The sequence below is a fragment of the Trachinotus anak genome, unplaced genomic scaffold (genome assembly GCF_046630095.1).
Source record: "Trachinotus anak isolate AG129_WGS33_773 ecotype Australia unplaced genomic scaffold, CSIRO_AGI_Tana_v1 ptg000003l, whole genome shotgun sequence".
NCBI lineage: Eukaryota > Metazoa > Chordata > Actinopteri > Carangiformes > Carangidae > Trachinotus > Trachinotus anak.
Genome location: NW_027273854.1, coordinates 14,798,419 through 14,870,507, shown reverse-complemented (window position 1 = coordinate 14,870,507; position 72,089 = coordinate 14,798,419). Strand labels below are relative to the sequence as shown.

The 72,089-nt window shown below is 38.7% G+C and overlaps 3 protein-coding genes and 1 long non-coding RNA gene across 5 annotated transcripts; all 4 read left to right on the top strand.

Moving 5' to 3' along the window:
• The first annotated feature begins 18,726 nt into the window (after positions 1-18,726).
• On the top strand, positions 18,727-46,780 carry LOC139618228 (uncharacterized). Its single transcript, XR_011689704.1, has 3 exons — positions 18,727-18,859; positions 19,014-19,071; positions 46,646-46,780. It is a non-coding gene; the product is annotated as an uncharacterized lncRNA (long non-coding RNA).
• LOC139608846 (ubiquitin carboxyl-terminal hydrolase 37-like) lies at positions 33,351-37,697 on the top strand. Of its 2 annotated transcripts, XM_071462961.1 has the most exons (15): positions 33,352-33,552; positions 33,758-33,795; positions 33,963-34,047; positions 34,189-34,223; positions 34,452-34,521; positions 34,629-34,849; positions 34,953-35,084; positions 35,221-35,344; positions 35,446-35,597; positions 35,722-35,824; positions 36,004-36,080; positions 36,280-36,388; positions 36,502-36,562; positions 36,705-36,862; positions 37,016-37,697. In XM_071462961.1, exons 1-15 carry the CDS (start codon positions 33,523-33,525, stop codon positions 37,019-37,021), a joined length of 1,401 nt encoding a protein of 466 aa, XP_071319062.1. In that variant the 5' UTR covers positions 33,352-33,522; the 3' UTR covers positions 37,022-37,697. The 2 variants fall into 2 exon arrangements, with proteins under 2 accessions (XP_071319055.1, XP_071319062.1); XM_071462954.1 differs by having other exon boundaries at positions 33,351-33,795.
• A 2,094-nt stretch (positions 46,781-48,874) lies between the features above and the next one.
• LOC139609133 (uncharacterized) lies at positions 48,875-57,095 on the top strand. The gene is made up of 4 exons (XM_071463392.1): positions 48,875-49,215; positions 49,690-49,796; positions 52,799-53,042; positions 56,206-57,095. The coding sequence occupies exons 1-4, from the start codon at positions 48,875-48,877 to the stop codon at positions 56,561-56,563; spliced, it is 1,050 nt and encodes a 349-aa protein (XP_071319493.1). The 3' UTR covers positions 56,564-57,095.
• Positions 57,096-63,940: 6,845 nt separating this feature from the next.
• On the top strand, positions 63,941-66,853 carry LOC139618226 (immunoglobulin mu heavy chain-like). The gene is given in 3 exon segments (XM_071473989.1): positions 63,941-64,362; positions 65,745-66,035; positions 66,306-66,853. Coding segments are annotated over 3 exon segments (789 nt in total). The 5' UTR covers positions 63,941-64,295; the 3' UTR covers positions 66,737-66,853.
• Positions 66,854-72,089: the final 5,236 nt, after the last annotated feature.

Sequence of the window (72,089 nt, the reverse complement as noted above, 5' to 3'; positions counted from 1 at the left end):
TTTGAACATTGTGACAAACTTGGTCTCAACCAAATGTGTTGAATTTCCACCACAGAATCAAAACATCTTACGAGCAGTGACTGCAGCTCCATCTGTCTGTGTCATCACCGTTCATGAGAGAAGACAGCAGTGATCTATAGGGCAGAGAACAAGTGATGGCAGCTTATTCAAGCTTAAAGTTTCTAAACAAAGTGAATTTACATGAACAGTTTTATGCAATAAAACCGCTAATAAAGTTTTCTGTATTGGAATATGAACAAAAGGTAAGTTCATCTGTTCATGGGCAGGAGGAAGTCATATCCCTCACTTTTATTTCATTTGATCTATAAAATATACATTATATTGATATCGTTGGGGAGGAGGTGACTTTTACCAGAATAATGCAAAGTTCCTCTACCACACATACACTTCTACTAGTTCTGTGATATTAACAGGACAGAATCTGCAGCCTGAGGACACAGCTGTGTATTACTGTGTACGTCAACCCACAATTACACAAAGCACCAACAGACCTGCACAAACACCCAGCAACATATCTGTGACTCAACCACAAACACGTCCTAAAAGTGAACATTAATACAGACAGTACTCTCTGATTAATTTATTATGTAGTTGGAACTTTATGGAATTCACTGAATGTTAGAGGGATTTTTTTTTGCTTCTGCTACATGAGACTGAATCTGACTTCAGTCTACTCTGAAGCAACATCAGTGTAGGAGACACTTAGAGAAACATGATTTTCAAAGCTGATTTTAATTTCTTTATTATTTTTGTGCACAGTGATGCCAAGAGAAGAGGGGGAAACATTATTCCTGTTTCCATGAGAGAAGATAAACCAAAACAACTGAAAAATCTAAAAGCTCCGTCTCATCAAGTTTTGAATAATAACATTAATCTTTCTGTAATTTGGAAAGAAAAAAATAAAGATTAAAGATGGTTCATAAATACAAATCATACATTGTATGAAAGTAGTTTGAAAAGAAGAAAAGAAGATAAAGAGACAAGTGAAATGCTGATTGATTAAAATGTAATGAAAACACAAACCTGCTGGTTACTGATCAGAATAATACTGTAGATTTTTCCTTTTAATGTAAATTCTCAAAGGAACTAACATGAACTGAATGAAGCTGCTGTTTATTGTTGTCCTCAGCTCACAACAAAAATTATCTTCTCTGTAAATGCAGAGACATTTTCCAAGAGTCACAGTTGAGTGAGTAATAACACAAAGTAAAGCAGGTGATTTCTAATGTTTTCACTCTGCAGATATAATCACACTGAACAGACTCTTCTATTGGCTCCAGTTGGACCAACACTGATGCTTCATATGTTTGATTCTATGCAAACTCAGTGAGCTTCCTTGTTCCTCAGCTATAAAAACGTCACATCAGACTGTCAGTGGAGTTCACAGCTGCTCACTTTCTCCATCAACCATGTTTTGTGTAGCTCTGCTGCTGCTGTTGGCAGCTGGATCCTGTGAGTCTCTCTGGATTTGTCACAGTCAACATTTCTTCTTTTGCTGTTTAACTTGATCATTGATAACAAAACATTTTCTTCTTTGAACAGGTGTGAAGTGTGAACAGTTGACACAGCCAACCTCTGTGACTGTGCAGCCAGGTCAACGTCTGACCATCACCTGTCAGGTCTCTTATTCTGTTGGTGGCTACTACACAGCTTGGATCAGACAGCCTGCAGGGAAAGGACTGGAGTGGATTGGCAGCAAATATACTGGAGCTTCATACTACAAAGATTCACTCAAGAACAAGTTCAGTATCGACTTAGACTCTTCCAGCAACACAGTGACTCTAAATGGACAGAATTTGCAGCCTGAAGACTCTGCTGTGTATTACTGTGCCAGAGACACACAATAACACAAAGCATCAGTAGACCTGAACAAAAACCCCTCAGTGCCTGAACACTTGTAACATGAAGCCACCAGAGGAGGAGCCCTCAGACCACTGATGATTTCACACCAGTTCAATGAGAAAAATGTGTTTGAACATATTTAGCAATGGAGAAGTTAAAGGAATATAAATACACAAAGCATCTTTTTACAATGTTCATATTTTAAGTCAATTTGCATGGTTTTGGCTGATAACTACACTGTTTTGTTTTTGTTGGTTTTTTTCCTGTTTTTTTTAAAGTAAAATTTCATTGACACATAAATGATAGATGCATCATACAACTTGGAGCACTGCCAATGAAAATCAAGTTTCTTGTTAACATATCCATATTTGATTTTCTTGTAATAAAAGACATATCATGAGCAAAATAAGCAGTTAGCACCATGGTGAATATTACACCTACAAGGTGCAGTGAAAAAGTTATAGTCTCAAAAAGAACAGATTCAGACAGCCAGAGTTTCATACATTACAAATCTGTTGGGAGGCAAAAGAAACCCAAAACCTTGTCAGTACAGAGAGTGAGAGAGATTGAGGGATTGGGATGAGACACATGAGAGAGGGGAACTTTGGAGTTGTTTTAAACTATGTAAGAATACTCTGGTATTATTTTAATTTAAAAATAAAAAGTAATTTTAAAAGAAAATGGTAAAACTGGGGCTGGATCACATCTACTCTTACTTCCTCACCAAGAAATTTTGGATCTGACCTTGTGTCCTGCCCACAACCACTACTTCCACTAGGTTGACAGGTGAAAGAGCAGAGCATATCAAGATGGTTCGCAGAGGGAACTTCAGAGAGACTCAGCCACATGTTTGAGCCTCAGTCAGACCCAGATGCAGATGAAGAGTCTGATGTGCACCAAAATCGGCAACTAGCAGACGTATCAGAACGGTTAGCATAGTTAGCATCTTTTATTTGTTAACATTGTTTGTCAACTTGTAACTGGCAGTGGCTGACACAGTGTTCGTGGTTTTTTCTAATGCAAATAAGGTTTCAGGTTTATTTTGCCGACTCCTCATCCCGCAAGTTGACAGGATTGGTTCCTTAGTTATATGACGTATAAAACCCTGGCTGTCTGAATCCACTTTTATGAGACTGGCATTGGTTCACTGCAGTTTCAAGGTGGAAATACGTAGTCATGCTGTTGATTTCATTCGTGACAAAAAAAAAAAAAAAAAAAAAAAAAAAAAAAAAAACACCATGGGCATGGGTTAACATGGTTCAAAACTTTTTCATTGAAGGAGGGTCTTTAAACTTATGCTGCTAGGAGTCTCTCAGTCATGTTGTGAAATGATGTGGGATCATGGGAGTTGCTGTCTTCACCACCATTGCCGAGAGCTTCTCCTGGTTTTGATTCCTGCAGTGTCAGTTGCTCAGGAGGTTTTTACTGGGAGCTTTATTATCACAGGTCTCCTCCTCTCCATAACAAACAGACCTGGTCATTATAACCATTAAAAGCACTGAATAATGCAGTTTCACATTTAAAGTTAGTGTTTCACTGAAGCTGTACGGCGGACACAAGAAGTCAGGGAAGGGTTGTGAGCTGAGACTGCTGCTAACCCTTGTTTCAGTTGTTTCGCTGATAACTTATGAACCAGACGATCAGAAGGTTTTAACGAGCAGCCAAATTATGCCCAGAGATCTCCTCCTCTCTCTGACAAACACACCAGGGGATTAACACCAGTAGAAACACCAAATAAAGCAGTTTCACTTTAAAAATCTGTGATTCACTGATGCTCTTCAGTGGACTTAGGACATCTCAGAGAGGCTAGGAGCTGAGCTGTCTAACATTTGCTTGTTTTTTTTCACAGATAATTTAAGATCCAGAGATCTGTTGACTAAAATCCTTCATCCGATTAAAATGAACTGAAAAGAACCGATGTAAAAAGTATATCTTAAAAAAAGAGCATCTGGCAGGCAGCCGTAACACTAAGACAAAACATAAGTCAGTCATGTGTCAACATTTTAGACATTTCAAGACTTTAAATCACATATAACTTTAAATAAACAATTCATAAATAGCAACATGGCCTATTTACTCAAAAGGGAGTGAAGTGTGTCTCTCTATGTTAGTTTTGCTAATTTTCGATCCTACTGGGGTCAATCTGCCCTGATGTCCTCAAAATGTTATCACTGAAAAACAACCACTGAGGTTATTTGACTGGAAGTGTTTCTGTAGAGGCAGCTCGACAACAGCAGAAGATGCAAATAACCTGTTAATCATCACTGCTGAAGATGATGAAAAAATTATTGACATGATTCTGTCTTTGTGAAATAATGAAGGGCAACCAACTTAACTGGAAGATTATTACTCATAAGGTAAACATTCATTTTACATTTTCAGGATTTACTGCTTCATTCTCTCCTCCCTGTGAGGAGGAGTCAATGCAAAACTCAGATGTCTTCCACCTCTACTTATCTGACTGCAGAGAGGATGACAGAGAACAGTGGACACACAGTTGAACATGATGGACTATAGGACAGGACTGCTGCTGTTAACTCTCTGCTGGGCAGGTCAACAGTTTCTCTGATCGTGATTTTAATTTTCCATCAAAAGCTTCAAAAGACTGAGAAGCAAATGACTTTCTTTTTCTGTCTTGACAGGTGTTGATAGTCAGACTCTGACAGAATCTGGACCAGTGGTTAAAAGACCTGGAGAATCCCACACACTGACCTGTACAGCCTCTGGACTCTCATTCAGCAGCTTCGACATGGCCTGGATCAGACAGGCTCCTGGAAAAGGACTGGAGTGGATCGCCTGGGTTCATAGTGGTGGCAGCACAAAATACTACTCTCAGTCAGTCCAAGGCCGGTTCACCATCTCCAGAGACAACAGCAGACAGCAGGTGTATCTGCAGATGAACAGTCTGAAGACTGAAGATTCTGCTGTTTATTATTGTGCTGCAGACTCACAGTGACTGAAGGTGGTTGAGCAGCTGTACAAAATCCCACAGTCCTCATCTTTCCTGATAGACCCCAAAATTCACAGTAATCATGCTTATTTGGTTGCTGTTGTGTTTTTAATGAACGCCTTTCCCCTTTGTATCATTAAAACAATAACATTAAAACAAAATCTGACCATAATGAAAGATCATAATTAAGCAACAGCCTTTAAAATAAATCAATGATACAGAATTTAATAAAACTTCTGTTTTAAAATTTGCAACTTGTAAAGCAGAAGACAATTTATTTCTCCTTTTGCTAAAATAATTGTCCATATTTAAATAAAAGAAATTGTATAACATTTTAGGAATATGACATTATATTTTAATTTACATAATGTGCATATAATATGAACACTGCATTGCATTCATGTGTGTGTATTTAAAGCTGCTTATTAACGACAGGGCTCATCTCTCAGTTACAGTAACCTTACACACTTTGTCAGTGTCTCTCTGCAGCAGCAGGAAGATTCTTTGGGTGCAGGAAGAGAAATGTGCAGCCGGTTCTAGACAGAAAGGAGATATGATTCTGCCTCCTCTTCTTACACAACAAAATAGAGATTTATTGTTCTTTTTGTTTTGTTGTACAAATATATAATCATACTTTTTAATACTGAATTTCCAGTTTCATGATAAATATGAAATAAATCAGTAACCTTAATCTGATTTGAAAGTGGGTGGTATGGTGGCGCAGTGGTTGGCGCTGTCACCTCCCAGCAAGAAGCTTCTGGGTTTGAATCCTGGGCCTGGGCGTGGCTTCCTCCCAGAGTCAAAAGATGCACGTTAGGTTGACTGGTGACTCTAAATTAGCTGTAGGCGTGTGAGTGTATCTAATTTTCAGTTCATGCCAATTTTCTCTTTCCTCTGTAAATTTAAAGACTGTTTAGTGTTTGTATCTGTTTTTCTCCGTCCAGGTTAGTTTCACTCATATTTAGTCAAAATCATCTAATTTATTTTTGGGCAAGTTTAAGTCGACTAAAACTCTGGATGTTTTATTCTTGTTTTGTTGAAAGAAATCCACAAACAATTTAGTCAAGATTCAGTCAACAAAAACACTCGACATTTAAATCATCAACAGTAAAACTAGTCTTGGATGTTCACACCCTTTTCATCGACTTCTCAAACTTGAGAAAGAAAAGTTCACAAATAAACTTTATTCCACTTGATCTCAGGCTGAAATAAGTGATATTGAAAATTAGACACAAATAACAGGTTGTATGATTGAGAACGCAGCAGTGTATTTATTCTTGTGTTTTTGCAGCTGTTGTGTAACGACAGGAGTCATCTCCCAACAGTAACGTTACTACACTCTCACTTTGTCTCTCTGCAGCAGCAGGAAGAGAAATGTGCAGCCAGCTCTGGACAAGAAGTGACAAGTTAAGAAACGAGCATCATAATTCATAATCTGTTCCAAGCTTTAAAAAAGTGAGAAATTCATTGTCAGATAAGATTTAAAAATTCTCTGATAATGATATTGTGGTCATGAGAAGTAATTCACGGGATATGTTTAAACTCTGTTAAATAATTGTAGAAACTTCATCTCTGAAAGTGTTAAAAAGCTAAAATGTTAATAAGTCAGTCATGTATTCATTGTTATCTCATTCTTGAGGGTTAAGAGTTAATATCACCATATAGTAATATTCGTGATCCAAAAAGAGGTCTTATTTTGAAAGTCTGAGATCTGTGGTTTTTTGGTTGTGGCTGTTTTCCGCACCACGGGCCAAGAGGGAAAAACAAAAGAGAAAAGACAAAAAAGAAACATGTAACTCTAGCTTGCGTGGTGGTAATAAAAACGCTTGCTGTGGAAATTCCACGTGTGTGCATGTTTTTACTATTTTTCCACCCGCTTCCCTTGCAGGTGAAACAGAAGCAGATTTGATACAAGATGAAAGAAGAGTTTGAAAGAATAAAAAAACTTTATTTCAAAAAAGAAATTTCATTCATCTTATTTCCTCAACAATATGTTATGTAGCTTGAGTAATGTAAAAATGTCACATACCTAAACATAAACCATTCATTAGAAAAGTGATGTGTGCAAAGTCTAAACTATGAACAAAACATTTATTCATTTTGTGACACGATGAGATGACAATAAAGTCATTTTCAAAAATTCTAATGGATGCTGATGATCAGAGGAATTCTGTAGATTACTGAGCTCATCTGCTGTTCAATATGCTTCATTATATTTTGACTGTAATTTAACTCATTTGGGAAATAAAATTATTCCATCAAACATTAAACTAAACGCCAAACTCACTCCACCTCTCTCCTCTCTGTGAGGAGGAGTCAATGCAAAACTCAGATGTCTTCCACCTCTACTTATCTGACTGCAGAGAGGATGACAGAGAACAGTGGACACACAGTTTAACATGATGGACTATAGGACAGGACTGCTGCTGTTAACTCTCTGCTGGGCAGGTCAACATATTCACATAACATATTTTCACATAGTTTTTTTTTTTTTTTTTTGTCTCACCAGCCTCTTTCACTTGATGTGTTTCATTCTCTTGACAGGTGTTGATGGTCAGACTCTGACAGAATCTGAACCAGTGGTTAAAAGACCTGGAGAATCCCACACACTGACCTGTACAGCCTCTGGATTCACATTCAGCAGCTACGGGATGAATTGGATCAGACAGGCTCCTGGAAAAGGACTGGAGTGGATCGCCTGGATTGAGAATGGTGGTGGCAGCAGAAAATTCTACTCTCAGTCAGTCCAAGGCCGGTTCACCATCTCCAGAGAACAGCAGACAGCAGCTGTATCTGCAGATGAACAGTCTGAAGACTGAAGATTCTGCTGTTTATTATTGTGCTGGAGACTCACAGTGACTGAAGGTGGTTGAGCAGCTACACAAAATCCTACAGTCCTCATACTTGCTGATAAACAACAACTATTTCTCCTTCAAACTTCTGGACTTCACTTAATTTCATCTTGTCCACACCTTTTTATGTACACATTAAGTTTCAGAATATATCAGTAAAAATGGTGAAGTTCAGTGTGTGGACACAACAATATGAACACACACAAACACATTTTAGAGCACAATAAAATTTTACCACTCAGAAGTCAGTGTTTTCCTTCCATGAGAAAACTTCGCTCTTCCATGAAGTAAGAAAGACAACCTGACAACAAACTCTTGGTTTTGTTTTTTGTGAAAAGTTCCTGATTTTCCTATTTTGTTGTTGACCAGACTATATCAACTGATTTGTTGTTGTAGCTGTGCCATCACATCCACACAGTGTTTATCACATACCAGTCTGCACAAGTTAAATTCTAGTCTGATAAAAATACAGCAGGCTCATTTCATTTCCTGTCTCAGTCTATTGACCCACAGACTGAGTTCATGATGAAAACTGAGTGTGAGGAGAGTTTCTACATGTGCAGAGAGAAGGTCACAGAAAACAAATAATAATGATAATAAATGATAATAATAATAAAATAAATCACTGATAACAAAACATTTTCTTCTTTTAACAGGTGTGAAGTGTGAACAGTTGACACAGCCAGCCTCTGTGACTGTGCAGCCAGGTCAACGTCTGACCATCACCTGTCAGGTCTCTTATTCTGTTGATGACGACTACACAGCTTGGATCAGACAGCCTGCAGGGAAAGGACTGGAGTGGATTGGAAGTGCACGTGTTGGATACGCTTCAATCTACAAAGATTCATTAAAGAACAAGTTCAGTATCAGCTTAGACTCTTCCAGCAACACAGTGACTCTAAATGGACAGAATGTGCAGCCTGAAGACTCTGCTGTGTATTACTGTGCCAGAGAGTAACACAATAACACAAAGCATCAGTAGACCTGAACAAAAACCCCTCAGTGCCTGAACACTTGTAACATGAAGCCACCAGAGGAGGAGCCCTCAGACCACTGATGATTTCACACCAGTTCACTGTGGGAAAAAAAAAAAAAAAATCTCTCATTAGATTGTAATTTGCACTGAAAAAGTGGAAACATAGTAAAATAGTGTCTTAATTCCAAACATATTATGAGAGTTGATGATTTCTGATTAATGCCAAACTCATAACTTATTTAATTCGAGAACATTTACAAAATTCAGAAATTTCATTTCATTCTGCAGCTCACATTCTCTACTTTACTTTAACATGACAAAATAAAATGCTATGTTCCCTTCATAAACTGCATTGTGACAACTCAAACTAGAACTTAAGTGACATGAAATGTGATTTTTTTTTTCATCATTACTTTTCATCATTACTGTCTTTTCACAGTTTTTACATTTAAAGTCCGTGTGCATGATTTCAGCTGATAAATACACTTTGTTGTTTAAAATAAAAACAAGAAATATTACTAAATGACAAAATGCACCCTGCTGCTTTACCTAATTTTTTAATTTCAACCTGAATAAAATTTACTTAAAAACCCCCTCCAATGAAAATCAAGATTCTTGTTAACATGTCGCCATGGCTTTGTTATATGATATGAGACATATCATAAGAAAAACAAGCAGTAAATGTCATAGTGAGTATTTCCACCTTGGAACTGCTGTGAACCAATGACAGTCTCAAAACGAACAGATTCTGACAGCCTGGGTTCAATACATCACAAACCGAAGGAACCCATCCTGTCAACATGTGGGAAGCTTCGTTGTTGTTGTTATTGTTTTATTTGTTTACTTTTTATGTGGGAAATTGTAAAACAAAATATTAAATATAGCAGAGTATTTTCACATACTTTAATACCTGTCTTTAGCAGAACTTTAATAAAAATACTAATAACTAATAACAATACAATGAACCTTACTGTGTATTGATTCAAGGAAGTAATGTGTGTGTCAATGTTCCTCCTTTTATTCCTACTGTGGTTCATCTCCCCTGATGTCCTTAAAGTGGGTCTGTTGAAGCGCCCCTCCGATAGCAGGAGATACAGAACAACCTCTTAAATATCAGTGTTGACAGAGGAAAAAAAGTCTTAACATGATTCAGACTAAAAAATGATAAGCAGCCAACTGAAATATTGAGACATGCAAGAGGGACTCTTGGAGGCTTATGACAAACATTCATTCTTTAGTTTTATGATTTACTGTTACATTCTCATGTGAGTGATGAGAAACTGTGATTCCAAGATGAATTATATTATAAACCTTGTTTCTGAGTTCTGAACTAAAATCAAAAATAATAAGTTTTATTAAAATAAAGTGGGAAAGGTGGTTGTGGTGTTTTACACAAATGAAATTAAACCATGTCAGACAAAGTTTTGACAAACAATAAACTGAAAGCACAGTCCAGTCCACCTCTCTCCTCCCTGTGAGGAGGAGTCAATGCAAAACTCAGATGTCTTCCACCTCTACTTATCTGACTGTAGAGAGGATGACAGAGAACAGTGGACACACAGTTGAACATGATGGACTATAGGACAGGACTGCTGCTGTTAACTCTCTGCTGGGCAGGTCAACAGTTTCTCTGATCTTGATATGACTTATTTTCATTTATGGTAGTGCAACACATGACATGCATTTCTGCTTTTGTTTGACAGGTGTTGATGGTCAGACTCTGACAGAATCTGAACCAGTGGTTAAAAGACCTGGAGAATCCCACACACTGACCTGTACAGCCTCTGGATTCACATTCAGCAGCTTCTGGATGGGCTGGGTCAGACAGGCTCCTGGAAAAGGACTGGAGTGGGTTGCCACTATCAGCAGTGGTGGTGGCAGCGGCAAATACTACTCTCAGTCAGTCCAAGGCCGGTTCACCATCTCCAGAGACGACAGCAGACAGCAGCTGTATCTGCAGATGAACAGTCTGAAGACTGAAGATTCTGCTGTTTATTTTTGTGCTCGAGACTCACTGTGACTGAAGGTGGTTGAGCAGCTGTACAAAATCCTACAGTCCTGATCTTTCAGGCTGGTGGAGCCTAAGCCCTAAATATTTTTCATGATATTTATTTAACATATTATATCTTTTATATTTTGTTTTTATATCAATTGCCTTATATTTCAAAAATATTTAAATACATGAACTACAACATATTTTTTTAATCATAAATGAATATTCCTTCCTGCATTATACACATTATTGAGAAATATAACTGAACCTGGATGGATAGATTGATCCACCCCCCTGAACTTTTTACTGACATGATCAGACATGACCACTGTTATTACTTCTGTTTTACTTACATATTATGTAAGTAAGCAAATAATGAATGAATAAATAAATGCAGACTAAACTATATGAAAATATATTTTTCTTTATGTTTGAATGTGTTCCAGGGTAAATTACGTAAAGTGAATGTGAGGACACATCATTTGGGAAAACAACAATTAACACTGAAGCAAAAATCTGGCAGAGCCTGGATTTAAAACACTGTTTCATGATCTAAAACACAGAGAATGCAGAGACTGTGCAGCCAGGTCAACGTCTGACCATCCAGTGCTATCAGTGCTGATCAGAGCCAATCAGAGCAAGGGCTCATAAATACCTGGCTCTACTGTAGAGTCATTTGACCCCAGGTGTGAATGTTGATAGTACCCTTTGCCACTGCTGACAACAGCCTGAGGTTAGTGGGTCTTAGTGGGTTTTTTAAACAGTGGAAAGGGGCTAAAGATGAAATCTTTTTAGAGCACAAAACAAGACACTTCAAGATGCTTTTCATAACAAAGTAAAAGTAAAAACAAAAAAAAAAGAAGAAAATACAGATGCACTTCAGTGCATTAGTGAAACATTACAACATAACAAGATGGGAGCAGCTTGGTCCTGGATGATGGGGACATGAAGTTAGTGTCAAAGAATTGGAGGCTGTGGAAAACATTTTGGAATAGTTTGGTTTGATGATTTATGATGTCATATATTATATTATATATAAATACGCTGACTTTATAGTCACTGAAAAATTACTTCTGTCCTCCCACAGTGAAAAGTGAGCGACACCGTCAAACCTTTTAAGTCATGAAATTCATCCAGCTGAGTTCCTGTTTATCATTATTCTCAGAATCACAACTTCATGAATATTTTCAGAGGTTGTTTAAGAGAAAACAAATACATGAAATTTTACAAGATTTCCATTCTGTGATGTTTTGTGTGTGTTTTTTTTCCCTGTGAATTAACAATCAATAAATAATAATAAAAAATCTGTTTTTAAACAAGGAAAAGTCAAATGATAAAATTCAACTTCTGAAGACTTTTCTCTCACTGTAGGTTAATATTTTCTAAATTTAACAACTATGGTTGAGTCCAATCCACCTCTCTCCTCCCTGTGAGGAGGAGTCAATGCAAAACTCAGATGTCTTCCACCTCTACTTATCTGACTGCAGAGAGGATGACAGAGAACAGTGGACACACAGTTGAACATGATGGACTATAGGACAGGACTGCTGCTGTTAACTCTCTGCTGGGCAGGTGAAGAGTTTCTCTGATCTTGACTTAAAGTTACCTTTAGAAAGTTGCCCTTTTAAAAAACCTGACTCTATTCCTTTTCATCTTGACAGGTGTTGATGGTCAGACTCTGACAGAATCTGAACCAGTGGTTAAAAGACCTGGAGAATCCCACACACTGACCTGTACAGCCTCTGGATTCACATTCAGCAGCTACCATATGGCCTGGGTCAGACAGGCTCCTGGAAAAGGACTGGAGTGGATCGCCTGGGTTAATAGTGGTGGTAGCAGCAAACGCTACTCTCAGTCAGTCCAAGGCCGGTTCACCATCTCCAGAGACAACAGCAGACAGCAGCTGTATCTGCAGATGAACAGTCTGAAGACTGAAGATTCTGCTGTTTATTATTGTGCTCGAGAGCCACACAGTGACTGAAGTTGGTTGAGCAGCTGTACAAAATCCTGTGGTACTGATCTTTCATGCTGGAGTCTTCATTTTTTTAACAATATTTATTTTCCTTTTTTTCATATTTTGTTTTTATATTAGTTGTCTTATATTTTCATACATATTTACATACATAAGTAATAACATATTTTTATAATAATAAATGAATATTCCTACCTGCATGATACAACTACTGCTGAAATTAAATTACGGCAACTGCCTTTCTATACATGGACAAAATACGTTTTCTGAAATTATCTGAAATCGTAAGTGAGTGATAACAACAGTGTAAAAATGATGTTGCAGTTTTTGATATAAAACCACTAGAGGTCAGTCAGGGTCATATTTCTGTCTCCTTTGTTACTAAAAGGAGACTCTCAGATCTGGTGTCCTCACTGATCTGAAATGACTGACACTAAACCTTAATGCTTCTGCTGGTCTTCTACACTGGATGTTGTCACAGTTCAAACATTTCTACCCAAACAAAAGTCACTTTAGAACATTGTGACAAACTTGGTCTCAACCAACTTTGTTGAATTTCCACCACAGAATCAAAACATCTTACGAGCAGTGACTGCAGCTCCATCTGTCTGTGTCATCACCGTTCATGAGAGAAGACAGCAGTGATCTATAGGGCAGAGAACAAGTGATGGCAGCTTATTCAAGCTGAAAGTTTCCAAACAAAGTGAATTTACATGAACAGTTTTATGCAATAAAACAGCTAATAAAGTTTTCTGTATTGGAATATGAACAAAAGGTAAGTTCATCTGTTCATGGGCAGGAGGAAGTCATATCCCACACTTTTATTTCATTTGATCTATAAAATATACATTATATTGATATCGTTGGGGAGGAGGTGACTTTTACCAGAATAATGCAAAGTTCCTCTACCACACATACACTTCTACTAGTTCTGTGACATTAACAGGACAGAATCTGCAGCCTGAGGACACAGCTGTGTATTACTGTGTACGTCAGCCCACAATTACACAAAGCACCAACAGACCTGCACAAACACCCAGCAACACATCTGTGACTCAACCACAAACACGTTCTAAAAGTGAACATTAATACAGACAGTACTCTCTGATTAATTTATTATGTAGTTGGAACTTTATGGAATTCACTGAATGTTAGAGGGAATTTTTTGCTTCTGCTACATGAGACTGAATCTGACTTCAGTCTACTCTGAAGCAACATCAGTGTAGGAGACACTTAGAGAAACATGATTTTGCCAAATTTCAAGAAAATCAAAGCTGATTTTAATTTCTTTATTATTTTTGTGCACAGTGATGCCAAGAGAAGAGGGGGAAACATTTTTCCTGTTTCCATGAGAGAAGATAAACCAAAACAACTGAAACATCTAAAAGCTCCGTCTCATCAAGTTTTGAATAATAACATTATTCTTTCTGTAATTTGGAAAGAAAAAATAAAGATTAAAGATGGTTCATGAATACAAATCATACATTGAAAGTAGTTAAGTAGTTAGTAGAAGAAAAGAAGATAAAGAGACAAGTGAAATGCTGATTGATTGCAATGTATTGAAAACACAAACCTGCTGGTTACTGATCAGAATAATACTGTAGATTTGTCTTCTGTGTAAATGCAGAGACATTTTCCAAGAGTCACAGTTGAGTGAGTAATAACACAAAGTAAAGCAGGTGATTTCTAATGTTTTCCCTCTGCAGATATAATAACACTGAACAGACTCTTCTATTGGCTCCAGTTGGACCAACACTGATGCTTCATATGTTTGATTGTATGCAAACTCAGTGAGCTTCCTTGTTCCTCAGCTATAAAAACTTCACATCAGACTGTCAGTGGAGTTCACAGCTGCTCACTTTCACCATCAACCATGTTTTGTGTAGCTCTGCTGCTGCTGTTGGCAGCTGGATCCTGTGAGTCTCTCTGGATTTGTCACAGTCAACATTTCTTCTTTTGATGTTTAACTTGATCATTGATAACAAAACATTTTCTTCTTTTAACAGGTGTGAAGGGTGAACAGTTGACACAGCCAGCCTCTGTGACTGTGCAGCCAGGTCAACGTCTGACCATCACCTGTCAGGTCTCTTATTCTCTAAGTAGCCACTACACAGCTTGGATCAGACAGCCTGCAGGGAAAGGACTGGAGTGGATCAGTAGGGACACGGACGTCAAAGATTCACTAAAGAACAAGCTTAGTGTTGTCTTAGACTCTTCCAGCAACAGAGTGACTCTAAATGGACAGAATGTGCAGCCTGAAGACTCTGCTGTGTATTACTGTGCCAGAGAGTAACACAATAACACAAAGCATCAGTAGACCTGAACAAAAACCCCTCAGTGCCTGAACACTTGTAACATGAAGCCACCAGAGGAGGAGCCCTCAGACCACTAATGATTTCACTCCAGTTCTTTGAGAATGTTTTTTTTTAATAAAATGTTATTTTCCCTGAATCTCTGGAAACCATATAAACCAGATCTTTAAATATAGAAATAATAAGAAATTCACAGTAATTATAATTTCTGATTGTTTCAAAATTCATCAAATTTATTCACTTCTCAAGAGATTTATTTATTTTTTTTTTTTTTCAAAATTCTGGATATTCATTCACTCTGTTGCTCACAAAAATGACTCAGGGATTCTTGCATTCTGCCATGTTCATGTTAAAATGACATTATCTGAATCACAAAGGTCTTAACAAATGTCAGACAATTACACTACAATGATGTTAATGACTTAAACTATTAGGTATTGTTGAACATTTTTTTCACATGATATTTTGTCCTGCATAAACAGCATGAACAGTCATTAAATTGAAAACAACAGACAATAAGATTCAATGAGACTAATCTGCCCTCATGAGCCCCTCCCTCCCCATATGACAAATGCAGACTATGACAGGGGGAGCTGCCAGTACAGTTTTTGACTTCCTGCTTCCCAGGGTGAACAATAACATTTTTTTTGTTTTTTTTAAATCATTTTTTCCCCCCATAAAAATAATAGTTAATAATGTTTCCAATAATGGTTTTGTACAGCAGAGGTGAAATAAACCACCTTCATGTGACAGTGACATAATCATTTTTTTAAACTTAAGCAATTTAATGTGTATTCAGTATTTACTTTTTTCTTTGTATTTGTTTTCTTTTTTTTTTTTAATAAGTCTGATTCTGATGTTTTTGGTTCATTACTGGAGCTGTACTTGAACTTGTCTAATTAATTGTAAGTGGACATTTATCTCTGATATATCCACCATAGGAGCTCCAGTTTCAGGTGATGTATCATTGTGAACCACTTGTCACACTGTTTTCACAGTGTCAAATGATTTAATGTTAATTCAAAAAAAGATATATTATTGATTATCTTAAGTTTGAATAATCTGAAAATCATCTTCATCATCAAAACATCAAAACACAGAATAATGATATGAGAAATGTGGTGTTTCTCTTTGAGGAGGAGGAGTCAATGTAAAACTGATTTCTTCAGTCTCTACATATGGGCTGGAGAGCAGCAGACAGGGACTCAGTTTGACAGATTCACTGTTGAGAGGACAGAGACAATTTGTCTTCACAATGATCAGACCTGATTGTTTGGTTGTTTGCCTGATTCTGTTCTGTACCGTGGCTGGTAAGGATTATTAAATTCTTCCTGATGAACCTCCTGATACTTGAAGACAATGTGACTGAACTAATGAGCTGTTTAACTTCCTGCAGGTACCGAGGGTCAAACTCTGACTGAGTCTGAACCAGTGGTTAAAAGGCCTGGAGAATCCCACACACTGACCTGCACATATTCAGGGTTTGATGGTGATTATACAAACGCTTGGATCAGACAGGCTCCTGGAAAAGGACCGGAGTGGATCGCTCGTATCAGTGCCAGCAGTGGCAGCATCTACTACTCTCAGTCAGTCCAAGGCCGGTTCACCATCTCCAGAGACAACAGCAGACAGCAGGTGTATCTGCAGATGAACAGTCTGAAGACTGAAGATTCTGCTGTTTATTATTGTGCTCGACTGTCACAGTTACTGAAGTTGGTTGAGCAGCTGTACAAAATCCTACAGTCCTGATCTTTTGAGTTTGCAGAGCCAAATCATGATATTCATACAATTTTATATTATACTGTATATCCCATGTACTATTGTTTCTTTTATTTTCACATCATTTTTTTAAATTTTATAGTCAATGTTTCATATTTGTTTCTCAGAAATATGAGTATTCAATATTAAACATTGCAAACAACAAACAATAACAATGTATTTTTTATAAAAGGGTCAAAGACAGCAAAACAGTCTGGTTGCTGAAATGAAATTACTACAGCTATGATACATTTCAACAATTTGAGACACAACAATATCTCTGAATGATGTGGAGTCGAAGGTGAGTTACAATATGAGACCAAAAAATAATGTTGCACTTTGGTGTAAAGAGTCACTCGAGGGCAGTCAGTGTCAGATCTGGTGTTCTCTTAGACCTGAACTCACTGACACTTGATCTCTGGACTGAACTAAAGCTTCATACTCCTGCTGCTCTTGTGCACTTGACACACTGGATATTGTTGCGATTGTGAGACTGTGATTTCTGGGTAAAAAGTGAGTGTTTTCTCATCCTGACTGGGCTGATAGACTCTGCACTGTCGCACATGATGAATGTCCTCAGGTCAAATAAATAACAATGATACAACACAGGGACAATGAAGAACAACTGATGTCTGACTGGACTTCAAAGTTACATTTCACAAGAAAGAAATCCATAAAAAAGATTCATTTTGCTCCATAATTCAAATCAGTTGCAGAATAAGATGATGTCAGTCTGTCCATCACATGAGTTTGACTAAAACCACTTCTGAGAGAAGACAGTGGTGATCGGTGGAGATTAATGATGACAGTCAACTTCACTATTTACAAACAAAGTTACTTGGATATGGATCAGATATTTTCCGTATGGAGATTAAAGCTTTATACAGAAAGGATTTTTATCTTTGATGAAACTATAACAACATATTGATCAGTGTCATCTTTTAATTTCAGTGAAATGTCTAAAAACCAGGTGAAAATAATCTTCATGTTTTGAGACAAGTGAATCTCTACATGGCCAGAAAGAGAACGTTCACTCAGTGTTGTCACATTTCTAACATTAGTCTATTCTATATAGTAAACATGAAACTAAAGTAAGAAACCAAAACAAACAAATAAGTTTCAGTTCCTGCACAGTTGTTTTCCTCTTGAGACTCCATGTTTCTCTGGCTCTCCAAACATCTGCAGCCATTATAGGCTTTTATGCAAACCTGCAAACCAGCCACAGACACTTCAGTTTTATACTATTTACATGATCCTGTCTGCTGTCACTACTTCAGTAAGTACAAAAATAAATGGATAAAACATGATGCAATATAATGATGTTGTGCTGATACATTTGAATTGTAAGTCTAATGTAGGAGGTTTTGACAGTAAATAAATTCTCTCAGTGAAAAAGGTCCCATCACATCTACAGGGCGGTCACTGATTTGGAAACACACAAAACAGACTGTAAACACGGTTCACAGAAACTTAACATTCCTGGTGGTTTCTTCTTTTGTTTGGGTTAGGGTTAGGGTTAATAACAATAATCATTGTTATTGAAATGTTGATTTTAGTTTTCCAGACGATGTATTAAAAATTCAAAGACACAATTCATGTTAGTCATATCATTAGGAAAGTAATGATTCACAGCCGTGTTCTCAATTTACAATTTACATCACTTTTTAATGCTGATACTGTTAAAGCAGGAAGAGTGTAATGCAGTGAAGCTGATTTCCAGACTTGTTTTCACTCTGCAGATATGATAACAATGAAGAGATTCTTCTACTGGCTCCAGTTGGACCAACACTGATATTTCATATACAGTTGACACATCCAGCCTCTGTGACTGTGCCGTCAGGTCAACGTCTGACCATCACCTGTCAGGTCTCTTATTCTGTTGACAGCTACTACACAGCTTGGATCAGACAGCCTGCAGGGAAAGGACTGGAGTGGATTGGAAGAAAATATACTGGACGCTGTGACAACAAAGATTCACGAAAGGACAAGTTCAGCATAGACTTAGACTCTTCCAGCAAAACAGTGACTCTAAAAAAAAAACAAAAAAACAGAGAAACCCAGCAAAAGAAACCCAGAATCTTGTCAGTACAGAGAGTGGGAGTTTGCAGCACAACCACTAACACTGCTCATTCACCTCCAGTAACAAGCTAACAAACAACATAAACAAATAAAAGATGCTAAAGGTGCTAACTGTTCTGATGCATGTGCTACTCACTGATTTTGGTGCACAACAGATTCCTCGTCTGAGTCTGACTGAGGCTCAAACATGTGGCTGAGTCCCCGATGTTTCCTAACTAACCATCCTGACACGCTCTGCTCTTTCACCTGTCACTCTAGTGCAAGCAGCAGTGGTGGGTGGGGTACAAGGCCTGATCCAGAATTTCTCAATGAAGAGGTAAGTGGAGATGCACTTCCAGCCCCATTTCAGAGTTGGTTTATGATTTATTTTTTTATGTGAGAAAGCCATGTTCAACAAAATATTTATCCTTGCATATATTTTTACATTCTTTAAAAACTGTCTGGGGGGATCTTCAAATAATCTATGAATAAATGATCATATTAATCCTATAATGGACTTCACTGTGATTCATAGGTCAGTGGGATATGTGTCAATCTTTCTCACTTCTATTCCTCCTGGGGTTTCTCTCCCCTGATGTCCTTAAAATGATACGACATAAGACAGTGAGAAAATCAACCAACATGTCCTCCAACCTAAACAACCATAGATCTTGTTTGACTCTCTACGACGTGTTTCTGTAAAAGCGGCCCTCAACTACAGGACTGACTGTGCTTAATAATGAACTCATGAATATTGAACTCATACAGTAAACATTCATTCTACAGTTTCATGATGAACTTTTTGATTCTCTCCTCCCTGTGAGGAGGAGTCAATGCAAAACTCAGATGTCTTCCACCTCTACTTATCTGACTGCAGAGAGGATGACAGAGAACAGTGGACACACAGTTGAACATGATGGACTATAGGACAGGATTGCTGCTGTTAACTCTCTGCTGGGCAGGTGAAAATATTCACATATCATCTTTTTACATGGTTTTATTTTTCTCAAGAGCCAATTTCACTTTTTGCTTTTTATTGTCTTGACAGGTGTTGATGGTCAGACTCTGACAGAATCTGAACCAGTGGTTAAAAGACCTGGAGAATCCCACACACTGACCTGTACAGCCTCTGGACTCTCATTCAGCAGCTCTTGGATGGCCTGGATCAGACAGGCTCCTGGAAAAGGACTGGAGTGGGTTGCCACTATCAGTGATGGTGGTGGCAGCGGCAAATACTACTCTCAGTCAGTCCAAGGCCGGTTCACCATCTCCAGAGACAACAGCAGACAGCAGGTGTATCTGCAGATGAACAGTCTGAAGACTGAAGATTCTGCTGTTTATTATTGTGCTCGAGAGCCACAGTGACTGATGTTGGTAGAGCAGCTGTACAAAATTGTACAGGCCTCATCTTTATTGTGCTGATAAGTTGGATTTCTATTTTTTCTTTTGTTGTTGAACTTTGAAAACTGGCCTTTAAAAGGATCATCATCAACCAACACCAATAACCATTATACTCATAAATAAAATTTAAAAAAGTCTTACTGTAATGATCACAGAAATGAATTAAGAGAATGAATGACAAAAATACTACATGCTTACACCTAATGCAGTATTTTATGCAGTGTATCTGCAGTATACACTAATATCTGTGGACTCTAAACAGAGCACCATGACTTTAAGATTGACATTGTGGAATTTTTGATGACCTGACTCCATCAGTGCAGATAGGCTATTAGCTGTCAGATCGTTGATATTTGACCTTTTCAACTGCTGTTGTGGAGATACTCATGTCCTTATCACTGGTGAAAATGTGTGTGTATCACACGTTCCCTTAGTGAACCTGTAGAGGGAGGTGACACACCAGCAGCAGCTGTCATCATTAGTGGCAGAACACTGGCACAGTTTGATGAGTTATTGAAACACACTGATCAGACAGCACTAACACTCAACACCTGCTGTGAGCTGGTTAACAACCTCACTTTAATCCATCTTAAAATGAAAACAGCAACTCCTAAATAAAACTTTGTGTAATTTGTTCCACTAAGAAACTTGGATTCAGATGTTTAACCCATTGATTACCTCTTTTAGATTATTGAAGTGCACATGCTTATCAGGCTTATTTATTTCTCTCACTGGCTTTCTGACAATTCACAGTGGAGCACAAACAACAGATTAGTTTGTGGAGTGTGGGATCATTACCTTTTCTGTTTTCTGCTCCATAGTATCTTAATATTTTATGATGATCCAGGCCTTCAACCAGCTGCAGCAAATCAAGTCTTCATTTATATTATCTTGCTTCCACTTCAGTGGTGTTTCAAGGAACAACATAACATTTAAAACAACCAAACAGACATTACAATTATTACAATTACAATCAGGTTTTCATTTTCACAATCTCAGAATTTCTGAATTAAACAGTTTTAGATTTTAACAGTAAGTAAAAGTCAACATCAGTGACACATGATATAAATCAGCTGAGAGAGTCTAGTTTGAGAAAAACAAATCTGCTGGATCCTTCAACGAAAACCTGCAAAAAAATAATAGTAATTCAGTTTTTGCAAACTAATCAGGTAAATGAATGCATTTCTTTGTAGTCATGGAGATACACGTGATTTAAATAAGCAACAGCTAAAAGGTGTAAGGAAGGTGAAAGGTGACTCTACATCTACTGACTCGGAGGAATGACCTCTGAACACCAATTAAGCTTCATCAAAGAGTAAAGTGAAAGTCAATCCAAAGTCCAGTGGGGAGGAGTGAGGAGGAGTTAATGCAAAACTCAGATGTCTTCCACCTCTACTTATCTGACTGCAGAGAGGATGACAGAGAACAGTGGACACACAGTTTAACACGATGGACTATAGGACAGGACTGCTGCTGTTAACTCTCTGCTGGGCAGGTGAAAATATTCACATATCATCTTTTTATATGGTTTTTATTTTTCTCACCAGCCTCTTTCACTTGATGTTTTTTATTCTCTTGACAGGTGTTGATGGTCAGACTCTGACAGAATCTGAACCAGTGGTTAAAAGACCTGGAGAATCCCACACACTGACCTGTACAGCCTCTGGATTCACATTCAGCAGCTACCATATGGGCTGGATCAGACAGGCTCCTGGAAAAGGACTGGAGTGGCTCGCCTGGATTCAGAGTGATAGTAGCAGAAAATACTACTCTCAGTCAGTCCAAGGCCGGTTCACCATCTCCAGAGACAACAGCAGACAGCAGGTGTATCTGCAGATGAACAGTCTGAAGACTGAAGATTCTGCTGTTTATTATTGTGCTGGAGACTCACAGTGACTGAAGTTGGTTGAGCAGCTGTACAAAAACCTACAGTCCTCACCTTTCATGTTGGCAGAGCCTAAGTATCAAGTATTTTATGAATCTAATCTTGAATTGTTATGGTATCTTTATAGAGAATCACTCACAACAATCTGGTTTCTGAAAGTAATTCCAATGCAATACATCTCCATAAATTAAAACATATCTGTACATCTTATCCTAAATGATTCGTCATATGAGACTGAAAATTTATGTTGAAGTGTTTTTGAAGAAAACAGTCAGTGTCAAGTCCCAGTCTCATCCGTTACCAAGATGAGATTCTGAGATCTGGTGTTTGGTTGAATGTACTAATCTTCAGTCACTTCTTACTTTCTCTCAGAGATCATTTTGCAATTAATCATAGCTCCACTCACAGCACAGTTGTGTTTAAGTCATGTGTTTGGTGATTTTGTCAGACAACATCGTGGTTACAAAAACAGGATTTTAGCAGCGCAGGGCAGCAACTTGGAAAAGGCTTTGAAGTTGATGTCACAAACTGGCTCAGTGAATGTGACAAGAAGGGAGTCCAAGCAAAGTTAAACTCAAAGCAAACAATTTATCACAACTAAAAACAACACAAATAAAAAGCAATGGGGTGTGGAAATTAGTAAGTGTTGCCATGAAATCAGTGCATGAATGAGTAGCATATGTGCTGTGAAGGTTTGTATGTGCAAAAGCAAAGCATAATGTCAAAACAAAGGCTGTCAGCAGCTGGAAGGGAGAGGACAGATGAGCACATGGGCCAGCTTTTATAGTCCAGGAGGCCTCAGCTGAGCTGCACCAGCTGACGACCCTCCCATGTCAACCAATGGCCTGCTGATGAAGGCCACAAGTCAAACACATCAGTCTGTCAAACAACAAAGTTGTTCTGTTTACTGCTCATGTCAGACCACTAATGATTTCACCCTAGTTCACTGAGAATGTAATTTGCTCTGAAAAACCGGAAATAAAATAAATTCTCTTAATAGTAATGATAAGATGGGACATGTAGGGAAGTTATGATTTTTCTTCTGTCAAATCCTTCCTTTAAAAATGAAATGTGAATAACAAGGTCAGAAAATTTAAATTATTTCACTTCATGATGATGTTAATGACGATAATAAAGTGATATCTAAAATGCCATGTTTGTTGTTTTTCATCATCACAGATATAGAATTCAACACTGATGGTCAATCACTCGCATTAAAAGAAACACACAGTGACTGATATGATTGAATGAAAGCAGAAGAGACTTCCTGTACATGAGCCCCTCCCTCCCCATGATGTCCTGATGCAAATCCTCAGTGTGTGCAGTGTACTTGTGTCCTGCTGACTGCTCTTGTAGTTTGTGTGGAGCATCAGAGGTCACATCTCCAGCCTCAGGATGATGAACACACTCACTCTTCTGCTGGTCGCTCTCTCTCTGTCCTGTGAGTTCTCCTGCTTCTTGATGTGTCATCTTTTATCAGACAACACTGACTGATGGTCAGTCAGTGATAGCAGAAACCTTCAGAGATGACTGTCTCACTTCCCTCTGTGCTTCCTCTCTCCTTTCATCTCATCAGGTTGTACAGGTCAGAGTATGGAGTCCATTCCCTCCAGTTCAGTAGTGAAAAGGCCTGGGGAGACTCTCAGTCTCTCCTGCAGAGGATCTGGATTCACATTTAGCTGCTGTGTTATGCAATGGATCAGACAACCTGCAGGAAAAGCACTGGAGTGGATCGGAGCTGGCTTCTCTGCTGCCAGTAGTAACGCTTCTGCCAGCAGTGTGAGAGGACGTGCAGAAATCAGTAGAGATGACAGCAACAGCATGGTTTATCTGAGACTGTCCAACCTGAAGCCAGAGGACTCTGCTGTGTATTACTGTGCCAGATACACACACTGGTTAAAGTGAGCAGAGAGGCTTTACAAACACTCTACAGAAATGTTTCACAGAGACCTACAGGGGGCAGTAGAACATAAGGAGAAGGAGTTTGACTCCAAACACAGACACATGCTGCCCACTGTTAAAACAACAGCTGATGTTGTGCTTTGTGACTTCCTGATTCTCATTGCAGTGAACTTGTGCTGCTTCAACAACAGTGACAGTTACTAATGTTCTCAATATTGTGCTTGAACAGCTGCTGTTAAGAATTTACATTATTTGACATCTATTCATGATATATCCAGTAAATGGAAAGTCCTTCAAATACTGCTGAGCAGAATGAATTAAAGATGTTATAATGAATAACATGAACAGCACAAACACAGTTGTAATCAATATTTGAAATGATGATCTATTTCCAGAGATGTGTGAGATGTGGTGAGTTTCTCTTCCATCTCTACATTTGTGTCGCAGACTGATAGAAAAGGACTAAAAACACTGATGTAAACACTGGAGACTGGACAGAGACTATTTGCTTTCAAACCTGATTATTTGGTTGTTTTTTCATCCTGTAACTGGACTGAAGAAAACAAAAAAAATTCCTCATGAGAAACATCTTGATACACAAATATAACATGAGTATATTTATAAAAGAGCTGTTTACATTAGAGTTTCGAGCTCTGAAAGAATCAGTGCAGCAACACCAACATGTGATGAATGTCTGAGCAGAGGAACAGTGGGAAGTGTCAGGTAATAATGTCCTCTCTGTTCACCTGCATGGAGATGGTCTGCTGATGGACACACAGCTGTGAAGAAGACAGTGATTGTGGAGCAGGAATAAAACAGCTGATGTCAATCAGCTGATTCAGACACAGCTTCAGTGCTCGGCCTGAACTACTGCAACACTGCTCTGTGTTTTCACTATCATGACAGTGACTTGAGTCCTATCACCAATAAACACCAGGGAATTTTATATTGTAGTGTAGAGGCAATGAGGAGAACACAGTCTTTTAAACTAATTAGACTTAAACATGAGACAAACTTCAAAGTTATCATCTCCAAATCCTCCTCAATATTTATTATCAAGTTAAAACAAACATGAAGTGAAATCACAGTCCACTCCACCTTTTAAGTCATGAAATTCATCCAGCTGAGTTCCTGTTTATCATTATTCTCAGAATCACAAATTCATGAATATTTTCAGAGGTTGTTTAAGAGAAAACAAATACATGAAATTTTACAAGATTTCCATTCTGTGATGTTTTGTGTGTGTGTGGTTTCCCATGTGAATTAACAATAAATTAATAATAATACATATACATATATTATTGTGCTCGAGACTCACAGTGACTGAAGATGGTTGAGCAGCTGCACAAAAACCTACAGTCCTCATTTTTATTATATGGATAGATGAAGTGTGATGAAATTATTCATCTCCTGGACCAAAAAGACTAAAACGTTGGAAAAAAACACTTGATCAGTTGAACTCAGACAGTTAAAGCCTGTATTACAGTAACCACCTGCTGGGACTGCACAGTGAAAGTCGCTGCTAGATACTGTAAATATGGTACAAAGAAACTTTTCTTTTTGTTTTGTTTTACATTTTTAATGTAAAACTTTCTGCAGGAAACAGAAGTCTTTACATATCATTTTTTATTCCTTATTTTTTCTTGAAAAAGGACAAATTTAAATATTCAACAATATGCAAATGAAGGTTCCTCATAAAGAAGTGAAGTATGTGTCTGTGTGTGTGTGAGAGGACAGAAGAGCTCACATCAGTTCAGCTTCTACATCAACCATGTTCTCTGTAGTTCTGATACAGCTGCTGGCAGCTGGATCCTGTGAGGAGCTTTCAGTGGATTCACACTAATAAACACATTAGAAACACTGAATATTCAGATGAATGATGGAGATAATGTTGATTTGTGTTTCCACAGGTGTGTACAGTATTGATCTCATCCAGACAGACTCAGTGGTTGTGCAGCCTGGACAGTCTTTGACCATCACCTGTCAGGTCTCTGGTTATTCTCTGACTGATAGCAGCTATGCAACAGGTTGGATCAGACAGTGTGAAGGAAAATAAATGGAGTAGATTTTCCATCGTTGGGGAGGAGGCGACATTTGTCAAAACAATGCTCTGAAGAACAAGTTCAGCGACAACAGAGACACTTTTGCTGGAACAGTGACGATAACAGGACAGAATCTGCAGCCTGAGGACTCTGCTGTGTATTACTGTGTACGTGAACCCACAGTAACACAAACCACCAGCAGAGTTGTACAAATACCCAGAGGCCCTTGTGACTGAACCACACACACACACACATTGTGAGATTTGAATTCATGAGAACATAAATAAAGGACATCATGGGCAGTTTCTCCCTGATAGGCCTTTACTTTAAAATGCATTCACTCTCTACAGCTCTCATGTAAGTTGTGACTGAACAGCTGGTGTTAAAAACCTTGACCATGACAAAAAGATTAACTTCTCAAAAACTTCCCCTGACAACTAAATCTCAAAAACTAAATCTCCAGTCTTCACCAGTGATCCCAATCTCTCTCGTTCTTCACCAGGTTAAAATTGTCAATGACGTTCAAGACAAAAATGTGTTAGTGGGTTGAAAAGGCTCTGTTCATGTTATCTTCCTCCTCTGAGGTTTCAGAAGTCATCACTGCTTTACTGATGATATAAGTGTGATTTGTTTGTCTCCTGTGCCTGGATACAAAGAGCCAGCAGCATGGCTGTAGACTCTTAGTCTTGTTTATCTGATGATGATGATGATGATGATGATGATGATGATGATGATGATGATGATGATGATGATGATGATGAGTCTGTTTGTGACTGGCAGCAACTTGGAGCTGCACCCTGACCTGCACTAGTTGAAGTGACAAACATGTCTGTTAGACGGCCAGTTATCACCAGCAGTGGACTTCCCTTCACTAGATGATGGACTGGACATAAACTCTCCAGAGACATATTTCCCATGATGAACTGTGTCCTCTAGTTTCGCCAGACAGGACAGGACTGCTGCTGTTAACTCTCTGCTGGGCAGGTCAACATTTTCTCTGATATTGATATGACTTATTTTCATTTATGCTAGTGTAACACATGGCATGCATTTCTGCTTTTGTATTGACAGGTGTTGATGGTCAGACTCTGACAGAATCTGAACCAGTGGTTAAAAGACCTGGACAATCCCACAAACTGACCTGTACAGCCTCTGGATTCACACTCAGCAGCTATGGGATGGGCTGGGTCAGACAGGCTCCTGGAAAAGGACTGGAGTGGGTTGCATATATAGGCACTTATAGTTCTCCTATCTATTACTCCCAGTCAGTCCAGGGCAGATTCACCATCTCCAGAGATGACTCCAGCAGTAAAGTCTATCTCCAGATGAACAGTCTGAAGACTGAGGACACAGCAGTGTATTACTGTGCCAGAGACACACAGTGAGAGACGGTGATAGCAGAGTCATACAAAAACTACTTCCTCTATTTACCACCACCACAACTTATAACATTCAGCTGTCTCAGTATTACTTGTCTTGCAATGTCATTTTGAATTAAAAAATATGCATAAGAATAATGTTAACAATATTGATTGATTGATTATTTAAGAATATAAAACAAGATAAAAATGATAAATAAAAAAAAATGAAATTAACCAGCTTATTAAAATAAAATTTATGTAAGGACAAAGAAATTGTTAAAAAAAGTATCCATTAATAATTTATGAAGTACTTGATTGAAAACATACAACAACAACAACAACAATAATGTCCTGACCCATCCCTTAGTTATGCTGCTATAGAGTGAGACTGCTGGGGGATTCCCATGATGCACTGGGCTCTCTCTCTCTCTCTCTCTCTCTCTCAACCACTTTATGCCATTAACTTTGTTTGTTTTTCTCTCCGCCGTAGTTTGTACTTCTCCTCTCTCTCCCTCTCTCTGTCCTCATTCTGCAGGTATCTCTGCCTCTGGAGCAGCAGGATCCACCACGACTCATCATTACTGATAATAATGAAAATAATAATAATAATAATGAAAATAATAATAATAATAATAATAATAATAATAATAATAATAATAATGATGATGATGATGATGATGATGATGATGATGATGATGATGATAATGATGATGATTGTTGTTGTTATTATTATTTTAATTTACTTTCCCACTATTTACGAAGTTAACCTTTCTCATCATGCAGGTGAAGATGTCTTAAATCACCAACTACTAGTTATTGAATAGTATAACAGGTATTATGTATGGTCTATTTATGTTCAAAGTTTTGGATGTTAAAGTCTGAAGGGAAAAAAGCTAATATGTTTAAAGGTTTAATCATTGGAAACACATGTCAAACAGAAAGTTAAAATTCTTGCTCCCTTTATTTCCATGAGTTCACATCATTCTTTCGCTGAAAGATAATATAATAACAATTAATGGTTGTCAACAAGTCCTTCGAATTCAAACACCGTATAGGTGGCTTGTCCAGCCCTCAGAGAAAGATGCTCATTGTTGTTCATTTATATAAGAATTTACAGAATAATTTAATATGGAATTATTGTCAGTACAACAAATTCAGGTATTGACAGCTAGCAGAGGTGATCTCCAGGCATCTTTTCATTCTGGATCCAGTTGGACCAACACTGATGCTTCATATGTTTGATTCTATGCAAACTCAGTGAGCTTCCTTGTTCCTCAGCTATAAAAACTTCACATCAGACTGTCAGTGGAGTTCACAGCTCCAGAGTCTCTCTGGATTAGTCAAAGTCAACATTTCTTCTTTTGCTGTTTAACTTGATCATTGATAACAAAACATTTTCTTCTTTTAACAGGTGTGAAGTGTGAACAGTTGACACAGCCAGCCTCTGTGACTGTGCAGCCAGGTCAACGTCTGACCATCACCTGTCAGGTCTCTTATTCTGTTAGCAGCTACTACACAGCTTGTATCAGACAGCCTGCAGGGAAAGGACTGGAGTGGATTGGAGTTGCACGTGTTGGTAGCACTTCATACTACAAAGATTCACTAAAGAACAAGTTCAGTATCAGCTTAGACTCTTCCAGCAACACAGTGACTCTAAATGGACAGAATGTGCAGCCTGAAGACTCTGCTGTGTATTACTGTGCCAGAGAGTAACACAATAACACAAAGCATCAGTAGACCTGAACAAAAACCCCTCAGTGCCTGAACACTTGTAACATGAAGCCACCAGAGGAGGAGCCCTCAGACCACTGATGATTTCACACCAGTTCACTGTTGAGGAGAGAAACAGCCTTTGAACATATTTAGCAATGACAGAATATAAATTAAAAAAAAAGTAAATTTGAGGCATTAAAGTATCTTTTCACAGTGATTATTTTTAAAGTGTATCAGCATGATTTCAACTGGTTAATGCACTTTGAAAAAAACAAAAAAACAAACAAAAAAAAAAAAAACAGGAGACAGCAAAACACAGTCTCCATCCCTCTGGTGGCTCCTTGAGCTTCTGGTCTTCTTCCTGTTTAGGGGGAGGTCAGAGTGGTAGAGATGTGTCAGGAGAACAGAGCCACACCTGAATCCACTTCTCCTGATTGTTCTCTCAGAGGACTGGAGACATCAGTTCTGCCTCTCTCTCCTCCCAGTGACAAACATTCTGCTTTGGTTGTGTTTTGGCTTTTGTTTTGCTTTATTTTGTCACTTTTACTCTTAAATACCTTATAAATGTCATGCACTCATGCACTCACCACACCACTGATCTACATGTCCCACATTAAATGTGTATATTGTTTATTATTAGTCAAATAAATTTACTTTGAACATTAATTGTTTGGTCTCATTTGTTTTTTCTTATATTTGAGCTGGTTCATGACAAAACCATACATTAATCATACATTAATAATAAGTACTTTGTACTAAGCTTAACAATGAAAGTTATTAACAAAGTTGATTAGTGAAACATTCAAGAGGGACTGTTGGAGGATTATGAACCTGAGATCTGTACTGTTTGATTCTCTCTCCTCCCTGTGAGGAGGAGTCAATGCAAAACTCAGATGTCTTCCACCTCTACTTATCTGACTGCAGAGAGGATGACAGAGAACAGTGGACACACAGTTGAACATGATGGACTATAGGACAGGACTGCTGCTGTTCACTCTCTGCTGGGCAGGTGAAGAGCTTCTCTAATTTTAATCTTACATATTTTCATTTGTGCTGCCAATGTAACACATGACATAAATTTCTGTCTTTGTCTGACAGGTGTTGATGGTCAGACTCTGACAGAATCTGAACCAGTGGTTAAAAGACCTGGAGAATCCCACACACTGACCTGTACAGCCTCTGGACTCTCATTCAGTGGCTACGGGATGGGCTGGATCAGACAGGCTCCTGGAAAAGGACTGGAGTGGATCGCTTACATCAGTGGTGGTAGCAGCAAATACTACTCTCAGTCAGTCCAAGGCCGGTTCACCATCTCCAGAGACGACAGCAGACAGCAGGTGTATCTGCAGATGAACAGTCTGAAGACTGAAGATTCTGCTGTTTATTATTGTGCTCGAGACTCACAGTGACTGAAGGTGGTTGAGCAGCTGCACAAAATCCTAACACTAACAGTCCTGATCAGTCCCCCATTAGCTCACATCCTTAATGTCCTCACTTCAGATAATTAAACAAATATTTAAATGTTTTAGACTTAAACATATTTTTTGGAATCAGTGATATTTCAATTGGGCTGAATTGTATTTATTTGACAGCAGAATATTTCTAAACAAAGATTTAAGGAAACTGGAACTTTGGGCAGGTGTTGTCATCATTCCTGCTTGAAAATTCATCAGCAGTCTTCAATCAGGTGTTTACTGTGGACTGGCATGAATCTCTCTGCAACCAGACAAAGAAAGACAACAAAGAAAAAACTGTTCATGATAATAATGATAATTATTATTATATAGCACTTAAACTGTTGCAAAGTGCTTCCCGCAACAACAACAAAACATTAATTAAAGAAGTTGGAACAGAAAAAAATTAAACGGTGAATGAAGAGTAGGTTTAAAAAATCTCATAAAAAGGCCAACCTATAAATATGATTTCAGGAGGCGCTTAAAACAGTTACCAGATTTAGCAGATCTAATAGTTTGAGAGAGATTGAGGGAGAAACTGTGGAGGCTATAGCTGAAAACACACAGTGCTTTTGATTTGACATCGACTCAGTGATTTTGATTTTTTTAAGGATAGTTTCAAGGATTTACCCTTAAGGAACTCCAGATAACAGGGTAGTAGACATATATGGGAGACATAATTATTGATGGGGCCATGTAAGTATTTGACAGGTATGAAGAAACAAAAACATTTAATGGCAGCACCAGTTCAGAAGCCTATCTATTTAAATGTACTCACTGAAACTGAGTGCTGATAACGATGACGACGAATCAGAGTACTGGCCATACCGCATTCCTGCAAAGTTGACTGCCTTGCATTATCCAGCTGCACCGTGCTGTGGAGAAGGTGGAATTATTTGTTAAAAAATGGTATGGCTAAGGTGCTAAAGGGATCATTCTCACTTGTTATGTTATCTTTGAATTCGCCTAGATCCAGTGTCAATAAATGTTTCCTTCGTAATACATCCAAGCCTCCTTGTATCATCTTTTATTAAGAGTAAACCAGTTTCTCCATTATTTCCATCATCATTAGATTATGAAAGGCCTAGATTTATGCTGTGCTTAAAGGTAGAGTATGCAGAATTTTCAAAAAAAAACAAAAAACAACAACATTACGGACCTGTACAAACATAAATCCTCTCAATCATCACTCATGACCCACTAGAAGTGTGTGGTGGTCTGTTTTTCTCCTGAGACTCAGCCCTCAGCCATTGTTTTGATGTGTGGCCGGTCTCCTTCTGGGCGGCAACCAGTGCTTATAAAAAGAGATTAACATAAAGCCCTCTGTTGTTAAATTAATGCATGGTCAACTGTGCAATCACTTATCACTATTTATCCTTGACAAGACTGGTATCTGATCACAAGGGTAGATTAGTAGGCCAGCAAAGAAGTTGATGACTCCATGTCAAGTACAAACACTAGTAGACTACCTGAAAGAAAGTGTAAGGAGATATAAGACGACAGGATATACATCCCCTCAAGTGAAATATGAAATCATCAACTCTTTCACTCTTACAAATTACAATTAAATGTCTCAAAAACATGAGCAGCTGGGCCAGCCAAAGACCATGTAACACATATTTTTAATATCACAGCAGCCAAGGTTCAATTGTGGCTTGGGCCATGCTACATATCATCCCCTCTCTCTTCACTGTGTTTCTTGTCTATCTCTATTGCCACTGTCCAGTAAATTACACATCTCCAGCTGCTTCTATATGAATCTGTTCCATCAGCAGCTCGGTCAGTGAGTGTGTTTGCTGTGTGTCGCTCTCACACAGTGTTGTGCGTATCGACTCATGTATGTTGTGTTTCAGTTTCAGCTCCAACTCACCTCCAGAAAACCTCCCATGGTCCGTGCGTAAAACCAGCGGGAACGCCTGCTGAACGGTGTTAGTGCTTTGTGTTTGTTTGTCATTATTAAAGTTGTGGATCTAACTTCATCTACTTTATATCATTTTGAAGTGGGAATAGTTTTGTAAAAGTCTGACCTATAAATTCCAACATGTGTAATAACGAGTTCATGTGTTTTCATGATTACGTGCCTGTCTCAGGGTGAGGACCCAAATAAATTTGACCTTGTTAATAAAGTTTGAATCCAAATATCAACCTGTTACTGCTTCATGTTTTCTTTGTTATTCACCATTGTGCTGAAGGTTGTCAGAGGAAAATGAAAGAAAGACAAAACAATATATCAGTAAATTATTGTTATTTCATTTGTTACAAGTTGTGATGATTTGACTTTTACACCAACACATTCACAAACAAACACACACATTTAGCTTCATGTGCAGATCACACAGATCTCCTGTTGTTATGAAGAAGTTCATGGTTTCACACTGGGCCCACAGAGCTACAGTGGGTGTGTGCAATAAAATAAAGGAATCAATAAAAACAAGCCAGTTTATGTCCTGCACACTCTGCATGATCCTCTAGTAACTATAGAGGACAGTTTGAGAGACAGTTTGTCTCCATGTTGTCCTCTCAGCTGCTTCTGTGGACAGAGACACAGTAACAGGTCTGAGTGACAGTGGATGAACTGTATGGACACTTCAGCAGTGCTTACACACCACTGAATTATTTCCTCTGATGTGGACGTGAGTGTTTTTCTGCCTTTTTGTGTCGGTTCAGTCATCAGTTGTCATTACTGATGATGGAAACATGGAAGATTTCTTATGAAGACTTGAGACTTGTCTTAAAGGACCTGACTTGAGCTTCTGAGAGACCTCAGATCTGAGTTGGACTCACTCTAAAAGACAGATACCTGATTTAGTTTGGGCCTTTTCAGACCACAGTTTTACAGCATATATACACTGACGCCATGTTGACACTCGGAGCTGCTTCCTCACACACTGACATGATGACATCACAGTGACGTTCTAGAAGGGTCACTGTGAAGTCAGAGCTCCTGTAGAACAGATCACAGTTCATCAAACCAGCAGACAGAAGCTCTTTACTCTCAGTCCAAGTTCCACTTCGACAAGACTCATCAAGATGTTTCGTCTGTTTTCCTGTAGCGGAAAGGTTTGTTTTCTAGATACACCACACATTCTCTGTCATTTCTCTGCTGTGGATTCGACCCTGTGGACGGTAAAAAGTGGAACTGTGTCCACTTCACAGTTCACAGTGTTTAGGAGAAACTGCCTGTGAAGCCACTTTATATCAGCTGTGAAGATACATCATGTTTCCAGTCATTTTAATCTCATTTATTTTTCCTGTCTCTCTACAGAAATCAACAGCTGTTATCCAACTGGTGGCAGATGAGAGGTAAGAAAGCTCATAACTATTATCAGACTGTTTTCCTGACTATTTCTTCATCTCCATGTTCAGGTCCATCAGCTTCCTTATTCACTCTGGGGGATGATTTTGTATTGTTTGTATAGGAACAATAATACTCGCCTCATGATACCAACTGTGTTTCTCTTCTTCACCAGTGTCGGCGCCCCCGACGCTCCGGCTGTCACCAAGAAGAAAGGAGACACGACCCCTTGGATATATCGACTCTTCGGTCGCCCCTTGGTATGTTTGGCAGTGTCATGGCTTCATATCAAACACATTTCAGTATTTTTTTAAGAATCATATCTGAACTAAATATTATCAATGATATTTGACACAGTTTCTAATTATTGCTTCTTTTTGTTTTTTGTTTCTTCCACACAGACAAAGAAAAATCCAGATAAAAAAGAGAAGCAAAGGTAAAGACACATGAGATTTAATCCTTCAGCCTCTTTGTTAGCTGGGACTTTAAGTGTCTCAGAGAATCTGATGAGTTTGTGGAATTCAAACTTTTATCCTGTTAGTGTTAATACAAGGCTGTATTTGCTCTTTACCAGTGACTAGAAGCTGATTTATCTCTTTAAGTTTTCTCTCCAGCCAATCAGTGAGTTCCCAGTGAGATAACAAATGTTCCTCTTTGTCACCAGCGTCTCCACCTCTGATGACAAAACCCCGAGGAAGACCGCGAAGAAGCCTCGGTGGTGGCATTTTTGGAAGGTATGTATGTTTGACACAAAGTGCAGCTCTCAGTGTCAACCAGATATTTCATAATTGATGAGCGTTTCTTTGTATGATTTAACCTCAGTACTCCTTTACCCCAACAGAAGAGATGTAAGGTTGCACCCTCCCCAGAAGAACAGCCCCCGAAGGAGGAGTGCCACTCCACCCCTCAGCGCGACAAGGTGGTGGAGCTTAAAGACCAAAGTGAGAAGGAAGGACGGCCAAAAGACGACAGCGTTCCTGAAGACCAGCCCAAGAAGAAGAAGAAAAAAGTGCCTGTGACCAACAACAAGACCCTCAGACAGCAGCAGATCCACTGTCTTGGGTAAGAACATCTGCATATCCACAAACACCAGAAAAAAGGCTGTGGAGAATCAAAGAGACAAACAGCTGCAGGGAGAAAATGACTTGTTCTGTTTGTGTGTCAGGTTCCCCAACCCAGCACAGTTCTGCTACATCAACTCCTGCCTGCAGAGCCTCCTGACACTGGAGGACTTCGTCAGAGACATCAGCCAACAGGAGCAGGTTTGGAGTCTGATCCCCGAAGGTGCAATCATGAGGTACAGCACCCCTCAGACACAAGCACTCATTTCATCCTTCACTTGTATCCTGAACACCACAATGTTTCATATCACAGACAGAGTCTCTAACCACCCCTCCCTCACTCTCTCTCTCTCCCTCTCTCTCTCTCTCCAGATCATTAACAGACATCAGTGGGTCTCACTTCTCCACTGATGTTCGTCACAAAACCCGTCTTCTCTCCACATTCAAGAAGGCAGTTTCTCTGTGGAACCCAGAATTTGAAGACCTCCACCAGAAAGTGAGTGAGCAGGTTTTAAGGTTTGTGGTTTCACAGCTTCCTGATAGTTTCTCCTCTGTGCTTAAACCTCTCTGTGCAACTGTGTGCTTGTATAACTGCAGGACGCTCACGAGTTCCTCACGGCCGTGCTACAACAGGTGAGGTGTTTGGGCCTACAGCTGCAGGTGCTGGCTCCCAGCATAGACAGGACCTACAGCTGTCCGGTGGAGGATCACCTGGTGTTCAAGATGCTAAACACCAGGAAGTGCAAGAGGTAAAGCCACACAGTTACACACCTTCAGCTTCACAGCAGAGAAGTCAAGTGTTGAACACTACGCAGTAGCCTCATCGTCACCTCTGCAGCTGTATTACAACTGTGTTATCTGTTCAATGTGTAGTTGCCATGCAGAATCCAGCAGAGAGGAGGATTTCACAAACCTCTCCCTGCACCTGGTACCTGGAGCAGAAACAGTACAACGACTGCTGGAATGTTACCTGATGGTAAGAAACACCTGTCCTCATTCATTCACATCACACCCACTGATATCATGTGATGATATGACGCAGAAAACACTTCAATCACACCATCACTACCTGTGTCAGTGTGTGTGGATGTGTAGCTGTTTGTCGTCGTGCATGTAGAAGAAGTGACAGCATGTTGGTTTTGTGTTGTTCTGCAGGAGACGGAGTTGGAGTACACCTGCGAGTGCGGAGCAACCAGGTCAGGCCAGCGCTCCTCATTTATCAATCTGCCAAGGTGAGAGACATCAGATCCATCACACATGAACAACCTCCTGACCACAGTGCACAGAGATGATACTGGTTCACCCACTGGTATCAAACTGGCCTCCACTGACTCTAAGGACAAATTGTGAAGTATTGATTAGGAGAAATACCAATCGTAAGAATTTGTAATGCCACATTTCAGTTTTTCCTCTGTCCCCTGCTGTCTACAGAGTGCTGGTCTTACACCTGAAGCGCTTCAGGTTTACTCCAACTCTCCAGCTAATTAAAGACCACAACCCCGTCGTCCTCTCCAGAGAGCTGGTGGTGCCCTCCAACCAGGTAAAGAAAAACTCAGAGATTTGATAACAAACAAAATCACCAGACTGGGGCTGATAGAAGTAGATGTTTGGACTGTGTGTAGACTAACTCTGATCCACTGTGTTCCCTCTCAGGGTGGTGGCTGCTACAGTTTGGTTAGCACCATCAGCCATATCGGCGCCACAGCAACGAGAGGTAAGATGATCCATGATTCTCCTTAATGTCACACTGAGTCTAAGTAACAATGATGTTCACTGAATCGCTGCTATCAGTTAAAGTCAGATGACCTTCATAACATCCAACACAGCCCATATAACGCTTCTTCTGCTTCTGCTAGGACACTACATCTGCGACGGGGTGGATCCAGATGTGGGCCAGATAGACCCGACCGACCGCTGGTTCACCTACAACGATGCAGCGGTAACTGAAACCAGCGGCGCCTCCGTGTGTGACCGGCGACGAAGAACCGCCTACATCCTGTTCTACAGAAGACAAGTAAGAGTTGAGCTCTGCCACATGTGCACTGAAGTCAGACACATCATGGAGAGGATGTGGCAGAGAGAGACTCAGCACCAACACTGCTCTTCTGTACATTTCACACTAATTACAGCTGAGAAAACATAGAAAAACACCTGGATTTATTCTCAGTTCTAGACGGCAGGACGCTCCTGAAGAAGCCTGAGTGGAAACCATCAGCAGGCACCTGGCTCCTGAAGACAGCAAGTCCAGAGGAATGACCACGGGACGAGGCATCAAAAGGTAAGTACCCCCCCCCTCTGTTTCATTCTCTTTTTCTTTCTCTTTCAGTGAAGAGTGAGGCTGAGCAGGAGATGCAGACACAGAAGAAGATGGATAAAGACCACAGCCTGGGGCGGATGGATCAGGAGCGGAGGAGGACCAGAAGGAGCGCCAGCCCTCAGGAGGAAGGGCCCCCCCCCCCCCCACCCAGAGAGCCCGGTTCCTCCCAAGGTTCCTTCCTCTTAAAGGGAGTTTTTCCTTGCCACAGTCGCCAAAAATTGTAATTCAGTTTCAGGTAGACGGCTTGCTCTCTGGGGAATTAACACTGTAAATATTTCACTGTTAGATAAATAAAAATAAGCAATAAGCGGGCAGCATGGTGGTGCAGTGCTTAGCGCTGTGGCCTCACAGCAAGAAGGTCCTGGGTTCGACTCCCTGGGGCCTTTCTGTGTGGAGTTTGCATGTTCTCCCCGTGTCTGCGTGGGTTCCCTCCGGGTTCTCCGGCTTCCTCCCACAGTCCAAAGACATGAACGTTAGGTTAATTGATGACTCTAAATTGCCCTTAAGTGTGAATGTAAAGGAAGAGAAAGAATATTTTCTGTATATATTGATGAAATATTAATTTGATAAAAATAAAAGTAAATTAAAAATGAAAATAAAGTATTTGTTGTCTTTTTTTCAACAGCCTGATCTGAAATGTTCTTTTACATTGTAGGTTGTGTTTGTTTAATTTCAGTGTGTGGTAACAGTATTATGAATGTGTGCTATCACTAACAGGTTCACTAGCATTGCTGTGGAGCATCTCACAGTAATGTTAGCGTGGGCTAATGGTTGTGGCTGGTTTGTTTTTGTTGAATCTTTCCCAGTTTTGTTTTTGTTGTGTATTCAGTGGTTGCTTTCACTGGACTTGGACTGGAGCCGCGTTTAACACACAGGTTTAACATGAAGCTGTTCACTGCAGCGTCCAACTGAAGAACTCGCTTCTTGATAAAAGCTTGAAAAAACTTCACATCCAGTCACGTCAGTTATCAGAAATGACACAGAACAAGCTCATTGGTCAGATTAGGATTTCCCAAAAGGCCCTACTTCCTACTTTTGAGAACAAATTCACCAAATTAAATAAGTGTTAGGTAGAAATAACATTTAGTATGAATGAAACATGTAGTTTCAGAAAGATTAAAAAAACAAAACTATAAAAGACTATGACTCAAAACCACAAGTGTGATGAGTCTCTAACAGCTACTTCAAATCCCAGTCAACTCCAGTCTACCTTTACCAAACAAACCAGCAGGTCTGTGAATATCAATTGCTTTCTTTTAATGTTGTGATATAGACATGAACTGGACCCGGGAAGAAATCCGTCCTGTAATTAACTTACTTTAGATGTGGTCCGGGACCGGAGCTGATGGGACAACAGAAGTGAAGAATCTACAAGTGAAGTGAATTAGTATATTTTTGAATATGGTGTGTACTTATTTATTTAATCTTAATAACTTTGTTATTTGGCAGCTCGTAGGCCGGAACTGAATCAGGATCGGTGAAGCTAACTCTCATTAAAACTGGGCAGGGGGCTAAAATGTTATTGATGGTTATCATAGGTCTGTAGTTCCATGCAAAATGATCCATTTTTAACTGCATCTGTTTTACTGAGCTCATATCGAGCTGCGACCCCTCTTCCTCTTCTTCCACAACCTCTGTGTGTGAGACCTGAGGCCTTCTCAGTCGCGCCTGCACAAAATAGAGGGCGTTTTCACGCGGTGACATGATATGATTGACTTGCCTTGCAAATGAGCGACGGAAAACCGGAGCAGACAGGACAGACTGCAACCAGAGTGGCAGAGTCTGTTTAAGACTGTGAAGAAGATGTGCTGATGGATGAAGATTGTTTAGAGTTTTCAGTTAAAAGAAAAAGTACAGAAACTCAAGTAATCAATGTAAGAACTAACAAGATGTCAAAGAACACAAAGAACAGCTGTTGACAGCAGGTGTTGAGGCGCTGCATTATGTCTTGCATTATGAATTATTTTTTAACCAAAAGATGTTTTGATGTCCATTACCTCTGTATCTCGCTTACCTTCCACAGCCGGGCTGGCTGCTACCAGTTCATCATCATCACCTGTCCATCACCTGCTCCTCTGTTCTTGCCGGACAATAAATGTAATGTGAGTTTAGCTTTACATTTAGCTGAAGTGCTTAAGATATCAGTAATTTGAACACTTTTCATGTAATATGCTCTTCTGCTCTGTCTGTTTCATAACAAACAAATAATGAAATGTACAGTAATGCCACAACATTACATTTGAATCATTTATTAATTACTAACACTGAATGTTAGTGTACAACAAGTCATTAATTAAAAAAAAAAAAAGTCAAATGATCACAGCGCAGCAATGTGGTTGCTGAAATCATGAGCCATGAGAACGAATTAACAGAATAACAGGTACAAATGACACAAATACTACATCCATACACATCCTGATTAAGATGAATGTCTGAATCAGAAACATGTGAAACATGGCTGATGGTTTTTGTTTGATTAACTTAGAGACCAACAGAAGATCACATCTTGTTTCCAGGTTCATTGAAACAAAAACGACTAAAAAGATCAATCTGGCCCTGTATTTCTCAACCTGCTGGAGCTACTGTCTGTTTGACATTACCCTGTCGTATCTTTTCCAGTACAATTTCTATTGAAATGTTGATTTGTTGCCCTCTTGATTTGGGGTAGAGACAGTACTATTGTATTCCATGTGTGTATTCCTGGATCCAGCAAATTGTCCAATTTCATTGCATCAGTGATATGTAAACATTTAAATCCCAGACATGTCTTTGTTGTCATCAAGGCTTCAGGTGAGGTGAGGACCCCACCCCTGACAAAATGTGTTGTCCAGAGAGTGGGCTGACCAGGGGGAGATTCCTGGGCCACTTTTTTGCCTCAGTCTGCCCTTGGATGAACACAAACACTTCACAAAATCAAAATAAACAAAATAAAGTAAGTTCAGATTATCGACAGTATGGAACAAATACAATAAATAAATAAGATAAAAGTTTCATCTTCTTTTTCAAGAATCCAAGAAAAGAAACATTTTCATGTCCACTCAGTCTTATAATTTCTAACTTCACACTGCAATATTCACTGGATTCAAGAGGCCAGAGAAAGCTCTGAATGAGCACAGGCAGAACCTCTGCTGTGTATGGCAGCTCCTTTCAAAACTGTTTCATCATGACTGAAAATGTGTCTTTAGAAATATTCTTTTCATCTACTCATCAGGCAATATTTGTCTTTCTCATGAATACACACACGATAAAACACACTGAAACAAGGAGAAAAAGTAAACAGCATCTTTCTAGGTCCATTTAAAACTTTAGAGGACAGTTAAAGCCTTTGTTTTCTCTCCTCAGTCTCTGTGATGAGACAGTTACAGTAGTTTATCTCATTCATCAGAGACAAAGACTAACTCTGAAGTAAAAGGTTTTACATGTTTGTACATAAAAACATGAAACTTTTTGACGTTGTAAATTGAATGAAAAGTTTTGACTGATGACTTCATTTGAGTTTCTGCTAAAATGTTGAATTAAATTAGTTAAACAACATTTCATTGTTCTCTGCTTAAAACGAAATTGGTCTTTTCTGTAAATGTAGAGACATTTTCAAACAGTCACAATTGAGTGTGGAATTAAATCAAAATATTATATGTAAAAAAGGGGTTATTTCCAGACACATTTTCACTCTGCAGATATAATAACACTGAACAGACTCTTCTATTGGCTCCAGTTGAACCAACACTGATGCTTCATATGTTTGATTGTATGCAAACTCAGTGAGCTTCCTTGTTCCTCAGCTATAAAAACCTCACATCAGACTGTCAGTGGAGTTCACAGCTGCTCACTTTCACCATCAACCATGTTTTGTGTAGCTCTGCTGCTGCTGTTGGCAGCTGGATCCTGTGAGTCTCTCTGGATTTGTCACAGTCAACATTTCTTCTTTTGCTGTTTAACTTGATCATTGATAACAAAACATTTTCTTCTTTTAACAGGTGTGAAGTGTGAACAGTTGACACAGCCAGCCTCTGTGACTGTGCAGCCAGGTCAACGTCTGACTATCACCTGTCAGGTCTCTTATTCCCTGAGTAGCTACTACACAGCTTGGATCAGACAGCCTGCAGGGAAAGGACTGGAGTGGATCAGTAGGGACACAACCGTCAAAGATTCACTAAAGAACAAGTTCAGTATCGACTTAGACTCTTCCAGCAAAACAGTGACTCTAAATGGACAGAATGTGCAGCCTGAAGACTCTGCTGTGTATTACTGTGCCAGAGAGTAACACAATAACACAAAGCATCAGTAGACCTGAACAAAAACCCCTCAGTGCCTGAACACTTGTAACATGAAGCCACCAGAGGAGGAGCCCTCAGACCACTGATGATTTCACACCAGTTCACTGTTGAAGAGAGAAACAGCCTTTGAACATATTTAACAATGACAGAATATAAATGAAACATTTGATGTATTAAAGTATCTGTTCACAGTGATTATATTTAAAGTCCATCAGCATGATTTCAACTGGTTAACGCACTTTGTCTTAAAAAAAAAAAAAAAAAACAAAACAAAAAAAAAACAAAACATAATAAAAAACAGCAAAACACTGGCTCCTTGAGCTTCTGGTCTTCTTCCTGTTTAGGGGGAGGTCAGAGTGGTAGAGATGTGTCAGGAGAACAGAGCCACACCTGAATCCACTTCTCCTGATTGTTCTCTCAGAGGACTGGAGACATCAGTTCTGCCTCTCTCTCCTCCCAGTGACAAACATTCTGCTTTGGTTGTGTTTTGGCTTTTGTTTTGCTTTATTTTGTCACTTTTACTCTTAAATACCTTATAAATGTCATGCACTCATGCACTCACCACACCACTGACACCACTGATCTACATGTCCCACATTAAATGTGTGTATTGTTTATTATTAGACAAATAAATTTACTTTGAACTTTGATTAATTGTTTGGTCTCATTTGTTTTTTTTTATATTTGAGCTGGTTCATGACAAAACCATACATTAATCATACATTAATAATAAGTACTTTGTACTATTGTATAAACATGATGCTGACCAAGCTTAACAATAAAAGTTATTAACAAAGGTAATTAGTGAAACATTCAAGAGGGACTGTTGGAGGATTATGAACCTGAGATCTCTACTGTTTGATTCTCTCTCCTCCCTGTGAGGAGGAGTCAATGCAAAACTCAGATGTCTTCCACCTCTACTTATCTGACTGCAGAGAGGAGGACAGAGAACAGTGGACACACAGTTGAACATGATGGACTATAGGACAGGACTGCTGCTGTTCACTCTCTGCTGGGCAGGTGAAAATATTCACATATCGTATTTTTACATAGTTTTATTCTTCACCCCAGCCTATTTCACTTTTTGCTTTTTATTGTCTTGACAGGTGTCGATGGTCAGACTCTGACAGAATCTGAACCAGTGGTTAAAAGACCTGGAGAATCCCACACACTGACCTGTACAGCCTCTGGATTCACATTCAGCAGCTACCAGATGGCCTGGATCAGACAGGCTCCTGGAAAAGGACTGGAGTGGGTTGCCTGGATTGATAGTGGTAGTGGCAGCAGCAAATACTACTCTCAGTCAGTCCAAGGCCGGTTCACCATCTCCAGAGACAACAGCAGACAGCAGGTGTATCTGCAGATGAACAGTCTGAAGACTGAAGATTCTGCTGTTTATTATTGTGCTCGAGACCCACACAGTGACTGAAGGTGGCTGAGCAGCTGTACAAAATCTTATGGTACTGATCTGATACAAACTACTGCGGAAATTAAATAACTGCAACTGCCTTTCTACACATGAACAAAATATGTTTTCTGAAATGATTTGAAATTGTAAGTGAGTGATGACATCAGTGTAAAAACGATGTTGCAGTTTTTGATATAAAACCACTAGAGGTCAGTCAGGGTCATATTTCTGTCTCCTCTGTTACTAAAAGGAGACTCTCAGATCTGGTGTCCTCACTGATCTGAAATGACTGACACTAAACCTTAAAGCTTCTGCTGGTCTTCTACACTGGATGTTGTCACAGTTCAAACATTTCTACCCAAACAAAAGTCACTTTTGAACATTGTGACAAACTTGGTCTCAACCAACTTTGTTGAATTTCCACCACAGAATCAAAACATCTTACGAGCAGTGACTGCAGCTCCATCTGTCTGTGTCATCACCGTTCATGAGAGAAGACAGCAGTGATCTATAGGGCAGAGAACAAGTGATGGCAGCTTATTCAAGCTTAAAGTTTCCAAACAAAGTGAATTTACATGAACAGCTTTATGCAATAAAACAGCTAATAAAGTTTTCTGTATTGGAATATGAACAAAAGGTAAGTTCATCTGTTCATGTGCAGGAGGAAGTCATATCCCAAACTTTTATTTCATTTGATCTATAAAATATACATTATATTGATATCGTTGGGGAGGAGGTGACTTTTACTAGAACAATGCAAAGTTCCTCTACCACACATACACTTCTACTAGTTCTGTGATATTAACAGGACAGAATCTGCAGCCTGAGGACACAGCTGTGTATTACTGTGTACGTCAACCCACAATTACACAAACCACCAACAGACCTGCACAAACACCCAGCAACACATCTGTGACTCAACCACAAACACGTTCTAAAAGTGAACATTAATACAGACAGTGCTCTCTGATTAATTTATTATGTAGTTGGAACTTTATGGAATTCACTGAATGTTAGAGGGATTTTTTTGCTTCTGCTACATGAGACTGAATCTGACTTCAGTCTACTCTGAAGCAACATCAGTGTAGGAGACACTTAGAGAAACATGATTTTGCTAAATATCAAGAAAATCAAAGCATAATTTAATGTCTTTATTATTTTTGTGCACAGTGATGCCAAGAGAAGAGGGGGAAACATTATTCCTGTTTCCATGAGAGAAGATAAACCAAAACATCTGAAAAATCTAAAAGCTCTGTCTCATCAAGTTTTGAATAATAACATTATTCTTTCTGTAATTTGGAAAGAAAAAAATAAAGATTAAAGATGGCTCAAAAATACAAATCTTACATTGTATGAAAGTAGTTTGAAAAGAAGAAAAGAAGATAAAGAGACAAGTGAAATGCTGATTGATTAAAATGTATTGAAAACACAAACCTGCTGGTTAATGATCAGAATAATACTGTAGATTTTTCCATTTAATGTAAATTCTCAAAGGAACTAACATGAACTGAATGAAGCTGCTGTTTATTGTTGTCCTCAGTTCACAACAAAAATTGTCTTCTCTGTAAATGCAGAGACATTTTCCAAGAGTCACAGTTGAGTGAGTAATAACACAAAGTAAAGCAGGTGATTTCTAATGTTTTCACTCTGCAGATATAATAACACTGAACAGACTCTTCTATTGGCTCCAGTTGGACCAACACTGATGCTTCATATGTTTGATTGTATGCAAACTCAGTGAGCTTCCTTGTTCCTCAGCTATAAAAACTTCACATCAGACTGTCAGTGGAGTTCACAGCTGCTCACTTTCACCATCAACCATGTTTTGTGTAGCTCTGCTGCTGCTGTTGGCAGCTGGATCCTGTGAGTCTCTCTGGATTTGTCACAGTCAACATTTCTTCTTTTGCTGTTTCACTTGATCATTGATAACAAGACATTTTCTTCTTTCAACAGGTGTGAAGTGTGAAGAGTTGACACAGCCAGCCTCTGTGACTGTGCAGCCAGGTCAACGTCTGACCATCACCTGTCAGGTCTCTTATTCTGTTGGTGGCTACTACACAGCTTGGATCAGACAGCCTGCAGGGAAAGGACTGGAGTGGATTGGCAGCAAATATACTGGAGCTTCATACTACAAAGATTCACTCAAGAACAAGTTCAGTATCGACTTAGACTCTTCCAGCAACACAGTGACTCTAAATGGACAGAATGTGCAGCCTGAAGACTCTGCTGTGTATTACTGTGCCAGAGACACACAATAACACAAAGCATCAGTAGACCTGAACAAAAACCCCTCAGTGCCTGAACACTTGTAACATGAAGCCACCAGAGGAGGAGCCCTCAGACCACTGATGATTTCACACCAGTTCAATGAGAAAAATGTGTTTGAACATATTTAGCAATGGAGAAGTTAAAGGAATATAAATGACACAAAGCATCTTTTTACAATGTTCATATTTTAAGTCAATTTGCATGGTTTTGGCTGATAACTACACTGTTTTGTTTTTGTTGGTTTTTTTCCTGTTTTTTTTAAAGTAAAATTTCATTGACACATAAATGATAGATGCATCATACAACTTGGAGCACTGCCAATGAAAATCAAGTTTCTTGTTAACATATCCATATTTGATTTTCTTGTAATAAAAGACATATCATGAGCAAAATAAGCAGTTAGCACCATGGTGAATATTACACCTACAAGGTGCAGTGAAAAAGTTATAGTCTCAAAAAGAACAGATTCAGACAGCCAGAGTTTCATACATTACAAATCTGTTGGGAGGCAAAAGAAACCCAAAACCTTGTCAGTACAGAGAGTGAGAGAGATTGAGGGATTGGGATGAGACACATGAGAGAGGGGAACTTTGGAGTTGTTTTAAACTATGTAAGAATACTCTGGTATTATTTTAATTTAAAAATAAAAAGTAATTTTAAAAGAAAATGGTAAAACTGGGGCTGGATCACATCTACTCTTACTTCCTCACCAAGAAATTTTGGATCTGACCTTGTGTCCTGCCCACAACCACTACTTCCACTAGGTTGACAGGTGAAAGAGCAGAGCATATCAAGATGGTTCGCAGAGGGAACTTCAGAGAGACTCAGCCACATGTTTGAGCCTCAGTCAGACCCAGATGCAGATGAAGAGTCTGATGTGCACCAAAATCGGCAACTAGCAGACGTATCAGAACGGTTAGCATAGTTAGCATCTTTTATTTGTTAACATTGTTTTTTTCACAGATAATTTAAGATCCAGAGATCTGTTGACTAAAATCCTTCATCCGATTAAAATGAACTGAAAAGAACCGATGTAAAAAGTATATCTTAAAAAAGAGCATCTGGCAGGCAGCCGTAACACTAAGACAAAACATAAGTCAGTCATGTGTCAACATTTTAGACATTTCAACATTTTAAATCACATATAACTTTAAATAAACAATTCATAAATAGCAATATGGCCTATTCACTCAAAAGGGAGTGAAGTGTGTGTCTCTATGTTAGTTTTGCTCATTTTCAATCCTACTGGGGTCAATCTGCCCTGATGTCCTCAAAATGTTATGACTGAAAAACAACCACTGAGGTTATTTGACTGGAAGTGTTTCTGTAGAGGCAGCTCTACAACAGCAGAAGATGCAAATAACCTGTTAATCATCACTGTTGAAGATGATGAAAAAATTATTGACATGATTCTGTCTTTGTGAAATAATGAAGGGCAACCAACTTAACTGGAAGATTATTACTCATAAGGTAAACATTCATTTTACATTTTCAGGATTTACTGCTTCATTCTCTCCTCCCTGAGAGGAGGAGTCAATGCAAAACTCAGATGTCTTCCACCTCTACTTATCTGACTGCAGAGAGGATGACAGAGAACAGTGGACACACAGTTGAACATGATGGACTATAGGACAGGACTGCTGCTGTTAACTCTCTGCTGGGCAGGTCAACAGTTTCTCTGGTGGTGATTTTAATTTTCCATCAAAAGCTTCAAAAGACTGAGAAGCAAATGACTTTCTTTTTCTATCTTTACAGGTGTTGATAGTCAGACTCTGACAGAATCTGAACCAGTGGTTAAAAGACCTGGAGAATCCCACACACTGACCTGTACAGCCTCTGGACTCTCATTCAGCAGCTTTGACATGGCCTGGATCAGACAGGCTCCTGGAAAAGGACTGGAGTGGATCGCCTGGGTTCATAGTGGTGGCAGCAGCAAATACTACTCTCAGTCAGTCCAAGGCCGGTTCACCATCTCCAGAGACAACAGCAGACAGCAGCTGTATCTGCAGATGAACAGTCTGAAGACTGAAGATTCTGCTGTTTATTATTGTGCTCGAGACTCACAGTGACTGAAGGTGGTTGAGCAGCTGTACAAAATCCTACAGTCCTGATCTTTACTGATAGACCCCAAAATTCACAGTAATCATGCCTAGTTGGTTGCTGTTGTTTTTTTAATAAACACCTTTCCCCTTTGTATCATTAAAACAATAACATTAAAACTAAATCTGGCCATAATGAAAGATCATAATTAAGCAACAACCTTTAAAATAAATCAATGATATAGAATTTAATAAAACTTGTGTTTTAAAATTTGCATCTTGTAAAGCAGAAGACAATTTATTTCTCCTTTTGCTAAAATCATTGTCCATATTTAAATAAAAGACATTGTATAACATTTTAGGAATATGACATTATATTTTAATTTACATAATGTGCATATAATATGAACACTGCATTGCATTCATGTGTGTGTATTTAAAGCTGCTTATTAACGACAGAGCTCATCTCTCAGTTGCAGTAACCTCACACACTTTGTCACTGTCTCTCTGCACCAGCAGGAAGATTCTTTGGGTGCAGGAAGAGAAATGTGCAGCCGGTTCTAGACAGAAAGGATATTTGATTCTGCCTCCTCTTCTTACACAACAAAATAGAGATTTATTGTTCTTTTTGTTTTGTTGTACAAATGTATAATCATACTTTTTAATACTGAATTTCCAGTTTCATGATAAATATGAAATAAATCAATAACCTCAATCTGATTTGAAAGTGGGCGGTATGGTGGCGCAGTGGTTGGTGCTGTCGCCTCACAGCAAGAAGCTTCTGGGTTTGAATCCTGGGCCTGGGCGTGGCTTCCTCCCAGAGTCAAAAGATGCACATTAGGTTGACTGGTGACTCTAAATTAGCTGTAGGCGTGTGAGTGTGTGTAGGTTGTTTGTCTCTATGTGTCAGCCCTGCGATAGACTGGTGACCTGTCCAGGGTGTACCCCGCCTTCACCCAGCATCAGCTGGGATTGGCTCCAGTCCCCCACCCTCGACCTGGTTTCAGATAAGTGGTCTGGAAAATGAATGAATGAATAATTTGAAAGCAGGAACAAGATGAAAAATCATCTCACTACATAACAAGCTTGGCTGGAACAGAAGATGATTAGAAATGTGAAACATTCACAATTTATTTATTCACAGTGTATTTAATTCATTTATTCATTTTATTAAATGTTGAGATGACAACAAAACAATTAAGAAAAATACCCATAGATGTTGGTTGATTAGAGGAATATATTCGAATATGTAGCTCATCTGCTGATCAGCACAAAGAGTGAAGAGAAACCATGATGACAAGATGAGTTTTTAAAACTCATTTATATGAACTTTGTTTGTAAATTTTCCAGATTTCTCAACCAAAATTAATATTTTGATGTTTTATTTCAGAAAAAGTTTTAGTGGAGCTATAATTTGTTGTTAATTATAAGAATGCACATTTGAAAATTAAAAGTATGTATGAGTCAATAAACTCAACAATAAGTGAGACTTTAATCTAATCCCCCTCTCTCCTCCCTGTGAGGAGGAGTCAATGCAAAACCCAGATGTCTTCCACCTCTACTTATCTGACTGCAGAGAGGATGACAGAGAACAGTGGACACACAGTTGAACATGATGGACTATAGGACAGGACTGCTGCTGTTAACTCTCTGCTGGACAGGTCAACAGTTTCTCTGATCTCGATATGACTTATTTTCATTTATGGTAGTGCAACACATGACATGCATTTCTGCTTTTGTACTGACAGGTGTTGATGGTCAGACTCTGACAGAATCTGAACCAGTGGTTAAAAGACCTGGAGAATCCCACACACTGACCTGTACAGCCTCTGGATTCACATTCAGCAGCTACTGGATGGTCTGGATCAGACAGGCTCCTGGAAAAGGACTGGAGTGGATCGCTTATATCAGTGGTGGTAGTAGCTACATCTACTACTCTCAGTCAGTCCAAGGCCGGTTCACCATCTCCAGAGACAACAGCAGACAGCAGCTGTATCTGCAGATGAACAGTCTGAAGACTGAAGATTCTGCTGTTTGTTATTGTGCTGGAGACTCACAGTGACTGAAGTTGGTTGAGCAGCTGTACAAAATCCGACAGTCCTCATCAGACCTTCATTACCTCACATCACTGATGCCCTCAGTTCACATAGTTCAAGAAAATGAAACAATTAAATCACAGCAAACATATGTTCTTTTGGAACCAGTGATACTTTAATTAGGTTTTACTACTATATTTTTTCGGAATGAATACATCTAAAGAAAAATAAATAGACAAATACATAGCTTGTAATTACAAATAGTTACAAATGCTACATATGTGGAAGTGTGTCTGTGTCAGTGAGAGGACAGAGGAGCTCACATCAGTTCAGCTTCTACATCAACCATGTTCTCTGTAGTTCTGATACAGCTGCTGGCAGCTGGATCCTGTGAGGAGCTTTCAGTGGATTCACACTAATAAACACATGAGAAACACTGAATATTCAGATGAATGATGGAGATAATGTTGATTTGTGTTTCCACAGGTGTGTACAGTATTGATATCATCCAGACAGACTCAGTGGTTGTGCAGCCTGGACAGTCTTTGACCATCAGCTGTCAGGTCTCTGGTTATGCTCTGACTGATGACAACTATGCAACAGGTTGGATCAGACAGCGTGAAGGAAAATCAATGGAGTGGATTTTCACCATCATCACTGGGGAGGAAGAAGTGGCGACTGTTTTAAAACAATGTTATGAGGAACAAGTTCCTTCACCACACATACACTTCTACTAGTTCTGTGACATTAACAGGACAGAATCTGCAGCCTGAGGACACAGCTGTGTATTACTGTGTATGCATGCTGCACAATGACACAAACCACAAACACACCTGCATAAAAACCAAATCAACTATGTGACTGGACCATTAATCTGACTGAAGAACATTGATCAGTAAATTCAGCTTAACCTTTATCACTCTATCAATGATATCACATATTTTTTAATCTGTTTATTTTTTAAATGGGAAAACACACCACAAAGCAAAAAAGTGAACCTATGTCAGGATGTGATATCATATTTCACATGGAAAAAAGGAAACTTTAATAACAGAAGTAATAAAATAAAATTGAACTAGAAATGACTTGTCTGAAATGTCTTTAACAGAAACACTCCATCCCCAGAAAAACCCAGGAGAATCCCACACACTGACCTGTACAGCCTCTGTGCAGTCAGTACTACACGCCCTGAAACAATACTTTTTGATGAATTAAGACACAATATTGTAAATTACTGTGTTAAATGTGTTAAATTATATCATGCTTAAATACATTAACTACTATAGATTTAATCAAAAATTAAAACTAAGTAACTATGTTTTTATTCATATTGTTGCACATGTTTCAGATCTTTTCTGTTAGAGGCTACAGGTTTCTCCATTTCTTCAAACACTGAAGCTATTAAAAGTCTTTTGTGCGAATAATACAAATCAGCGACAAAGTTTTTTTTTTTACACCATTTACCATGATCCCGTCTGCTGTCACTACTTATGTTTGCAGCTAATAAATAAGTCAGCAAAAACATGGATGTGAAAAAGTTCTGCTTAATAAATGTTGTGCTCATATGTCATAGAAAATGTACTTAATAAGGAGTAAACCCAATTTATCAGGAAAATAACTCATCATTTAAATGGTGGATTTTAATCATTGAAAATACATGAAACAGACTTTAAACATGGCTCACAGAAAGTAGCATTCCTGGTTGTTGATCGGTTTCTACGGATGTTTATCACAATTCTTCTTGTCATTTTAATTGACAGAATGTGTTTTGTTTTGTAATAAATTTAACTTAGAGTTTGGTTTGAAAACAACACATTTAGACATAAATAGATCACAGGAAAAGCAGAGATGCAGTAATTCATAAAGTTGTTAAACTGGTCATTTTAAATGATAAAATAAAATGTCATCAAATGACACCAAAACATCACATGTGAAGCAGTAGAGACTTCCTAACATGTTTTCCCTCTGCAGATATAATAACACTGAACAGACTCTTCTATTGGCTCCAGTTGGACCAACACTGATGCTTCATATGTTTGATTGTATGCAAACTCAGTGAGCTTCCTTGTTCCTCAGCTATAAAAACCTCACATCAGACTGTTAGTGGAGTTCACAGCTGCTCACTTTCACCATCAACCATGTTTTGTGTAGCTCTGCTGCTGCTGTTGGCAGCTGGATCCCGTGAGTCTCTCTGGATTTGTCACAGTCAACATTTCTTCTTTTGCTGTTTAACTTGATCATTGATAACAAAACATTTTGTTCTTTCAACAGGTGTGAAGTGTCAACAGTTGACACAGCCAGCCTCTGTGACTGTGCAGCCAGGTCAACGTCTGACCATCACCTGTCAGGTCTCTTATTCTGTTGGTAGCCATCACACACATTGGATCAGACAGCCTGCAGGGAAAGGACTGGAGTGGATTGGAGGTGCACGTATTGGATACGCTTCAATCTACAAAGATTCACTAAAGAACAAGTTCAGTATCAGCTTAGACTCTTCCAGCAACACAGTGACTCTAAATGGACAGAATGTGCAGCCTGAAGACTCTGCTGTGTATTACTGTGCCAGAGAGTAACACAATAACACAAAGCATCAGTAGACCTGAACAAAAACCCCTCAGTGCCTGAACACTTGTAACATGAAGCCACCAGAGGAGGAGCCCTCAGACCACTGATGATTTCACACCAGTTCACTGTTGAGGAGAGAAACAGTCTTTGAACATATTTAGCAATGACGAAATATAAATGAAACATTTGAGGTATTAAAGTATCTGTTCACAGTGATTATATTTAAAGACCATCAGCATGATTTCAACTGGTCAATGCACTTTGTCTTAAAAAAAAAAAACAAAAAAAAAAACATAATAAAAAACAGCAAAACACAGTCTCTCATCCCTCTGGTGGCTCCTTGAGCTTCTGGTCTTCTTCCTGTTTAGGGGGAGGTCAGAGTGGTAGAGATGTGTCAGGAGAACAGAGCCACACCTGAATCCACTTCTCCTGATTGTTCTCTCAGAGGACTGGAGACATCAGTTCTGCCTCTCTCTCCTCCCAGTGACAAACATTCTGCTTTGGTTGTGTTTTGGGTTTTGTTGGCACTCACCACACCACTGACACCACTGATCTACAGGTCACACATTAAATGTGTGCATTGTGTGTTAATAGACAAATAAATTTACTTATTTACTTTGAGCTGGTTCATGACAATACCATACATTAATAATAAGTACTTTGTACTATTGTCTTAACATGATGCTGACCAAGCTTAACAATGGAGGTTATTAACAAAGTTAATTAGTGAAATATTCAAGAGGGACTGTTGGAGGATTATGAACCTGAGATCTGTACTGTTTGATTCTCTCTCCTCCCTGTGAGGAGGAGTCAATGCAAAACTCAGATGTCTTCCACCTCTACTTATCTGACTGCAGAGAGGATGACAGAGAACAGTGGACACACAGTTGAACATGATGGACTATAGGACAGGACTGCTGCTGTTAACTCTCTGCTGGGCAGGTGAAAATATTCATATAACATATTTTTACTTTTTTTTTTTTGCTGTTTTTTTTGTCTCACCAGCCTATTTCACTTGATGTGTTTCATTCTCTTGACAGGTGTTGATGGTCAGACTCTGACAGAATCTGAACCAGTGGTTAAAAGACCTGGAGAATCCCACACACTGACCTGTACAGCCTCTGGATTCATATTCAGCGACTACCTTATGGGCTGGATCAGACAGGCTCCTGGAAAAGGACTGGAGTGGCTCGCCTGGATTCAGAGTGATAGTAGCAGCAAATACTACTCTCAGTCAGTCCAAGGCCGGTTCACCATCTCCAGAGACGACAGCAGACAGCAGCTGTATCTGCAGATGAACAGTCTGAAGACTGAAGATTCTGCTGTTTATTATTGTGCTCGAGACTCACAGTGACTGAAGGTGGTTGAGCAGCTGCACAAAATCCTACAGTCCTCATTATTACAACAATGATTTCACATTTTCTCAAGTTTCTGTCTCCTCTGTCACTACAAGGCGACACTGAAATCTGCTTTTCTCATTGATCTGAACCGACTGACACTCAACTTCACCATCTCACTGTCTCAGAGGGATTTCAAGATAAACAGCTAAAGACTGAAGAAGCTGCTGTTTATTCTGTGTTTGTGAGACTTACTCATTCAAGGTTAGGGTGCATGACACTGATGTACAGATTGTACTTTATAAATGTTCTTTTCAATCATGCATCCGGCAAACTACTTAATGTGAAAAACTGGTCAATCGCACCAAAGCAAAGAGCAAAACTAAACAACATCTTGTTCAACTTCTGTTTTCAGGCCTCTTTCTAAACCATATTGTAGGTCCACTTCAAACCTGTAGAGGGAAGTTAAAGTCTTGTTTTTCTCTGTGTCTGTGATGACACAGTTACAGCAGCTCATTTCATTGTTATGTGCCGACTGAATTTCATGTAGGTGAAACACAGAGTGAGTAGTGCCTCACTGAAATTTTCTAGGCACTGCTATGGACCCATGTTTCCCACCCATTTGCAAAACCCATGTTCAGCAGGCATATTAGTTTTGCTAACATTTCTTCTTTTATCTTAGTGTAACTTTTAATTTGAAAAATCCTATCACTAGACAACAAGCTTGGCTCAGGATATAAATAAAAACAGTGATTTGTGTGCAACCCAAATTATAATCAAAACATTGGTTAATTTTCTGACATGGTGAGGTGACAAAAAAGCAGATTTCATACATGTAAGCAGATGATGGTGAGCTGTTGATTATTTAGCTCATGTGGTGCCTTCTGTTCTCATAGGGAGCGATGAGAGATGACGTAACATTGTAATAACCTGCTGCACAGACAACTCATGGGCTCATCAGACAAACTTTAAAGCAACCGACTTGGAGGAACGACTCCTGAACATTATTTACCCTATTTCACTGTTGCTCTTAATATGTTTTGTGACCCTGATGAGGCCACAAGTCAAACACTGACTGTCCAACAATAAAGTTGTTCTGTTTTAAAGTTATGATTTATTTTTAGTGTCAAATCATTCCTTTGAAAATGAAATGTGAATAACAACAAGGTCAGAAAATCTAAATTTTTTAATTTCATGATGATGTTAATGACAAACTAAAGATAAAGTGATATCTAAAATGTCATGTTTTTGTTTTTCATCATCACAGATACAGAATTCAACACTGATGATCAATCACTTGCATTAAAAGAAATAACAATAACTTATATGATTGAATGAAAGCAGAACAGACTTCCTGTACATGAGCCCCTCCCTCCCCATGATGTCCTGATGCAAATCCTCAGTGTGTGCAGTGTACTTGTGTCCTGCTGACTGCTCTTGTAGTTTGTGTGGAGCATCAGAGGTCACATCTCCAGCCTCAGGATGATGAACACACTCACTCTTCTGCTGGTCGCTCTCTCTCTGTCCTGTGAGTTCTCCTGCTTCTTGATGTGTCATCTTTTATCAGACAACACTGACTGATGGTCAGTCAGTGATACAGAAACCTTCAGAGGTGACTGTCTCACTTCCCTCTGTGCTTCCTCTCTCCTTTCATCTCATCAGGTTGTACAGGTCAGAGTATGGAGTCCATTCCCTCCAGTTCAGTAGTGAAAAGGCCTGGGGAGACTCTCAGTCTCTCCTGCAGAGGATCTGGATTCACATTTAGCTGCTGTGTTATGCACTGGATCAGACAACCTGCAGGAAAAGGACTGCAGTGGATGGGGCGTATTTACAGCGATGCAAGTCGAACTGATTATTCTAGCCAGGTGCAAGGACGAATAGAAATCACCAGAGATAACAGCAACAGCATGGTGTATCTGAGACTGTCCAACCTGAAGCCAGAGGACTCTGCTGTGCATTACTGTGCCAGATACACACACTGGTTAAAGTGAGCAGAGAGGCTTTACAAAAACTCTACAGAAATGTTTCACAGAGACCTACAGGGGGCAGTAGAACATAAGGAGAAGGAGTTTGACTCCAAACACAGACACATGCTGCCCACTGTTAAAACAACAGCTGATGTTGTGCTTTGTGACTTCCTGATTCTCATTGCAGTGAACTTGTGCTGCTTCAACAACAGTAACAGTTACTAATGTTCTCAATATTGTGTTTGAACAGCTGCTGTTAAGAATTTACATTATTTGACATCTATTCATGATATATCCAGTAAATGGAAAGTCCATCAAATACTGCTGAGCAGAATGAATCAAAGATGTTATGATGAATAACATGAACAGCACAAAACACAGTTGTAATCAATATTTAAAATGATGATCTATTTCCAGAGATGTGTGAGATGTGGTGAGTTTCTCTTCCATCTCTACATTTGTGTCGCAGACTGATAGAAAAGGACTAAAAACACTGATGCAAACACTTGAAACTAGACAGAGACTATTTGCTATGAAACCTGATTATTTGGTTGTTTTTTCATCCTGTAACTGGAAAGAAAAGAACAAAAAAATTCCTAATGAGAAACATCTTGATTCACAAATATAACATGAGTATATTTATCAATGAGCTGTTTACATTCGAGTTTCGAGCTCTGAAAGAATCAGTGCAGCAACACCAACATGTGATGAATGTCTGAGCAGAGGAACAGTGGGAAGTGTCAGGTAATAATGTCCTCTCTGTTCACCTGCATGGAGATGGTCTGCTGATGGACACACAGCTGTGAATAAGACAGTGATTGTGGAGCAGGAATAAAACAGCTGATGTCAATCAGCTGATTCAGACACAGCTTCAGTGCTCGGCCTGAACTACTGCAACACTAAACCAAACATAAGTAAAATCACAGTCCACTCCACCTCTCTCCTCCCTGTGAGGAGGAGTCAATGCAAAAGTCAGATGTCTTCCACCTCTACTTATCTGACTGCAGAGAGGATGACAGAGAACAGTGGACACACAGTTGAACATGATGGACTATAGGACAGGACTGCTGCTGTTAACTCTCTGCTGGGCAGGTGAAAATATTCACATATCGTATTTTTACATAGTTTTATTCTTCACCCCAGCCTATTTCACTTTTTGCTTTTTATTGTCTTGACAGGTGTCGATGGTCAGACTCTTACAGAATCTGAACCAGTGGTTAAAAGACTTGGAGAATCCCACACACTGACCTGTACAGCCTCTGGATTCACATTCAGCAGCTACCAGATGGCCTGGATCAGACAGGCTCCTGGAAAAGGACTGGAGTGGGTTGCCTGGATTGATAGTGGTAGTGGCAGCAGCAAATACTACTCTCAGTCAGTCCAAGGCCGGTTCACCATCTCCAGAGACAACAGCAGACAGCAGCTGTATCTGCAGATGAACAGTCTGAAGACTGAAGATTCTGCTGTTTATTATTGTGCTCGAGACCCACACAGTGACTGAAGGTGGCTGAGCAGCTGTACAAAATCCTATGGTACTGATCTGATACAAACTACTGCTGAAATTAAATTACTGCAACTGCCTTTCTACACATGAACAAAAAATGTGATCTGAAATGATTTGAAATTGTACGTGAGTGATAACATCAGTGTAAAAACGATGTTGCAGTTTTTGATATAAAACCACTAGAGGTCAGTCAGGGTCATATTTCTGTCTCCTCTGTTACTAAAAGGAGACTCTCAGATCTGATGTCCTCACTGATCTGAAATGACTGAGACTAAACCTTAATGCTTCTGCTGGTCTTCTACACTGGATGTTGTCACAGTTCAAACATTTCTACCCAAACAAAAGTCACTTTTGAACATTGTGACAAACTTGGTCTCAACCAAATGTGTTGAATTTCCACCACAGAATCAAAACATCTTACGAGCAGTGACTGCAGCTCCATCTGTCTGTGTCATCACCATTCATGAGAGAAGACAGCAGTGATCTATAGGGCAGAGAACAAGTGATGGCAGCTTATTCAAGCTTAAAGTTTCCAAACAAAGTGAATTTACATGAACAGTTTTATGCAATAAAACAGCTAATAAAGTTTTCTGTATTGGAATATGAACAAAAGGTGAGTTCATCTGTTCATGGGCAGGAGGAAGTCATATCCCTCACTTTTATTTCATTTGATCTATAAAATATACATTATATTGATATCGCTGGGGAGGAGGTGACTTTTACCAGAACAATGCAAAGTTCCTCTACCACACATACACTTCTACTAGTTGTGTGATATTAACAGGACAGAATCTGCAGCCTGAGGACACAGCTGTGTATTACTGTGTACGTCAACCCACAATTGCACAAACCACCAACAGACCTGCACAAACACCCAGCAACACATCTGTGACTCAACCACAAACACGTTCTAAAAGTGAACATTAATACAGACAGTACTCTCTGATTAATTTATTATGTAGTTGGAACTTTATGGAATTCACTGAATGTTAGAGGGATTTTTTTTTGCTTCTGCTACATGAGACTGAATCTGACTTCAGTCTACTCTGAAGCAACATCGGTGTAGGAGACACTTAGAGAAACATGATTTTGCCAAATTTCAAGAAAATCAAAGCTGATTTTAATTTCTTTATTTTTGTGCACAGTGATGCCAAGAGAAGAGGGGGAAACATGTTTCCTGTTTCCATGAGAGAAGATAAACCAAAACAACTGAAAAATCTAAAAGCTCCGTCTCATCAAGTTTTGAAAAATAACATTATTCTTTCTGTAATTTGGAAAGAAAAAAATAAAGATTAAAGATGGTTCATAAATACAAATCATACATTGTATGAAAGTAGTTTGAAAAGAAGAAAATAAGATAAAGAGACAAGTGAAATGCTGATTGATTAAAATGTATTGAAAACACAAACCATGAACTGAATGAAGCTGCTGTTTATTGTTGTCCTCAGTTCACAACAAAATTTGTCTTCTCTGTAAATGTAGAGACATTTTCCAAGAGTCACAGTTGAGTGAGTAATAACACAAAGTAAAGCAGGTGATTTCTAATGTTTTCACTCTGCAGATATAATAACACTGAACAGACTCTTCTATTGGCTCCAGTTGGACCAACACTGATGCTTCATATGTTTGATTGTATGCAAACTCAGTGAGCTTCCTTGTTCCTCAGCTATAAAAACTTGACATCAGACTGTCAGTGGAGTTCACAGCTGCTCACTTTCACCATCAACCATGTTTTCTGTAGCTCTGCTGCTGCTGTTGGCAGCTGGATCCTGTGAGTCTCTCTGGATTTGTCACAGTCAACATTTCTTCTTTTGCTGTTTAACTTGATCATTGATAATGAAACGCTTTCTTCTTTGAACAGGTGTGAAGTGTGAACAGCTGACACAGCCAGCCTCTGTGACTGTGCAGCCAGGTCAACGTCTGACCATCACCTGTCAGGTCTCTTATTCTGTGAGCAGCTACTACACACATTGGATCAGACAGCCTGCAGGGAAAGGACTGGAGTGGATCAGTAGGGACACAGACGTCAAAGATTCACTAAAGAACAAGTTCAGTATCAGCTTAGACTCTTCCAGCAACACAGTGACTCTAAATGGACAGAATGTGCAGCCTGAAGACTCTGCTGTGTATTACTGTGCCAGAGAGTAACACAATAACACAAAGCATCAGTAGACCTGAACAAAAACCCCTCAGTGCCTGAACACTTGTAACATGAAGCCACCAGAGGAGGAGCCCTCAGACCACTGATGACTTCACACCAGTTCACTGTTAGGGAGAGAAACAGTCTTCAGCTCTTTTGAAAGTTGAACAATATTTAGCAATGAAGAAGTTAAAGAAATATAAATAACACAAAGTATGTTTTCACAATATTAATATTTAAAGTCAATGTGCATTATTTGAAGTAACTACACTTTGTTGTAGGTAACATTTCATTGACACCTAAATAATAGGTTGTTTGAAAAGTTGTTTGTTGTTGTACTAATGTACCATCATGCTTTTTAATGCTGAATTACAGGTTTCACAATTCACACAAAATAAATAAATAACTTTAATTTAATTTAAAGAAAGGAACAATCTGAAAAATCCTCTCACTAGATAACAAGCTTGGCTGGATCAGGATATAAATAAAAACAGTGATTTGTGTACAACCCAAATTATCATCAAAACATTGATTAATTTTCTGACATGGTGAGGTGACAATAAAGCAGATTCCAAACATGTAAGTAGATGATGGTGAGCTGTTGATTATTTAGCTCATGTGGTGCCTGCTGTTCTCATAGGGAGCGATGAGAGATGACGTAACATTGTAATAACCTGCTGCACAGACAACTCATGGGCTCGTCAGACAAACTTTAAATCAACTGACTTGGAGGAACGACTCCTGAACATTATTTACCCTATTTCACTGTTGTTTGAATATGTTTTGTGACCCTGATGAGGCCACAAGTCAAACACATCAGTCTGTCCAACAATAAAGTTGTTCTGTTTACTGCTGGTGTTGCTGGAGTTCTTTAGACTTTTCTTTCTCTGTGCACACTGGAAGTAGGTGAAGCTTTGCCAGAAACATCTACTTTGCATCTACAATATTGTCTGAGGGACACAAACCATCAACAGACCTGCACAACTACCCAGCAACATGCCACTCAACCACATAAACACACCTATTTTAAAGGTGAACAATAACAAAGACAGAACTCTCTGCTTCATTGATGAGGTAGTTGAGAGTTCATGGAGTTCAGTGAATGACACAGGGAATCGTTTGTTACTGGCAGACAGAGGAATAGTTAAGTGTTTTTGTATCTATGTAGATCTATTCTGACTTCAACTGTAAAACAGGGATGGGACACATCTATGTTCATTTATTTTTCTGTGATTCTTAGAAAAGATGGGGAAAACATTTTTTTTCATGTTTCCATACAATGGGATAGAAACTATCTAAAAAAACTTCAGCAGTAGGTCTGTCTTTTTAAGTATGAACAAATACATATTGGGTGAAAACTTCCTTTATTCTTTAGGCCAGGGTAAGAAAATATCACTACACTGCTGCACCATGATTTAAGATTATCATTGTGAAACATTCAAGTTCTGTTTCTCCACTCAATCAGTCCAGAATTTAGCTGCTGGGATTCTGATGTTTTACATTTTCCTCTGTTGTTGTAAAGATGCTCTTCTTATGAAAATCACACGTGTTACACGTTCCCTTAGTGAACCTGTAGAGGGAGGTCTATGTAAACTCTCTGCTCCTTATAAACACATCAGCAGCAGCTGTCATCATTAGTGGCAGAACACTGGGACAGTTTGAAGTGTTACTGAAACACACTGATCAGACACCTCTGAACTACAGTGTTTATTACAGCATGGAAAACACAGTTGTCTTTTGTTTGTTATTTGTACTCACTATTCATGGTGAGAAAATCAGTTCTGCTTCACTTCTTTTGTAAATGTTCAACGTGTGATTTAAAAGTGTGTCAGATAATGTTCATCATTTCTTTACTTACAGGAGTTTGGAGTGAGATCAAACTGGACCAGTCTCCGTCTGAGGTGAAAAGACCTGGAGACACAGTGAAGATGTCATGTGTCATATATGGTTACAGCATGACAAGCAACAATATACACTGGATACAACAGAGACCAGGGGAAGCTCTGCAGTGGATTGGGAGGATGGACACAGGTTCAAACTCTGCTATCTATGGCAGCTCCTTTCAAAGCCGTTTCCTCATGACTGAAGATGAGTCCAGCAGCACTCAGTACCTCGAGGTCAAGAGTCTGACAGCAGAAGATTCTGCTGTCAGACTCTTGACAGCAGAAATGGAAAAGAATAAGGTTGTATGGATGCAACACTACTAAAAAAAAGGTTAAACTCACACCTATCAAAACAGCGTCACCACCTGCACATATGTTTTACAAAACCATGACTGTATTATCAAAAGACATCATTCAAAAATCCTCTCCACCCTCCTTTCCTGAAGAGCTTATGTGTGTATGACAGAGCTTCAAACACAACCCCCTTCTATATTTTAAGGACTCATCAGTGAGATACGTCACATTATGTTACACATTATGTGAAAATAGCTGCAGTGCTTCGTTTAAGACTCTAGAGAGCAGACAAGGACCGACTGTGTGTTTAACACTGATCATTGTGATGGCCTCACATGGAACACACACCAACTTAACGGCAGTGACAAAATCACACACCCACAGGAAACACTTTCATCCATTCTGCAAGTGTCTGTGATGGTATCTGCACCCTGTCAACATAGATGCAACTTTGATACTTTTTCACATGCTTATATGTGTAAACTGTGTTTTGTGTAGACATGTGTTTGACCTGTCATGTTTATTGTGCACAAAGAAAAGCTGCACACTGTGACAGTAGTGTCCTGATACGACTCCATCACCATATGTGTTCTTCACTTCTGTCCCTAAAATGGCAAAAAAATGTCAAACAATACTCTGTTCAAATGTGCTGTGTGCCACCAATTCATAAAAGCAGCTGATTGTAGGTTGCTTATGGCGTCTCATTGTGTTTGCTTTTACACAAATATAAGAAGCAAATATTCACCAGAAAACTCCTGTAATCAATATTTTCATATGATCAACAAAAATACTTTGAGTTCGTAGATTAAATCTCTTCAGCTGGTGAATAATTTTTCTGCACTGTGAGGAGGAGTCCATGCAAATCTTGATCTCCTCCATCCATATTTATTTCACTGCGAACACCAACCAGACACACAACAAATGTCCATGATGGCTTTAACTACATGTGTAACATTCCTGCTGCTGTCAGCAATTTCTGGTGAATTCCACACTTGTGCACTTTTCTTTTTCAGTGTCAGGGTTTACGTTTGGCTCTGTTCTGATCAAACTGCTTTTCTCCTCAGGTGTTTGCAGTCAGACACTGACTGAGTCTGCACCAGTGGTAAAGCAGCCTGGAGAATCCCACAAACTGAGCTGTACATATGCAGGAATATCAGATAGCGATGCTCACATCGCCTGGATCAGACAAGCTGAAGGAAAAGGACTGGAGTGGGTTGCCTACATTTCTGCTCCAAGTGGAAGCAATAAATATTATTCCACGTCTGTCCAGAATCGCTTCACCATTTCCAGAGACAACAACGTGGACCAGGTGTATCTGCAGATGAACAGCCTGAAGACTGAAGACTCTGCTGTTTATTATTGTGCTCGACAGCCACAGTGACACAGGAAGCCACAGAGCTGCACACAAACCCCTGCAGATGTCACAGTGGCACGAAGAAGCTTTGTAAATCCATTGTATTTTAAAATAACCTTTAAATTTAAATGTATCTAATTGAATTAATACCCTCCCCACAATACACATACACACACACACACACACACACACACCACCATAAGTGCCCAGCCTCCCTTCAGTTGACACTCAACTTGCTGAAAGAAAAATGAAACAAAATTAATTGAGCAACAACAACAACCACACAAACACACACACACACACACACACATACACAAACAAGTTGAGAGGCTAAAAGGTCCTGGTTGGTCTTACTCACAAAATATATTTCATATTAGCAGATTATTTTGCATTTATGGTCTGAATTAAAGGATGATAACAACCATTTACTGGTCTGTGTCATAAAAAATGCTGAACACTGACCTTTGAGTGATTTTGAATTTATCGGATTAAAAGATATGCATAAAAATGACAGATAATGATTATATATTAAAAAAAAAAAAAAGAAAACACACCTGATAGTCTGATCAAAAAGCAGCATAATGAAAAATGCAAGAATATTGTTTTGTTGATTATAATTTAAGTTTTGTTTTGTTCTTACCCACTGATGACAATACAGGTCCCCTTACTCTCAAAAAGTCAAGAGATTACTCATTGAAACAGGAAAGAATAAAGTTGTATGTCCAGCAGTACTGGCAAAAAAGATTAAACTCACACTGTTGGAGATTATTTTAAAAATGTAATCTATTATTTTATATCTATTTCTCATTAATTGCATTTTAGTAAAGTTATGATTCACTGTGTATCTTTAGAAAATTATTCTTACATATTGTGTATTATACATTTTTTTCAGCATGTTTCTTCTTGTTCTTGCACCAGTGTTGTTGGATTATTGTTGGTAAATGAACCATTGCTAAAATAAAAAAAACAAAGAAGAAATCAGCTTTGCAGGCTTTGCTTCATTTGTTTTCACCACCACTAGATGTGGGCAATAAAAGTTCACATCCTCTCTCTTTCAGATGCATAAAGGATGAACAACCCTACAGGCTGTACTCAAATGAAGAGACAAAAACTAGACACAGAAATAACCTTAAAACTTAGTCTCATGCTGCTGCAGACTGAAACTGTACTTCACACCACAGAAATATTCCGAGCTCCCTCTTTGAAACAGATGATGGAAAATGTCTCTTTTCTTTTAGTGTCGTCTGCAGGCGATGCCAAACATCCAACGTCCGTGATTTCCAAATTTCCTGTAGCTGTAAAACAGATGATTAGCATACACAGATAATATATCAGATTATGATGTTGCAGTTTTGTCCAATATTATGAACTGAATAAGTCAAGTCAACTCAAATTATTTCAAAAGCACATTTAAAAAAACAAACATTGACCAAAGTGTTTTATCAAATTGTTTGAGTGATGATTACAATCAAATGAAAACAAAGAAATTCTCAAATAAAAAATAAAAAATAAAAATGCAGACATGACTATGAGGATAGAAATAAATGAATAAAATCATAGAATGAATGAATGAAAAAAAACCCATAGTTTTTGTACATTAAAATTTAAGTTTTGTTTTGTTCTTACCCACTGATGACAATACAGGTCCCCTTATTCTCCAGTGCAGGAAACAGTGTTTGGTTTTTCTATGAGGGTTTTTCACTGTGATGGGATGAGAGCAAAAATCTTACACTTATCTTTTCATGTGATTAAAAAAAACGACGGGACAAAATATTTCTTATTTGAATATGAGGTAACCACCACGTTTATCTATTTTAATAAGCAGATACATTTTTAAAATTGGATTAATTCATAGTTTATAATGAACGCTAGTGCAAAGATGTAAATGTTTTCTCATAGTAAATCTTAATATCAAGAACTGATTAAGAATCAGTACAACAGACATGTTTGCAGGATGACACCAGGGTATCACGTGTACCAGGATTTCTATCCATCTCAGACAATTACTTAAGTTTTTAAGCATTGTTCTGGAGCTCCAGTTTTTTGTTCAGACAATGAATGGAGATGCAACACTGTGATTATTTCGACTACTGGGGTAAAGGGACTAAAGTCACAGTTCACTCAGGTAAGCCACATTTCTACACAATATTTTCAGTGATCAGATGATTTTTCGTTTAAAATGTGATTATTGATGGTAGAGAAGTTTAGGTCATGGTCTTGTTGAAGTTTGTACTGATCAGATGGAGCAAAAACCAAAAACAGAGCCGTCAAGATATTCTTAATGCAGCTGTTTCGTAGAAAGCATTTTGAAAAGTTCTTCTTTTGCATTATGACTTAATGATTTGCTCTTACATTATATTCAACTAGATTGTGATTATTACTGATTATGTTTGCATCTTTTTATTCACATTTTCATTTACTTTATCTCTTACTGTTGATTATTATTATAGACAATACTGTACCTGGATGATTTTTATAAGACGGTACCATATATATATATATATATATATATATATATATATATATATATATACACACATATACACATATATACATACATATAAAGGCAGAAAGACATATTTTACACATGGGATAATTGCTTTAAATGAAGGAAGCAAGATGATGTGTGTTTTAAACAAATGAACACTGAACAAAGACATTAATGAGTTAATACCTTTAATATCTAATTTATTTTGAAATGACAAAAGACACTGACTTTTAAAGGATGAAATATGCAGCGAACTGAAGGGCAAATTGATAATTATCCATTTAAAGTTTCAAAAAGAACAACAAAATGTTCATTAAATTAAATGTAGTATGGTAAGAAAAAAAAACAAAAACATTTATTGTAGGAAGAAATTGGTTCAAAAAAAAAAAAAAAAAAAAAAAAACAATGCAGAAGATTGGGTTTGAAATATTGGTGCCATTGTATTAATGAACTCAGTTTCAGTCTCTTTATCTCTGAGCTGAACAGACAAATCAAACTAATCAATAAGACGATACTTTACTCTTACTTATTAAAAGGATGCCGACATCTCTCTCTCTTCAACTTCACTGTGCAGATAGACAATCACATGCTAACTTGCTGATGATTTTTGTTCGCCATTATTTTAACAATATTTTTTATTAAATTTCTTTGTTATTACGAAAAACCTGCCACTGTTCCAAAAAAATGGTTAAGAACAATTCATGTTGCATTTTGTGTAATGTGTTCAGTTTTGCAAAATAACAAAAAGTATAAAATAAAATATGAAATAACATTTAATAATGTGACTTTTTAAAGCATTTTTTAAAGTGTATTTTATTATTTCACAACTACATGATATATCTTGTATTTATTACATTATTTATTTCACAATTTCTCATTGATTTATATCTTTAAGATTTAACTCTTTTGGTCTTATTTAATTCAACCAATAATTATCTGTGATCAGCTTTTTTGATGAGCAATTCATTATTTGTGTTTCATAATTTGCTTGACATTAAACTTATCAAACTTTTTTCCAGGGTCAACTGCATCCCCGACTGTGTTTCCTTTGGTTCAGTGCACACCTGGGACTGCAGATAAAATCACCGTTGGTTGTCTTGCACACAACTTTTTCCCAGATACTGTTACTTTCCAGTGGACCGATGCCAGTGGGACCAGCCTGACCTCAGCACAATATCCTCCTGCTGAGAAAAACAACAAATATACAGCAGTCAGTTTGACCCAAGTATCAAAATCTGATTGGGATTCAAGGAAGTCTTTTCGATGTTCAGTAATTCATGATGGATCTTCCAAAAGTGTACATGTCAAAAGTATGTGGTGTTGTTAATTTGTTAACACATCTCTCTAACTTCTTCAGTATACTGTGTAATGGGTCAACTTACCATCCTCATTCATTTTGTTCTTCGCTACAAATGTTCAGCAATATTTATTCCCTCACATTTGTGACATTTCCTTTGTCTGTCTGACACATATATTTTTCCTTTGAGCCAACCATCTCGTCACTTGTAGATGAAAGATTCATATGCATATAAATATAAAATGGAATGACTTTAACTCTGCTGTTTCCTTCATCTGTTCAGAACCTGTTCCTCCTGCAAAACTGACTTTGCTATCGGTGCCAAGTGAAGACACCCTGGCCCTGGTCTGCACAATTGAAGACAGTGAAAATGCAACACTTGAATCATTTAAATGGAAAAAGAATGGTGCCGAGTTGAACGACTACAGTCAAAGTCCCATCCAAAAAACTGGAGAGTTATACTCAGCTATCAGTGTCCTGAAGGTCAAGAATACAGACTGGGACACAAAAGCTGTTTACACCTGTGAGTAAACATACAGAGGAATAACATCCAAAAGAAAGGCCTCAAAAGGTACAGTGATAATGCAATTTAATTCAGAGAGTTTCCACCATCAGAAAAGATCAATTAAATTAATTAAACAACAGGCTGGGGTTGGATCATCATTTGAAACAAATTTAAAGAATAGATGTAAATATGACCAAGTAGAAAACTGAAGGTTCAGCTGTTTGTTGTTGTTCTCATGTAACAGTGATGAAATTATTCGTCTCTAGGGATTTCTTTACTAAAATGCAGTGAGGTGATGGTACAAGGAGGAGAATACCCCTTGATCTGTTTAACTGTTAAAGCCTGTGTTACAGTTACTACCTGCTGGGACTAAACCTGGAAAGTTGCTGGTTTTATATTTGTTGTCCACCTCTCTCCTCCCTGTGAGGAGGAGTCAATGCAAAACTCAGACGTTTCTCTGAGTCAACAGTTTCTCTGATCTTGAGTCTTTAAAAAGGTCCCTGTTAAAAACATCTGACTCTATTCCTTTTCATCTTGACAGGTGTTGATGGTCAGACTCTGACAGAATCTGAACCAGTGGTTAAAAGACCTGGAGAATCCCACACACTGACCTGTACAGCCTCTGGATTCACATTCAGCAGCTACGAGATGAATTGGGTCAGACAGGCTCCTGGAAAAGGACTGGAGTGGATCGCTTTTATCTATACCGATAGTAGTGGCAAATTCTACTCTCAGTCAGTCCAAGGCCGGTTCACCATCTCCAGAGACAACAGCAGACAGCAGGTGTATCTGCAGATGAACAGTCTGAAGACTGAAGATTCTGCTGTTTATTATTGTGCTCGACAACCACACAGTGAATCAACTTAGTTGAGCAGCTGTACAAAATCCTACAGCACTGACTTTTCAGAATTGCAGGGCCTAAGTATTAAGTATTTCATATTTTGAATCTAATTTTGAATTTTTTTTATGGTATTGTTATAGACAATCACACAACGATCTGGTTGCTGACAGCAAACTCCATACATTACATCAATATAAATTAAAAAATAATAATATCTGTACATCTTATCTTAAATGATTCAAAGATGTGACTGAAAATTTAAGCATTGCATTTTATGTTGTCTCTGACAAAACCACTAGAGGTCAGTCAGTGTCAAGTCCCTGTATCATCTGTTACTAAGATGAGACTCTCAGATCTGGTGTTTGGTTGAATGTACCAAACCAACCCCAGCACATCCATGTAGTTCCAGGACTGTGTTTGGTAAGAGCTACATGTGAAAACACCCTAATATTCAATCGCTTCTCTCAGAGATCATTTTACAATTAATATAACTAAACTCAGCACAGCCGTTGTGTTTAACTCGTGTTTGGAGATTTTGTCAGATGACATCATGGTTATGAAATCTGGATTTTAGCAGTGCAGGGCCGCAACTTGGAAATGGCTTGGAAGTTGGAAGTTAGCATGTTAGCATGTAATGTTAATGTAATGTAGTTTTCATTGGCTGCGTTTCAGTCACTATTTGATACGAAATGAAAAGAGCATTGTTGGAAGTTCAGCTGTATTAAAATACTGTACATGTGAGCACAGAGAGGAGGAGAGAATCAAACAGATACAGAGCTGGAACCAGCTGAAACTAGGGCACAACTCGTTCCAGCCATATGTAGCCAGGGGACCATCCCAGGCACTGGTGAGTAGGCAACCAGGTACAGCCGTGTGTGATTGGCACAACCCCCAGCTGCTATTTAGGATCAGGCCCAGCCACAGACAGCTGCGTGTTGTTGTTTTAACGATTTTTAGTATTTTTCTGTTTGTAGAATGCAATGTACATTTTATTAAATTGGTCATATTTTGGAGAGTAACTTTTTTATCTTCTGCATTTCAGAGCTCGGTGCACTGTCTCGGTTGTCAGAAGTAGTTTTAGGGTTATGTTATTTGCTTTTATCCATTAGGCTATTTGTTTCTATTGCTGCTGCTGCTTTTATTTTCTTTTAAACCCGAGCCAAAGCACCGTTAAGGTCACAACAGGGGGTAGTTGATCAAGGGAAGACTGAGGTCGATCAGCGTGACTTAATCTAATTGCATGTGTTTTTATTTGTGTGAGAGCTATAGAACAAGGTGTTTTTATTGCATGGAGTGATTTTGTGTTGCATGTTATTCATTTGGAGTGTATAAAGTCACACCTGAAGGCCGGGTGTTCTATGATTAGTCTCACTGTTATATTGTCTACTCAGTCTGTTTTAAGCCTCATCAATTGATTGTAAATCAACCTGCCTGTTGAATACCTTTTCTAAATTAAAAGATATTGTTTGCTCTCCAAATCGGATATCTTCATTTACAGGTTGTATTTGAGGTTTGTTGTAGTCGGGGGCAATTAAAAGTAGTCGAACCTACACACCACCAAGATATTACACATATACTTGTTTTTAACCTCGTCTTGTTGAATAATCACAATTGTTACAGAGTATTAAACTGTAAACTGCTACACCAGGAAGTCATTTGCTTTCTTCAGTAATTCCAGAATTTAAAATCTGACATGACATGTGAGGTTCCCTGAGTTTCTTTTGTCGGGTCTGCACAAGCTCCACGAGCACATTTAATTTAAAAAAGAAAAATTACTGAACATACGTCATGTAAAAAACATAGATTCAGTTATTGTATTGAAAAAATTAATGATTCAATTTACAAAAACATTTAACATCCTCATTAAGACAATTATAAAATTGTCCAGCATAAAAGGAATAGCTATACATTTTGGAAAATATGCTTATTTGTTTTCGTGCCAAGAGTTAGATGAGAAGAGTTCAACCACTCTCACAGGTATCTGCACAGAAATACATTTTCTTCTCTTTTACTTCAGAGACAAATGTGAGTCTCAATAATTGTGTGAAAACAGTCCATCCTTCTTCTATGTCCTGTCAGTGTCCTTCTCTATGCAAAGTGAACTTCCCCACAGTCTGCTATAAAGACTTGATATCATGCTGTCAGTTACAGCAGAAGAAGAGAAGCTCCCATCAGATCACCTTCAATACCAACCATGTTCTCTGTAGCTGTGCTGCTGCTGCTGCTGCTGCTGCTGCTGCTGGATCCTGTGAGTCTCACTGAGGCAGAGACACTGACAGTATGATGACAGCACACTGACTGGTCACTGTTACTACACTGAGTCAATATTCAACATGTTTTCCTCCACAGGTGTGAAGTGTGAACAGTTGACACAGCCAGCCTCTGTGACTGTGCAGCCAGGTCAACGTCTGACCATCACCTGTCAGGTCTCTTATTCTGTTGGTGGCTACTACACAGCTTGGATCAGACAGCCTGCAGGGAAAGGACTGGAGTGGATTGGAAGCGCTATTGAATCAACAACATACTATAAAGATTCATGAAAAAACAAGTTCAGTATCAGCACAGACTCTTCCAGCAACACAGTGACTCTAAATGGACAGAATGTGCAGCCTGAAGACTCTGCTGTGTATTACTGTGCCAGAGAGTAACACAATAACACAAAGCATCAGTAGACCTGAACATAAACCACAACAATCACAACTGTCATAGTTATTGAATCAATAGTCTTCAGCCTATTTTATGGTTCATGTTACAAACTACACAAAATGGTGCTTTCACTGACAGTCTGAAGTTTGTTTGTCAGTCTGGATTTTTCTCTTTAATGAAGCTCCTGAATAACATTAATAAACTGAGATACAGTTTTTAAACAATTGAAATTCAGATCATAAAATGTATCTGCTCAGTAAATTATTCTGATCAAGTTCTCTCCTCCCTGTGAGGAGGAGTCAATGCAAAACTCAGATGTCTTCCACCTCTACTTATCTGACTGCAGAGAGGATGACAGAGAACAGTGGACACACAGTTGAACATGATGGACTATAGGACAGGACTGCTGCTGTTAACTCTCTGCTGGGCAGGTGAACATATTCACATATCATCTTTTTACATGGTTTTATTCTTCACCCCAGCCTATTTCACTTTTTGCTTTTTATTGTCTTGACAGGTGTTGATGGTCAGACTCTGACAGAATCTGAACCAGTGGTTAAAAGACCTGGAGAATCCCACACACTGACCTGTACAGCCTCTGGATTCACATTCAGCAGCTATTACATGGCCTGGGTCAGACAGGCTCCTGGAAAAGGACTGGAGTGGATCGCTTATATCAGTAGTGGTGGCAGCAGCAAATACTACTCTCAGTCAGTCCAAGGCCGGTTCACCATCTCCAGAGACAACAGCAGACAGCAGGTGTATCTGCAGATGAACAGTCTGAAGACTGAAGATTCTGCTGTTTATTATTGTGCTCGAGACTCACAGTGACTGAAGTTGGTTGAGCAGCTGTACAAAATCCTACAGTCCTCATCAGACCCCATTAGCTCACATGCTTAATGTCCTCACTACAGAGAGTTCAATTTTTTTTTTTTGACAACAGAATATTTCTAAACAAAGATTTAAATTGCTTCCATTTACAAAACAACAATGTGACTTTATCAGTGACAAAGCTCAGAGCTTCGTTCAAAATAATGCTCATGAACACGATCACTAAAGAAAACAACAACTGAATTGTGAAATGCATTTGATGACCTGCATTCACAAGTTTATAGACTGATGACGAGCTTTACTCAGTCTGCAGAGCTTCTTTCCATCTGCAGTCCCACCTGCAGAGACTGTCCATCATCAAGCCTCTTTGTTCTTTGCCTGCTGAGGTGAATGTTGTTTCACATCATCTGAAACAGAACTGAGTACGGTGGATGGGTTTCAAGCTCCACTTATGTGACAACACCTTATTAATGGTCTCATAGTGTTTGTACTTCGACAGTTAAACCAGCAAATACTTGTCTAACAATTGTTTTCCACTAATATCTTTGTCTAAACTACATCTACTTAGATGGAGACTGTCACACAGGTTTCAGTCTCCAAGCAGCTGTTTTCTTTGAGAGGCTCCAAGTTTCTCTGAAACCATTAAAAGTGAAGTCTGCCCTCTCTTTAGATTTGGTCTAAGAAATGAACAACAATAAAACAACCTCATTGACCTATTGAACATAGATAAATAAAATTCATTTTATTTATCATTTATTTTTTACTCACAAAATCATTAAATAGAATAAAGACAGATATTTGATCAATTTATTTATTGAGCCACACTGTTAGTGATGAACGTGGCTGCTCAGCAGCCAGTCATGAACAGCAGAAGACTTCCCTCTACTAGATGATACTGGACATCAATTCTCCAGGGACATATTTGTGAGGAAAGGATATAACACAGTTTCACCTTAAACTGTCTGAGAAGCTTTAATATCTGATTGGAGTTTAAAGGTGTATTTTCCAATAGAAAATATTTTTAAACATTGATATGAATAGAAATCTCACTGAACAGGGAAATCTTGCTCATTGCATAACAGAACATCAATAAAACAACTGTCCAAGTTTTCTACAATGTTGTTCTTATCGAGTGTGATATAAAAGAGCAGTTTGATTTGACAGATAAGTCAGCAGACATTTTCCCCGTCACCATACCAGTTAGTTTTTGCATATTTTCATACAGGTTTCAGTTCCTAAGTAGT

Excerpts from the sequence above, each read along its gene's own strand:
- LOC139608846 (XM_071462954.1), top strand. The coding sequence starts at position 33,710 with ATGTTTCCAGTCATTTTAATCTCATTTATTTTTCCTGTCTCTCTACAG. Across the intron at positions 33,796-33,962 it reads CAACTGGTGGCAGATGAGAG|TGTCGGCGCCCCCGACGCTC; the intron begins GTAAGAAAGCTC and ends CTTCTTCACCAG. Across the intron at positions 34,850-34,952 it reads CAGCAGATCCACTGTCTTGG|GTTCCCCAACCCAGCACAGT; the intron begins GTAAGAACATCT and ends TTTGTGTGTCAG.
- LOC139609133 (XM_071463392.1), top strand. The coding sequence starts at position 48,875 with ATGACATGCATTTCTGCTTTTGTACTGACAGGTGTTGATGGTCAGACT. Across the intron at positions 49,216-49,689 it reads TATTGTGCTGGAGACTCACA|TATTGATATCATCCAGACAG; the intron begins GTGACTGAAGTT and ends AGGTGTGTACAG. Across the intron at positions 53,043-56,205 it reads GACGACAGCAGACAGCAGCT|CCTATTTCACTTTTTGCTTT; the intron begins GTATCTGCAGAT and ends TCTTCACCCCAG.